At 43.7% G+C, this 60,948-nt stretch overlaps 2 protein-coding genes across 2 annotated transcripts; one reads left to right on the top strand and one right to left on the bottom strand.

Moving 5' to 3' along the window:
- Positions 1-2,719: 2,719 nt before the first annotated feature.
- On the bottom strand, positions 2,720-41,070 carry LOC139423789 (leucyl-tRNA synthetase 2, mitochondrial). Its single transcript, XM_071175425.1, has 21 exons — positions 40,913-41,070; positions 36,815-37,086; positions 33,676-33,807; positions 29,009-29,100; positions 28,781-28,841; positions 28,553-28,642; positions 27,856-27,999; positions 25,202-25,309; positions 24,044-24,203; positions 20,886-20,990; positions 19,888-20,003; positions 19,391-19,674; positions 15,705-15,803; positions 12,307-12,444; positions 11,939-12,042; positions 9,887-10,069; positions 9,530-9,699; positions 7,818-7,895; positions 7,633-7,744; positions 5,634-5,761; positions 2,720-3,097 (listed from the first exon to the last, which is right to left on the bottom strand). Exons 2-21 carry the CDS (start codon positions 37,073-37,075, stop codon positions 2,918-2,920), a joined length of 2,745 nt encoding a protein of 914 aa, XP_071031526.1. The 5' UTR covers positions 37,076-37,086; positions 40,913-41,070; the 3' UTR covers positions 2,720-2,917.
- Positions 41,071-53,275: 12,205 nt separating this feature from the next.
- On the top strand, positions 53,276-55,948 carry LOC139380173 (transmembrane protein 158-like). Its single transcript, XM_071122624.1, has one exon. It carries the CDS (start codon positions 53,403-53,405, stop codon positions 54,096-54,098), a length of 696 nt encoding a protein of 231 aa, XP_070978725.1. The 5' UTR covers positions 53,276-53,402; the 3' UTR covers positions 54,099-55,948.
- The last annotated feature ends 5,000 nt before the right edge of the window (positions 55,949-60,948 follow it).

Raw genomic sequence — 60,948 nt, forward strand, 5'->3', positions numbered from 1 at the left:
TTCCATTACAGATGTCGCAATGATTATTATATATATTTTTTTTACAATGCTTTTGTCGAAAAACCTGGGTCAATGGAAACCTGCTTAGTGTCTCTCTCCTCCACGAAGGCAGTGGGCAGGGAGCTCAAAACACCATGAGAAAACTGCTTAAGTTGGCTAGCAAGTGTGTCCATTTCACTACATTTGTGTGATACTCAGTGTGGATTCCAGGCTAGAACACTTGTGGATCCAGAGTGATAATGTAACGGTGAAGGAGCAATAACAACACTGTGAGAGAGAAAGAGGAGGGAATCAACCATCTCCCTCATATATCACACACAGCCCTGAGTCATGCCTCAGCAGAGTGTGAAACAAAACACACCACATGCCAAAAGAGAAACACTGATAGGACTGAATGAGAGTAGCTAGAATGTATCTCTCTCTCCTTCCTTCCCTCTCTCTCTCTTTCTTTTCTCTCCATTTTGTTCTCTCTGATGACAACACCAGTAAAGAGAGGACTAGTCAGGTTGGGTTCTGTTGTTTCACTTGCAACACCATGAGAACAAAACATGTATGCACCTTCTCATAAGACAGCTATGGTGTCTGTCAACTAAAAAATAAATAAATTATAATCAGTTCAGCTTGAGTCATTTTCATGATGTGTCGATAATGAAGGGGGCTGTGCCTTTGTGTTTCTCACTCAAACACCCACATGGGCAGTTACACACAGCCCACGAGCCCCGCCCCCTTTCAATACAACTGTTGGATTTACAAATCCAACCAAGGAGAAGTTTCAACCCACCAGGGGGGAAAAACTGTTTGAGAGAACCAATCAAAGCTCAAGCCACCTTCTGCACGAATGGCCTCCTGTCCTGTCCTGTCCATACCAGTGTGTCACAGCTCTCCCTCCTATCAGCCTGACTACATTACTGCAACATTAGGATAACACCTGCTTATTACTGCTCGAAACTGCACCATTGAGGGTATCTTAGCTAGTCATTATCAGCTAATAAGTATCCAACTTAAAATCGAGTGAAAACGCTTTCACCAAGCCAATTAAGTCAAATCAGCTGCAACTACTTCAAGGATTGTGGGGGAATTGTTTTCTAAAAGAGTCACTGGTCCTTAGCTCCTCCCATAATTCCTGGTCATTTTTCTAACTTCCTGTTATTCTGTCTCTCCTGTGAGTAATTTCCTGTCCACCTGATGGTCAGAGATACACATGGAATGTCCAGGGGGTCTGGGTCAAAGGTCAGGGGCTCACTGAGGCAGAAAGGCTTCCTATAGTACAGCGCTCAGCCTCTGCCATTCTTTAAAAAGCAAACCTCTACCCCTTCCCCTATATTAATCTGTCTCCCTTATTCCATGTCATTTAAATGTTCCACCTGATCACATTTCACACTGTCTGACCTTGTCAAATCTAAAACAACAACATCATAATAGAATGACAGACCGGCTTCTCCTTCTCTGAGCTAACCCTAGGTCTGTGTATCAATTACATACATACAATGTCACCTTGAACATTCACACAGTAGAAGCCACAGTAGGAGACAAAAGGAGTAACATCAAAACAGACATAAGGCTATACAATTCATATAAAAGGACCATAGAAGGTCAGGATGGAACAAGAGATAGGTACTGACAGACTGATCTTGAGACTGGCACATCACATAGAGTCCGGTAATCAAATGACAACTTCCTGATTGCTCAGAATGCATGTCTAATCCTGCTGAAGGGAGCTGTCCATTTTGTGGTGGACCTTTTTAATTGCTACTGGAATAAAACGTCCTGCCAGCAACATGATCTGAGTGACTCACTTAGAACCAGTAATGGGTCTAGTCAGGAGATGTTAGACAGAGGACTCTGTGCTCAGTCACTGGGGTATACATGTCAGGGAAGGGGAGTTATAAATGTTGTGAAGGAGAGTCCCATTTACAAGCCATGAGGTGGCTCACTGATAGATGATGTTAATGACCGGCAATGAATGGGCTGTGGTAAGGGGTGACTGGATTCAAATAACTTATGTCCTCTTCACTTCATGTCCCCCCGTCCCATTCCTATGACCCCAACAATCCAACCCAGCCGCAACCTGTACCCATTGGTCAATACACTGATGACATCGTCAGTCAGACCAGAATACCAGCTGTGATTCCAGACGCAAGTCAAATTCCTCTATGTTCTGGTTCCGACAGTTACAGACTGGAATCAACACCTTTCAGTCTGTTCTCTGGTCTGGCTGACTCACCCTGTCCTGAGCCCTGTCTTATCTGTCCCTGTCCCTGCTGCAGTCTGTCTCAACAACATACATGGAGTTCAGAATTAGTGTTCTGAATGGAACGTGATTGTGTTCCCACTGAGGCCAGAGGTCCTGGTTCTGGAATGTTCCTCAGCACTTCTGTTCAAACTGGAAGCCACTGATGGAGAGGCCAACATGAGTGGGACCTAATCACATCACAATATCAGTATTTATCAGTGGACTCTATGTGGCTTAATCCTCACTCACCTGTTGAATAGCTGGGGACAGATGTTAGAGACACACTGGAGCCCTATCACCTGGTAACCATGCTTGACAGTATATTAACAAGGTGACTTCAGATTGCAAAACAACCCTCTGCACTGGAGTAGGGTCTGGTGTCACCATGGTGACAAGGGGAAAGTGATACACAGGTCATCCAGTCTAAAAACACTTCCAGTCTCAGTGTATGATTCCTGGTATCACAACTGACAGACGGATGTCCCATTTCACTCATCAGATGTTTTTTTATTTTATTTATTTATTTTTACAAAAATGTCTGTTCATACTAGTTATTGTTTTTATTTATTTGAAAATTGTCTTTTATCCCTCCGTTCACATGATGTCCCCACCTTCAAGTCTGTGAGTGGCAGCGGTCTTCTGATTGACATGACAGTCCACCAATCAGCATCCAGGATTGAGTGGTCACTCCTCTATGAGGAAGTTGATGAGGGCCGTCCTAGGGGACAGAATGGCCTTCTTGATGGTCCGGTCTCCTAGGAGACGCTGTCCCAGCTCGCTCCCCAAAACCAGCGCCCGTACCTGCTCTGTATCCTGGGCCACCTGTCGAGGCACCAACACCGTCCCACAAACCTTGTTGTTGATCTGAGAGGTGAAAGGGAGAGATGAAAGGGAGGAGAGAAAACCCAAAAGGTTAAGAGCACAAACCTGAATACTTTGACCTCCTCCCATAAAATACTCCACATCGCTAGTTAACATTGAGTGAGAGCAATTTGGTCCAGACATATTAAATAATGTACACTGACCGAGCCAACTCTTAGTGGAGGCTGTGGCTGCATCGAAAGTGCTCTAATTAAATCAGGGACTATAGAACATGCATATGCCTTTCCTCCTCTCCTTTCAGTAACCTGAGCTGTCTAAAAACAGCCAACTTGTGGTGAAAATGGGCTGGGCAGTCAGATCCTCTAAAGCTGAGTAGGAGGAACCTTTATTCCTCATTTCCAGTCTTTGTATGTTTGTGTATCAGCGTGTGTGTCTGTTTGGGTCAAGTCTAAGCTTTCTCCCAATTATGAGTGTGTATATTATGTGTGTGTATGGTATCTGTATATTTGTGTGTTAAGATAAGCTCATAATTAATCAGTGCATGTGTGCACTTCTGTGTGTGTGTGTGTGAGTGAGAGAGAGAGAGAGAGAGAGAGAGAGAGAGAGAGCGAAAGAGAGAGCGAGAGAGTGCACGTGTGTGTATTGGCCTGCACTGTGGGCCGAACCCATGCCTCAGTCTGTCATTAGAGTCGCAGTGAGATTGAGGTTAGTGCCGCTAGGCTGGGGAAACACACATCAAGGCCTCAGACGGTCAGAGTCCCAGTGAGATTGAGGTTAGTGCCGCTAGGCTGGGGAAACACACATCAAGGCCTCAGACGGTCAGAGTCCCAGTGAGATTGAGGTTAGTGCCGCTAGGCTGGGGAAACACACATCAAGGCCTCAGTCTGTCATTAGAGTCCCAGTGAGATTGAGGTTAGTGCCGCTAGGCTGGGGAAACACACATCAAGGCCTCAGACGGTCAGAGTCCCAGTGAGATTGAGGTTAGTGCCGCTAGGCTGGGGAAACACACATCAAGGCCTCAGACGGTCAGAGTCCCAGTGAGATTGAGGTTAGTGCCGCTAGGCTGGGGAAACACACATCAAGGCCTCAGACGGTCAGAGTCCCAGTGAGATTGAGGTTAGTGCCGCTAGGCTGGGGAAACACACATCAAGGCCTCAGATGGTCAGAGTCCCAGTGAGACTGAGGTTAGTGCCGCTAGGCTGGGGAAACACACATCAAGGCCTCAGTCTGTCATTAGAGTCCCAGTGAGATTGAGGTTAGTGCCGCTAGGCTGGGGAAACACACATCAAGGCCTCAGACGGTCAGAGTCCCAGTGAGATTGAGGTTAGTGCCGCTAGGCTGGGGAAAACACACATCAAGGCCTCAGACGGTCAGAGTCCCAGTGAGATTGAGGTTAGTGCCGCTAGGCTGGGGAAACACACATCAAGGCCTCAGACGGACAGAGTCCCAGTGAGATTGAGGTTAGTGCCGCTAGGCTAGGGAAATACACATCAAGGCCTCAGACGGTCAGATGTGTGTGTGTGTGTGTGTGTGTATGTGGACTCTGATTCCCCCCAGCAGGGCTCTCTCAGAGACTTCGATCTTTGAGCAGCTGACTCTGTGACCCCGCTCACCACAGCTGCACTGCCTGCTGATTGCCTAGGCATCCTGGGCTGCACGCGCACACACACTTTCCCTCTCAAGCCATATGATCATAGGCTCTGTGTAAATTACAGACAGTGAGCGCATGAATGGGGCTTTTGCTGTTTTGGTTCAAGGGAGTGTGAGTGCAACTTTGAGTATTTACACAAGAGTATGCCTGTGAGTGTGTGGGAGTGTTATTTTCTTTCAGTCTATAATTTTCTGTAGGGGTGTGTGCCTTGGCATATGTATGGGCTTGTGTGAGAGTGAAAGGGGATTGAGTGTGTGAGAGGTGTGTGTGTGTGTCAAATCAAATCGATGTTTATTTGTTGCGTACACAGACAGGCAGATGTTAAAGCAGGTGCAGGGAAATGCTTGTGTTTCTAGCTCCAGCAGTGCAGTAAGTTTCTAACAGTACAACACTAACACAAATAATCCCCCCCAACAAGAAGAAACGAGCATGACATAGTTCGGGAATATAAACACATGGTGTGCATAGACAGTATGAACAACATACAACATATAAGTAGGAAGGTCTGTGCAGCGGTAGTTATATAGATGAGCTATGTTGAGAATACAGTGTGTACCTATAAAGTAAGTCATCAATTAGCTTCATTTCTCAGCGATCCAAATAAATGATTTCGGAGCAATACAATTTCAGAACAATAAACATTATTAAAGTGACCAGTGTTCAATGACTATGTACATAGGGCAGAAGTCTCTAAGGTGCAAGGTAAAAATCTGTCGTTCTGTCCCTGAGCAAGGCAGCTAACCCACTGTTCCCTGGGCGCCGAAGACATGGATGTCGATTAAGGCAGCCCCCTGCACCTCTCTGATTCAGAGGGGTTGGGTTAAATGCAGAAGAGACATTTCAGTTGAAGGCATTCAGTTGTACAACTGACTAGGTTTCCCCTTTCCCTTGTGTACCCGGGTGGTAGTGTGCGTTTGACAGCCTCACCCGTACAACCAGCTCCAGGGTATCAGGGGTCTCCAGGTACAGAGGGTCTGGGGTGGGCCACGGCTGCTGCAGCACGTCTCCTCCGCGGGAGAGGAGAGGGCTCAGGGGGTTCCTCACCTGGCTCAGCCCTGAATGGAGGGGAAGACAACAAGTCACAAACTAGCAAATCAACCAATCACATTTGATTTTTATAGTACTTTACAGACACCCAGCCTAGACGATCCAAGCGTCAGCTACTACAAAACTTCACCACTTCACTGACTGACCATCTCACCACTGTGAGCTCTGTGGTCATGCCTCAAGTAATAGGGGACATTCATACTTTTGAAAACTCTATGGAGCATTACAGGAAAGCTATCAAGAGCTCCCTACAGATCGAGGATTAACAACAGTCCTTCGGTTTGCCCACCCACCGCCTCCTTACGCTAATGTGGGGGGGACCCACAGGGGGCTGAAGGATATTAACTTACTCTCGTCCTTTCTGTCTATGAGGGAGAGATAAAGAGAGAGAAAGAGAGAACCACACACACATAGTTTATCTTTTCCATGTTCATCCCTCAGATTCCATGACTGTGGCTATCAGCTGGAGGATGTTGCCTTTTCCTGCCTTTTCCCAAAAAGCCTCACTCCTCCATGCCCCTCCTCCCAGCCCCCTAGCCCCTACTCCCAGCCCCCCCCCCCTCCTCCCAGCCCCAGCCCCCCACTCCTCCCAGCCCCCTTGCCCCTACTCCCAGTCCCAGCCCCCCACTCCTCCCAGTCCCAGCCCCCACTCCTCCCAGTCCCCTAGCCCACTCCTCCCAGTCCCAGCCCCCCACTCCTCCCAGTCCCATAGCCCCTAATCCCAGTCCCAGCCCCTAGCTCCTACTCCCAGCCCCCTAGCTCCTACTCCCAGCTCCGTAGCTCCTACTCCCAGCCCCCTAGATCCTACTCCCAGCCCCCTAGCTCCTACTCCCAGCCCCCAAGCCCCTACTCCCAGCCCCCAAGCCCCTACTCCCAGCCCCCAAGCTCCTACTCCCAGCCCCCAGTCCCCTAGCCCCAGATTACCAGTCCTACTCCCAGCCCCCTAGCTCCTACTCCCAGCCCCCTAGCTCCTACTTCCAGCCTCCTAGCTCCTACTCCCAGCCCCCAAGCCCCTACTCCCAGCCCCCAAGCCCCTACTCCCAGCTCCCAAGCTCCTACTCCCAGCTCCCAAGCTCCTACTCCCAGCCCCCTAGCCCCAGATTACCAGTCCTACTCCCAGCCCCCACAGCCCCTATGTCCAGCCCTCTAGCACCAGACCCCAGTCCCTCAAGAGAGGAATTGTTTCTGTGTATTTGACAATGGGGGGATGTTCTACTGGACAGTGCGGGGGCACACTTCCTCTTCTGGCTATTTTTATACCATCAGATCACATGGGTCAACCTTTGTCCCGACTCAGCATCAGCTACATTGTTCATGTAATAGGGCTGGGGATTCTCAGTTTGGGTCAGGGGATATTTAGTCACAATCACATTCTGGAGGAGATTCCTGTGAAATTACTGTGTACTGAACTCCTAGACCTTGACTTTGCATAGCTTTTCATGCCTATTTTGGTTCATCAACTCAGATTCTTGAAGTATTCACATGGGTACACCACACACAAACAAATTATCTCAATGGACTGTGATGACATCACCAGGGCGTTGCAAAGCGTTGTGTGTGTTAGATAAGAGGCCCCATCAACATGACACTCTGAGGTAACTTCCTGTTGGATTCTTTCCAAACCCACATCATCATTCCAGACGGTCCTCTCATCTCCTCTCCAGTCAGTCTCTGTCTCACTAGGAGTGTAGCAGACTATTCCTTTTCCCTGTCTGGAATGGGATTATCATAGCAAAACTCACATGACAACACATCATGTGACACCACATCATGTGACACATCATTCATCTTCTGATGAAAACAAATATTCATATTATTGTCCATTATTTATTTATTCATTCTTTCATTCATTCATTCCCACAATGTGTGTGTGGCCCACCTGCCCAGAGTTCAGAGGCTAGGTGTGGAGCCATGGGAGCGGTCATCACACACAGCGTGGCGAGAGCCTCCTCAAACTCCACACTGTGCTGCAGCACGCGAGATGACACGTTCTGAGAGTGACAGAGAAAGATGTCAGAGGTCAGATTGAACGCACACGCACACACGCACACAGTGTCTACTCACAGAGAGTGTGTTTGTGAGTCCCATGAGTCGAGAGATGGCTGCATTCAGGAGGAAGTCTTCTGTGAAGTGACCTGTGACCTGGAAACACAAGACAGGTTGGTCACAGTGGCATCAGATCCAGCCATACTGTCTCTGTGTGTGTGTGTCTCTCTCTCTGTGTGTGTCTCTCTGTGTGTGTGTGTGTGTGTGCTTGTGTGTGTCTCTCGCTCTGTGTGTGTGTGTGTGTGTGTGTGTGTCTCGCTCTCTGTGTGTGTGTGTGTGTGTGTCTCGCTCTCTGTGTGTGTGTGTGTGTGTGTGTGTTTGTGTGTGTGTGTGTCACTCTCTCGCTCTGTGTGTCTCTCTCTCTCTAAAACAATGTTTCCCTGTGGTAAGGGATAGTATCAGGGAGAACCTCCCAGCTGCCTGTGATGGTTCATGGTGATGAATGGAAAACAACAATAGGACCAGAGGATAATCACTTTACATGGTTCTGATAACTGGTTGGCTCACACTGTTTAAAAACAAGAAGGCTGAATGTGAACATTCCACAGTTAAGTCTTCTGGGAAAGAGAACCCCTTTGGCACGGGCCTTTGGGAGAAGGTCAAAGACGGAGGGTGGATCAAAGGATGGCCGTGGCTTTGGGGGGGCTTAGGGTGGACTGGGCCAAACACACGCGCACAGGGCCCTTTAACAGTACAGACTTTGAAGGGCGAGAAGAGAATCAAACCCCACCGGCCACACTGAGGGAGTTGGAACAGAAGCCGGCTATTTATAAAAGTGTGAAAGCGTCACTATTGGATATCAAATCAATTTCCATTCTCTGCTCCTCACACCCGCTAGGCTACTCTGGGCTGCCAGACCTGAGAGTGGTCTCAGGTTACCATATAGATCCCAGGATGACATGACAACAGCAGCTTCTCCTGTTATGCAATGCTGAGGCTAAAATGCATAGTATGAACGTAGCCTATAATTCCTTATGGAATACGATAAGGTGCTATAGTTAACACAGCGTCATCATCTTTTCTTATTTATATATTCTTTTATAAAAATAAACTTTTCCTCCCCAATTTCGTGGTATCTAATTGGTTGTTACAGTCTGGTCACCGTACACCTGGCGACCGTGTCAGTGTGCACTGCGCCCTGTCCGCCACAGGAGTCGCTAGAGCGCGATGGGAAGAGAACATCCCTGCTGGCCAAACACTCCCCTAACCCAGACGACGCTGGGCCAATTGTGTGCTGCCTTATGGCTCTCACAGTCGCGGCCGGCTGCGACAGAGCCTGGACTCTAACCAGGATCTTTAGCGGCACAGCTAGCACTGTAATGCAGGACCTTAGACCACTGCTCCACTCGAGAGGCCTCCAGTGTCATGTTCACACACCACAAATAAAGGTCAAATGTCAAAAATGAAACCTGCAGCACTAATTGAACATTTGATGACAAGCTCTGCAGCGGGAACATAAGAGAGAGACTAATACTGGTATGACAAATACCCATTTCAACACGTAAGAAGACCTGGATGATACAAATATTCAATGCATTTACATATTCAGGTATAAGGTCTGAGCATGACAAGGCAGTTTCAGTCATCTACAGTGACTGCAGTTAGTGACACCTACTGGTAAAAGTGGGTAGTACAACACAAACAATAGAACAATGAAAACATGACTTCTCTGTGTTTAGGAATGTTCAGTAACATTCTAAGGGTGTTGATATGTAGCGTGGACATTCTACCTGTTCCACGGCAAAGTTCTTGTTCTCCCAGATTTTCCTGGCGTCTGCCTGCTCCTTCCTCTTCAGCAACAAGGGGTTGGGGACGTCCTCATCCTGCCGAGCCCTCCTCAGCTTGGTCACCAGACCCCACAGACGAGACTGCCATCGCAGTACCCCGGGCAGAGCGTCCGCTGAGGGGACAACACAAATACACTTTACACCACAGACAAGACTGCCAAAACACATTATAAACATCAGTACTGGACCATTAAAATTAAACTCCCCCACAACATACAGTAATTTGACTGCTAAATAAATGCCAGTCTACAGTTGGTTGGGCAGAGGGGGGGTGGGGGTCCCAGTGTGCGTGTAACTCACTCTTGACGTCCCAGAGGATGTCCTGTTCAGGGGGAGCAGCGTAGAGGATGTACAGACGGACAGTGTCGATGCCATACTGCTGCACCACCTCCTGAGGGTCCAGGCCGTTGTGTTTCGACTTGGACATCTTCTCCCATGTAACCTGCAGCCCGGCCTTACTACCCACCTGCACCGGCTCCTCACCTGACACAGGAGACAAGGCAATGGTTAGCACTGGACACCTCTATATATCTACAGCAAACTGTCCGTTGTCTGAAATGGCACTCTATTACTACTTTTGTAGTGCACAATATAGGGTGCCATTTCAGATTTGCCTGCAGCAAATGCTGACAGTAGAAGATAAATAGATTTTTTTTAAAGCCTCCTGAGAAACAGACAGATAGAAACAGACAGAACTATCTTTCAGTCAATTCCTTGATCAGTCTGTTTACTCAGAGCTAGAACTCCTTTGTGTGTGCGTCCAGTGTGGAAGCCCTCAGAGAGTGATATACAGCCTCACCTCTATGAACGGAGCCAGTGTCCGTGTTTACCCAGTTGCCAAGCAACGGGAAGAGGAGAAAAGCTATTAAAAAAAAGCCTAAAAAAAATCTGATAAAGATCTGGCTTTTAACCCTCTAGTCTAGAGTCTAAACCCTGTCTAATCCCAGGGGGGTGGGGGAATTGTTTTAAGATACCAAGGATCATTTAGCCATTTGATTTAGAATTTTAAGAAGGTATCAAAAAAAAACTTAATTTTTTTAATGCATTACTGCTATTAGCCAATAGAAATGCAGTGAATGAGTCACTACATGGAACAAGAGAGTAAAAAAGTTTGTTCTGTTGTGTCTGTCCTATATCTGTCCTATATCTGTCCTATATCTGTCCTATATCTGAGAGAGATACAAGAAAGATCAGGTATTTACAGTGCCTTCGGAAAGTATTCAGACCCCTTGACCTTTTTTTTTGACCACATTTTGTTAGGTTACAGCCTTATTCTAAAATTGATTAAATAGTTCCCCCCCCATCAATCTACACACAATACCCCATAATGCTTTTAGAAATCAAATATAATTATATGAATATTATTCATACCCTTTAATCAGGAATTTGTTAAAGCACCTTTGACAGCAATTACAGCCTTGAGTCTTCTTGGGTATGACACCACAAGCATGGCACACCTGTATTTAGGGAGTTTCTTCAATTCTTCTCTGCAGATGCTCTCAAGCTGTCAGGTTGGATGGGGAGCGTTGCTGCACAGCTATTTTCAGGTCTCTCCAGAGAAGTTAGACCGGGTTCAAGTCCAGCCATTCAAGGCCATTGTCCCGAAGCTACTCCTATGGGATGGTGCCAGGTTTCCTCCAGCGTTACGCTTGGCATTCAGGCCAAAGAGTTCAATCTTGATCTGAATACTTTCCGACGGCACTGTATCCCCTTATTTTAGGAACTAAACCATCTCCATATACTGTACTTCCATAAATGTTTTAAACTGGTACAGCGGACCTTCAGACAAGTCTGTCTCAGCTTTCCACAGAGGCGTTAGCTTTCCACACACACACATTAGTGTGTAGCCCAAACCGTTCGGACGCTACAGACAGAAGTTGGCAGAGGAGGCTGCACCGACTTCAGATGAGTCTTGTGAGGCTTGTGGTCCTAGAGCAAATCGGAGAACACCACTGTGTTCGTGAGAGTCTCATCGTAAAATGGTCATAATTGTTTGTAGGCTAAACTGTTTGGACGCTACAAATGTTTTTGTGAGAAGACTGATTCTCGGGATGTCTCATGGTCTAACGAACACCGCGGGAGCTCAACCACTTTTCACCACAGATGCAGAAGGGCGATATCTCTTGCTTAAACAGAAATATTTTCATGGGTATTTTTTTATTATGTTAATTTGATTTCCGCGGGGACGCAGAAATTGTAGGCTAAGGGTTAAGTCGGTGCTCCTCCATTCCTTCTTCTAGGACCTGGCCAGGAAGAACTTCTGAGCAACCTCAGGAATCCATCTGTGAGGGATGTCTACTAACTCTAACCTGTGAATGCAGGCGTGTAAAGTCCCCACCATGCTGTGCCCACCTGTGAAGTCGATATCGTCTCTCTTCAGGTACTGTCCGCTGTCTGCAGCTCTAAACGTCTGGCCCTTGATGAGGCCCTGCACCAGCAGCTTCTTGAAAGGCTCCCTGGAGTGGACATTCAAAGAGCTTACATTTTTTACATTTTATTTCTGCAGGGGATAATTATACAAACGTTACAAAGACGTTTTGGCAATGGTGCCTTCTTCAGTTAGCTTCCACTTACTTTTAAGTGAACATTTTCACTTGAGGTCAATGGGAGACTAAGTGAAAATTCCGTTTCATTGGAAGTTAGGATTCACCCCTAAGTGGGTTCAACCTTCTGGCATAATGGTTCTATTGATATCGACTAGTGAACAATAGTTGTTGTACCTGTGTCCAACTAGGCCCTGATCCCTACAGAAGTGACTGAGGAAGCGTGCATAGTACAGGTGCATAACAGCATGCTCCTTCCCCCCAATGTACACGTCCACTGGAAGCCAGTGGTCTGCCAGGGAGCGCTCAAATGGCCTGGGGTGGAGAGATGGGGGCACAAGTTAGTTTGAGTGAAATAAACTGTTATCACTCCATTTTATATTTGGTGTTTTCTGTCTTTGTTATTTTTGAAACGTTTTTTTTTTTAACAGTATAGTGAGAGAATAATAATCACGGGAAGGGATTCACCAATATAACAAGTAGCGCAACTATAGAAGCTGTTATAGTAAATACGACTACAACATGTGTAAGGTCTTTGATATTATGTGTAGATATATCCTCTAGGGGGCAGACTGGGCTTTATGCAGGCTAGCACAGGCAGCTACTATAATAACATCTATCCCACAAGTCAGACGAGGGGCATCCTCCTGAAGGCGCGCACACACACACACACATAAATGTATATCCTGATGATGAGTAATCAGAGCTCAGAGAGGAGAGGTGAGGTAACCCTCCCTCTCAGATAGATCCTTCGGATAGGAATTGTCTGGTTGTACATCTGACAAAGTCACCAGACAACAATGAGGAAGAGGATGGAAGATGTTAGATTGGCCGGATAGGAAAACACTGTACCTCGGCTCAAAACTCCTAATGCTACTTAGATAATTCTATATTAGTCTCTGTGTGTGTGTGTGTGTGTGTGTGTGTGTGTGTGTGTGTGTGTGTGTGTGTGTGTGTGTGTGTGTGTGTGTGTGTGTGTGTGTGTGTGAGAGAGTGTGAGTGTCACCTTACACAGTACACACAGTCCTCTCTGCCAGTGGATGATGTCTTGGGATAATTGAACTGGCTAAGCGAGTTAGACTCACTGGGCAGAAAATGACCTACCCTCCCTGTATCCTGGTGTCAGGCCAAAAACACGTGCACATGCACACCCGCGCACACACACACTAACCTCTTGGTGGCCCCCACCCTACCAAAACCTCAGCCCAGGCCACAGCAAGCCAACAGGATGTGCAAACAGTTTAATTGCTTTTTCAGTTCTGGCATAATCTGTCCAGCTAAGAAATAAAAGAGGGTTAGGCCAGCACCCTCTTAAAGCAGCTTTACAGCGGGGTAAATCCATTTGAATTCAATCCATTTTTGACAGCATCCATTTTGATTTGTTTCAAGCAGACCACCATAGTCCCTGTGCCCAAGAAAGTGAAGGTAACCTGCCTAAATGATTACCGCCCCGTAGCGCTCACGTCAGTAGCCATGAAGTGCTTTGAAAGGCTGGTCATGGCTCACATCAACACCATCATCAAGACCCACTCAACTTCGCATACCACCAACTACAGATCCACAGATGACGCAAACCTCAATCTCAACATTTCTAAACACCTGTTTTTGCTTTGTCATTATGTGGTATTGTTCGTAGATTGATGAGGATTTATTATTTATTTCATACATTTTAGAATAAGGCTGTAACGTAACAAAATGTGGAAAAAGTCAAAGGGTCAGAATACTTTCCAAAGGCACTGTACATTGTAGCTCAGAGCATACTTCACATCATCTGAGGTTTTTGTGCTGTGTCAGCCATCGGTTGACCACAAAATACTCTTGAATAGTACTATAATAATACTAATAAATGGTGGATTTCATTTCAATCATAGAAATAGAATTCATAGAATAGACCAATTTCTTCAGACCACTGCAATTTAGCTGGTACACCATTGAAATTGAATTGAATTTACATTTTAAACATGACTTACTACCACAAAGATGACCGCCCATTTTAGTACATTTATCAGCCAAAACATGACACCCATCCTGTATTCAAGAGCATGTTGTGTCTCAACCGATGGCGGGCACAACACAAAAACTTCAGATGATGTCAAACAGGGTCTAAGATACAAAATATGTGAATATCAAAAAAATGATAATAATAAAAAAATAAAAAAATAATTCCATAAATTATAAAATAGTTTGACAACCCTGTTTGTAAGCTTTAAAATGATATCAATCTCAACTGTTTATCTTTCCAGTGATGAGTACTTGGATGTATCCTGGTACTGGGCACTATACAACAATGAGTCAACTTTGAGCATCTTTATCTCAACTGTTTATCTTTTCCAGTGATGAGTACTTGGATGTCTCCTGGTATTGTGCCTTATACAACAATGGGTCAACTTTGAGCATCTTTATCTCAACTGTTTGGGAATTCAGGTCCAAAACGTCACTTTCTGAGCACTTCAACAAATGGGCAAATATGTATGTAAGGTTTTGTTTGAATCAAAAGGGGTGTTGTCAAAATGTGATTGAATATGAAATTGATTTACCCAATAAGGTCAGTGAAGGAAAGACAAGTCCTGCCCTTGGGAAATGAATCTCTTTTGTTAATGCTCTGGATATCGCCACCGCCCCAGCAGCTAACGGCCAGGAGTTTATCATCTCCATCAGCAGGGAATACAAGTTAACGGTATGAGTGCGTGTTTGCGTGTGTATGAAATTGACTGTTTGAGAGGAAGTGTAAAAGGGTGTGCTGATGTGTGAGTGGAAAAAACATTTGTCAGTGATTAAATGGACAATGCATATTACATTTGTACTATTTGTCTAGATTCTCGTTGTCTACAAAACAGTTGTAATGTTCACTCGTGGAGAGTAGATTACCTTAAGGTGACTTTTGTCTCTACTTCTGTTTCATTTTGGAACAGTCCCAAAAAATATACATCTCGAATCTTCCCTTTTAAATCAGTCAGTACCAGGTCCTACAACACTCCCTCTCCCGCTCTCTATCTCACCTGTCTTGGTTGTGGGGGTCAGTGTATCTCACCTGTCTTGGTTGTGGGGGTCAGTGTATCTCACCTGTCTTGGTTGTGTGGGTCAGTGTATCTCACCTGTCTTGGTTGTGGGGGTCAGTGTATCTCACCTGTCTTGGTTGTGGGGGTCAGTGTATCTCACCTGTCTTGGTTGTGGGGGTCAGTGTATCTCACCTGTCTTGGTTGTGGGGGTCAGTGTATCTCACCTGTCTTGGTTGTGGGGGTCAGTGTATCTCACCTGTCTTGGTTGTGGGGGTCAGTGTATCTCACCTGTCTTGGTTGTGGGGGTCAGTGTATCTCACCTGTTTTGGTTGTGCGGGTCAGTGTATCTCACCTGTCTTGGTTGTGGGGGTCAGTGTATCTCACCTGTCTTGGTTGTGGGGGTCAGTGTATCTCACCTGTCTTGGTTGTGGGGGTCAGTGTATCTCACTTGTTTTGGTTGTGGGGGTAAGTGTATCTCACCTGTCTTGGTTGTGGGTGTCAGTGTATCTCACCTGTCTTGGTTGTGGGGGTCAGTGTATCGCACCTGTCTTGGTTGTGGGTGTCAGTGTATCTCACCTGTCTTGGTTGTGGGGGTCAGTGTATCTGAAATAGTACCAGGATGAGTCCACAAACGTGTCCATGGTGTCGGTCTCCCTTCTGGCCGGCCCTTTACACCTGATAAGACACAACAGGAGAGAGAGGTCAAATAGAATCAGAACAAACTTTATTTAAAGTGCATTTACACACTGCATCAAATGTAACAGTTAGCGCTTCAACCTCATTTCTGCAGGAAGAAGATACCGCTGGAGGGAGATATGACTCCAAATGTCAAACACAGTATAATGATTGAATATGACACAGCTCAAGTCTTAGTGGATATTTTGTCATGTAGCTACAGTAGCTAGCTGGTTTGAATCACCGTTTCTTATTCATAGTGACACATGAAAGAGGTAAGAGTGCAGTCATTTTTAGAAATGATAAACGTCTACCCCATTGTCCTATTGTGAAATTACTTTTGTTAGTTTCGTTTTGTTAGTTTAGTTTGTAGGCATAAAATGTCCAGAGGACTGGCCTGTGTAGTATGTATCTAATGTGAGCTGGAACCATCTGTCTGTGGAGGTCATGTCCCGTAGAAGATGCCACAGTGAGGCTGGAACCACTACACTACACAGCCATCAGATCCTTGCTCCTGTGCCCTGACTAAATAGCACTGCCAGAGGGACACAGAACCGGCCAGCACCATGCCAGCTTGGTGGGTGTGTGTGTGTGTGTGCGCCAGCTTGGTGTGTGTGTGTCTGTTGGAAGTGCCATCCCAGGCCCTTTTCATCCAATCCAAACAGAGCTCTCTGTACACACTGCTCATCTGTCAGCCTCACTGAGAGAGCAAAACAGGACACTCGCAAAGGCGAGTGCTAAATTTTTTACTATTTTTTGTTCCTACTTTCAACATGCACACTGGAACTGAGAATGTGTCTCACTGTTTAATGAGTCTCCATAGAATAGAACCACCCAGTCAGAATCACCATGCCAGGAAGACCATCAGCAACACTAGAGAAGAACACTACAGCACCCAGTCAGAATCACCATGCCAGGAAGACCATCAGCAACACTAGAGAAGAACAGTACAGCACCCAGTCAGAATCACCATGCCAGGAAGACCATCAGCAACACTAGAGAAGAACACTACAGCACCCAGTCAGAATCACCATGCCAGGAAGACCATCAGCAACACTAGAGAAGAACAGTACAGCACCCAGTCAGAATCACCATGCCAGGAAGACCATCAGCAACACTAGAGAAGACCAGTACAGCACCCAGTCAGAATCACCATGCCAGGAAGACCATCAGCAACACTAGAGAAGAACACTACAGCACCCAGTCAGAATCACCATGCCAGGAAGGCCATCAGCAACACTAGAGAAGAACACTACAGCACCCAGTCAGAATCACCATGCCAGGAAGACCATCAGCAACACTAGAGAAGAACACTACAGCACCATACCTGGTCCCCTGTAGCACAATGTTTTTAATGGCACAAACAGGCACAAGTTGTCACACACAAGCAACACACCCTCACACTTTTACTCTGAAGGTGAGATTACCCCTCTTAACAACCAACCAACCAACCAACCAACCAACCAACCAACCAACCACACACACACACACACACACACACACACACACACACACACACACACACACACACACACACACACACACACACACACACACACACACACACACACACACACACACACACACACACAATAATAAAAGGCAGATGGGGTTGCTTAGCAACAAGGCTAAGGTGTAGCAGGTTAATACTCAGGTGCCATTTCATGAGATCAAAATGCACCATCAGAGCAAAGAGCCTTTCATGACAAAATAGCTAAATAAATTTTAAAAAACACACAGAAGAGGCATTATAGTATTCTAAGAATTCCATGTGGCTGTACACTGCTCTCCTGTGGTTTTCCCTCTCTTTTCCAGATCAACCATTCAGGGTAAAAATTATTGTCATTTGACAGACAGACAGTTTCAGACTCCTGGGGGGGCTGTGATTGCCTGGACACGTGCGATCTATGACTATGGTTCTGTCCAGTCCCGCTGTATATAGGCCAATTTCAGGAATGACAGAGTAGCTACAATTCCAACCAGATAGCAAAATTAAGCTGAAATTGCATTGCGGGTGTGTGTGTGCCAGATTGGGGAAGTATCCCCTCAAACAGATGTGGCATCAGAAGCAAGAACAATTTAGTTCCTTACTGTAATAGTTTTGCATTAATAAGCTTTTTTCTCAAGGAAGAATTTATCTACGACATATGGGAGTGAGGGACCTAATTGGAGGGATATGTAACATGATAACAAGCTGCTATTGACAGAGAGGTTTGGAACTCTCTTTGTTATTGGTCTATTAACTTATACCGCCTGGTGATGTCACCAGGCAAGCCAAAACGGGAAACACTATCCTGGTGTAGCAAGCTAGCTGGACTAATTACACACAGGGTTCAACTGAGGGGCCAATTCACAGCAGTAGGCAGACAGGGAGCAGAGACAATATCAGCGGTGGAGGAAATGACTTCTCAAGGACGAGACAGACAGATAAAACTCCATCTCCCCCACCATCTCTCATCAAACACCTTCTGTACACTCCACCCGACGGTTCATTGGACATGATCGTTGAGTTGAGAGAGCGAATTTCCTCAGACGCCATCAACAAGAGATGGAGAGACAAGGAAGAGGAGGAGAACATCTCTGGATAGAGCCGTGAGACCAGACGACCCCATCTCTCTCTCTGTATGACTGTCTGACTGAGCTGTTGAAACAGCATTTCCTAGTTACTGTACCACAATTCCATGTCCAATCATGGAACTATAATGTTTTTCAAGTAGCAATCTCCCCTGAAGAAATCCTATGTTGGTGAGGGTCTTGGTCATGAGAAGCTGGGTTTGCACGGTGGGCCTTGGCCAATAGTAGTGCACTATATAGGAAATAGGGTGCCATCTGGGATGCAACCGCCGTTTAACGAGCAGCAGGGAGCATTTTCACACATTTCATTGACAGTCACCGTCTGCCTGTCTCTGTGTCTGTGTGTGGTGGGGGCATAGACATGCCTGGCATGTAGGCCTCAGCTGGTTTATATAACCACGGTGACATCTGTCACTCATTACATAACCCCGGTGCCGTGTGTGTGTGTGTGTGTGTGTGTGTGTGTGTGTGTGTGGTGGGGGCATAGACATGCCCGGCATGTAGGCCACAGCTGGTTTATATAACCACGGTGACATCTGTCACTCATTACATAACCCTGGTCCCTGTGTGTTAAAAACAAACCCGTATTCATATCCTCAACACACAGTGGTTGAATCACTTAATCCTGACTCTTAGTACAGGTAGAAAGGGGGAACTGATTGAGTAGAAAACTGAAAGCATCGGAAATAATTGCCTGAACCTAAGAGCAAGAGAGAGAGAGTCGCTGACTAACCATTGAGAAAGATATACGACCTTGAAAAAAAGATTTGATTTTAATATAAGTGAAATAAAGTGAACTCCATCACTAATGTTTGTGAACTAGCTATGAACTTCCAATCCAACTGACAGTACCAGCATTCATTTTCAAACTGAACATTTGACCGGATGGCATAAGATTCTGACCCAGGCTGATGGGTCCTGGTTAAGTGCAGTGCCCTACATAGGGAATAGAGTGCCATTTGGTATGCATCTGAAGTGTTCTCACACCTCACTCCGTGTCAGTGTGTTCTCACCTGGGACAGGTACAGCTGATCCAGTCATCAGCGTGCTCCAGAGGGGATGCCCCCTTCCCCGTGAGGGACGGTAGTTTGGGGAGGGTGACTGGAAGTTGCTCCTCAGGGACTGCCACAGGACCACAAAACCCACAATGCACCATGGGGATGGGCGTGCCCCAGTACCGCTGGCGGGAAATCAGCCAATCCCTGAGCTTGGTGCTGGTCAGGTGGCCACCCACTTTTCTCTCTCTGGCCTTCTGGGTGATGGAGTCAAAAGCATCCTCCCTGCTGAGGCCTGTGAACTACACAGAAGAGGGGGATGGGCGGAGAGAGAACAGGATGACAGTTTAGAAGCTCAAACACACGTGAATTCAACAAAACTCAACTATTTGCCGATACTTCATTCAACCATAAATAAGGTTCTTCCATTAATAGCCATAAAACAATGTGAAATGCTGGTTTACTGGTAACGTTGTGTAGAGTAACAGTGTGTGGTGCTGTGTGTCCAGACACACCTCAGCAGAGTTGATCAGTGTGTGTCCTCCATCCTCCTGGCTCTTCAGGACTGGGCTCCAGCTCAGACCCAGAGCCCTGGCCACAGAAGCATCCTCCACACGGCTGTCAGGGATACCTGCAAGGGACACACACATGATACATTTGTCACACACACTTGCACACCACCATGTCATTTTATAACACTAATTTCCTGCAATTCTACACATTTTGCAATAGAGTGGAGGCAAATGTTTGCAGTTTTTAATATAATAACTGATAAACAATGAGCCCCACCGCGGTCGTTAATTCAACCTTGCTTACTATAACTTTAGATAGCTGGGCGCAAGACTAACTTACCAACCTACATTTTTTTTGCCGACATGGGCTAATTGAGTGACTGCTGATGCACAACCACATTTCGAAAACGCACCTTGTGTATTCTACTATTCTAACTCTCAACAGTAATGTGAGACCCCGACTGAGTTGAAATTGCTCCAAGGGCCTACAAAAAAAGAGGAGGCCGTGTGTTGCTGGATTATGGCTAGTTCCTCATGGGTATTGCCTCCTCGTGGACTCGTGGAGTCAGACAAACACCCAAAGCACCAAGCAGGGAACTCCTTCTAGAGAGTTAAAGGTTACATCATTCCAACAGCAGCCAAACGCCCAGTGTATGACAGAGACACACTGCAGGCTCAAGGACACACTGGCACAGTGGCATCTACAAACATGTACAGGTCACAGGGAAAGGCTAAATGTGATTCATTAAATTTTCCTAGCCACCGTGCTTCTACGTTGCTTGCTGTTTGGGGTTTTAGGCTGGGTTTCTGTATAGCACTTTGTGACATCGGCTGATGTAAAAAGGGATTTATAAATACAATTGATTGATTGAAATTGGGTTAAAATAGAGAGACGAATAAAAGCACAAGAACAAAAGCTCAGAGGTCAATAATACACAGTGAGTATATGAGTGTATGTGCAAGCCATGTGGACGTTCAAACCCACACACACATCCACGTACCTATGACAGTATCTAGATGACCTTCAAACTCCTGCTTGCTGGAGATCACCAGAGGAAGTTCCTGACCGGTAAATAGGTTGTGGGCGGTGACCTCTGTCAGGCAGTCTGGGGGGTCAAAGGTCAGGAGTCAGCAAGGGAGAGCTTCTCCCCTGGTGCCTCATTATCAACAATCAGAGAGAGAATAGATAAAGAGAGAGAGAAAGAGAGAGACAGCATGACAGAGGGAGAGAGAGCGAGAGAGAGCGAGAGAGAGAGAGGGGCCAATAGATAGTGAAAGAGAGTGAGAGAGGTGGGGGAGTGAGAGAAAGAGAGAGAGTGAGACAGATGGATAAAGAGAGCGATTCAGGGGAATCCCAATTAAAACACACAGAGGCAACAGGAGAAGAGCAGGAGAGCAACACATACAGTTGAATTCGGAAGTTTACATACACCTTAGCCAAATACATTAAACTCAGTTTTTCACAATTCCTGACACTTAATCCAAGTAAAAATTCCCTGTCTTTGGATCACCACTTTATTTTAAGAATGTGAAATGTCAGAATAATAGCAGAGAGAATTATTTATTTCAGCTTTAATTTCTTTCATCACATTCTCAGTGGGTCAGAAGTTTACATACACTCAATTAGTATTTGGTAGCGTTGCTTTTAAATTGTTTAAATTGGGTCAAACGTTTCGGGCAGCCTTCCACAAGCTTCCCACAATAAGTTGGGTGAATTTTGGCCCATTCCTCCTGACAGAGCTGGTGTAACTGAGTCAGGTTTGTAGGCCTCCTTGCTCGAACACGATTTTTCAGCTCAGCCCACACATTTTCTATAGGATTGAGGTCAGAGCTTTGTGATGGTCACTCCAATAGCTTGACTTTCTTGTCCTTAAGCCATTTTGTCACAACTTTGGAAGTATGCTTGGGGTCATTGTCCATTTGGAAGACCCATTTGCGACCAAGCTATAACTTCCTGACTGATGTCTTGAGATGTTGCTTCAATATGTCCACATCATTTTCCTGCCTCATGATGCCGACTATATTGTGAAGTGCACCAGTCCCTCCTGCAGCAAAGCACCCACACAACATAATGCTGCCACCCCCGTGCTTCACGGTTGGGATGGTGTTCTTCGGCTTGCAAGCCTCCCCCTTTTTCCTCCAAACATAACGATGGTCATTATGGCCAAACAGTTCCATTTTTGCTTCATCAGACCAGAGGACATTTCTCCAAAAAGTACAATCTTTGTCTCCATGTGTAGTTGCAAACCGCAGTCTGGCTATTTTATGGAGGTTTTGGAGCAGTGGCTTCTTCCTTGCTGAGCAGCCTTTCAGGTTATGTCGATATAGGACTCGTTTTACTGTGGATATAGATACTTTTGTACCCGTTTCCTCCAGCATCTTCACAAGGTCCTTTGCTGTTGTTCTGGGATTGATTTGCACTTTTCGCACCAAAGTACATTCATCTTTAGGAGACAGAACGCGTCTCCTTCCTGAGCGGTATGACGGCTGTGTGGTCCCATGGTGTTTATACTTGCGTACTATTGTTTATAAAGATGAACGTGGTAGCTTCAGCTTCAGGCGTTTGGAAATTGACTTGTGGAAGTCTACAATTTGTTGTCTGAGGTCTTGGCTGATTTCTTTTGATTTTCCCATGATGTCAAGCAAAGAGGCACTGAGTTTGGAGGTAAGCCTTGAAATACATCCACAGGTACACCTCCAATTGACTCAAATGATGTCAATTAGCCTATCAGAAGCTTCTAAAGCAATGACATCATTTTCTGGAATTTTCCAAGCTGTTTAAGGGCACAGTCAACTTAGTGTATGTAAACTTCTGACACACTGGAATTGTGATACAGTGATTTATAAGTGAAATAATCTGTCTGTAAACAATTGTTGGAAAAATGACTTGTGTCATGCACAAAGTAGAAGTCCTAACTGACTTGCCAAAACTATAGTTTGTTAAGAAGAAATTTTTGAAGTGGTTGAAAAATACGTTTTAATGACTCCAACCTAAGTGTATGTAAACTTCCGACTTCAACTGTAACATATCTTGGAGGGTATACCCATGCACAACTGTCTTTCTCTCTCTCTCTACACACACACACACACACACACACCTACCTCTATCTGGACATAAAATAAACATTGATATACCTGTGTTGCACTGTGTTTCAGCTTAGCGTAAGCAAGCACTAAACTCAACATCAACATCCAACTTGGACTACTAACAGCCAGTACTTCTCTATACTACACTGAACAAAAATATAAACGAAACATGTGAAGTGTTGGTTCCATGTTTCATGAGCTGAAATAAATAACACAGAAATTTTCCATTCACACAAAAAGCTTATTTATCTCAAATTTTGTGCACAAATTTGTTTACATCCATGTTAGTGAGCATTTCTCCTTTGTCAAGATAATCCATCCACCTGACAGGTGTGGCATATCAAGAAGCCGATTAAATGTCATCATCATTACACAGGTGCACCTTGTGCAGGGAACAATAAAAGGCCAGTCTAAAATGTGCCGTTTTGTCACACAACACAATGCCACAGATGTTTCAAATGTTGAGGGGTCGTGGAATTAGCCTGCTGACTGCAGGGATGTCCACCAGAGCTGTTGCCAGAGAACTTATTGTTCATTTCTCTACCATAAGCCACCTCAAATGTTTTAGAGAACCGGCCTTAGGCCACGTGTATGGCGTCCTGTGGGCGAGCAGTTTGCTGAATGTCAACATTGTGAACAGAGTGCCCCATGGTGACGGTGGGGTTATGTTATGGCCAGGAATAAGCTAACATAAGTGCATTTCATCGATGGCAATTTGCATGCACAGAAATACCATGAAGTGATCCAGAGGCCCATTGTGAGGCCCATTTCTTTTAAGGTATCTGTGACCAAGAGATGCATATCTGTATTCCCAGTCATGTGAAATCCATAAATTAGGCCTAATAAATGTATTTCAATTGACTGATTTCCTTACATGAACTGTAACTTAGTAAAATCTTTGAAATTGTTGCATGTTACATTTCTATTTTTGTTCAGTAAAATGTGCCATTGAGAGTTACAATGGGCCACACACATTAAATACACTAAATAGTTACTGTAAGCCACTATGGATAAAAGCAGCACTTAAAAAATGACCTCAGACTACCAGGTCTGGACAGTGGTTCCTTCCTACCTCTGCCTGTCTGCAGGACTCTCTCCAGGGCTGAGCGGACTGGGCTGGTACCATGCAGCAGTCTGTGGGAGGGGACAATGGACAGGTAGGCAGCCCCAAACACTGCCTCTGGGCTGGAGGTGTAGCCTGCTAGAGTCTCCCCCGTCTCCTCCCCATTCACCTGCATGGAGGAAGGATAGAGAGACACACACACAGTTTATGGATAAATACATGACAGGACAGTAACTTGGTTACATTTAGTTGTTGAGCAGGGTAAAGGAGGATAGTTAAAAAACGAAACACACCACTAGTTGGTAAGGAAAAAAGAAAAAACACTGTAGTATGCAATATTTGCCAATGGATTATGTTTTAACGTTAATCAGTTAACATGCTATATCGCCTGACAGAAACTAAATTGGCACCAAAAATACAGAATCAGTCATTTAGTACAGAACACCCTTGACAATGTTAAAGATGTAACGGGACTGGTTCCTGCTTCCCATTTACAAAACCACCGCTGGCACTACTTTTAATTACCCCACTCTGCCTGGTTCTGACTGATTTATGAGAGCCTCACACACACACACACACACACACACACACACACACACACACACACACACACACACACACACACACACACACACACACACACACACACACACACACACACACACACACACACACACACACACACACACACACACACACACACACACACACACACACACACACACACACACACACAGAGAGTCACAACCCCCCTTTACCAGAAATTTGATTACAATTTTAATAAGGAAGGAAGGCATCAACCTAATACATTTCCTCCGTCTGTTGCAAGGAGTTCTGTTACTGGGGTGACTGGAGATCACAATAGGCTTTTAGCAAAACCATTTTAGAATGCCAATACTCTATTCAACATTCCAAAAGTGCATTTGGATAGTTCAATGGAAATAAACACACAGCCCCACAGTCACTATGTTTGATTAAATTGCTGCTTGCAGAGAGACGACTGGTGCTGCTAGCTGAATGAGAATGATGTAGCCGGGGAGAATCTCAGAGCTAATCCTAGTGATAATCCTAGAATACCTTCAAATGTTTATACCTGGAAGACTAAGTAGTCTAAACTAAACCAGGATGGACTGACAAGAAGGAACAGATGAAAGATGTGAGTCTAACCTTGAGGTGAAAGTCGAAGTAGCAGCCGGTGCAGTCTCCAATCCAGTTGGCCTGCATGGCCTTGACCCCGTACCACTCTGGCAGCTCCGCCAGGGCGTCCAGGAGGGGCTGGGAGAGAGAAATACATCATAAAATTGTTTAAATCATATTGATGCTAAATAAATCATAAAGATGTTATATCATCTTGTAATGTCAGATGTTTAAGTTTAAGTCCCAGATCAGCACATAATTTACTTCTCCTCTTTACCCTGAGAGGCTCTTCCAAAACTCAGCCAATCTCCTGGCACAATACCACAGTCTACCTTGTCTCACATCATGTAGTCAAAGAGGGATTTTAAAAATCCTGACCTCCACATGCCCTACTTTTGCGTTTATCGCAAAGCAAATCGCTCAAGACTCAACAGTTTCATAATGAGAGAGAGAGAGAGAGAGAGACAAGAGAGAGAACAGAGAGAGAGAAGAGAGAGACAAGAGAGAAGAGAGAGAGAGAGAACAGAGAGACAAGAGAGAAGAGACAGAGAGAGAGAGAGAGAAGAGAGAAGAGAGAAGAGAAGAGAGAAGAGAGAAGAGAGAGAACAGAGAGAGAGAAGAGAGAGACAAGAGAGAAGATAGAGAGAGAGACAGAGAGAGACAGAGAGAGACAGAGAGAGACACACACAGATTTGTAAAAGGAAGCTATGCATAACAACAAGGAGCAGGCCAGAAAGCCCCAGCTGGGTTCCTCTTCTATCTGAATGGAGAATATAAAAAGGTAACAGCACCAATTTAATATACTTCTCCCCCACTATCACAACCCATTACCAAGCCACCCTCTGAGATCTCTACCCAACACACTGTAATAACACCAATAACAGCAATACAACCAATACTAACAATGGCGATAAGGATGATTGTAATTGCAGTGTGTATGTTATTTCACTGCTTCTCAAGCATGGATGGATGGAGAGAGAGAGAGAGAGAGAATGAAAGACAGAATCTGAGAGAGTGAGAAAGAGATTGGTGTCCTGCCATAAATGCTGGTGTCTTTGTGTCAGTCAAGCAGCCTAGCAACAACGCCAGTGTGAACGTACAGCCTGCCCGCCTCGAGGTGTCACAGCGATGTCACCAAGAACAGACACCCGCTGAGGGGAACGGAGGTGAGGTGGCACTCTGCTCAAACCATGAGAAGAGAAAAAAAAAAACTCAACTGAACTGTGTTTTTGTCTCCAGAAAAGAAGCGACGTCAATGGAGCCACATAAACCCGAGGGTTTAACCAGAGACGTAGGCCTATGGCTGGGCCAATTCCAAGGGTTTCCATGGCAACCTAGCAAAGCTTTAAAATTCTATATCAATAAAATGAGGATGGCTAAGGTTTTGTGTGTGTTCGTGTCAATGTCCGTGAGTGTGTTTCCCTGCATCTTTTGGATACATGAAAGATTTGATGACACTTGCACGTGAATATATCTGAGGCTGCCTATGGAACAATCTAGCAAAGCTTACTAGAGTGTGTATGTTTGTATGCCTGTGTAAAATGATGAATGTATGGTTAAAGTCTGCCTTTGTGTTGATTTACATGACACTACAGTGTGATGTGTTGAAATGAGTGAGTCCATCAGTGTGTGATTATGCATGAAAAAGAAAACATCTATTGTCAATGTAATTATTAACTGTGTTCATCATGTGTGTGTGTGTGTGTGTGTGTGTGTGTGTGTGAATCTCAGAGATAAAGTGGAGTGACAGGGTCATACTGCTGAAGCCTACTGGTTAATGTGTGAGTGACTAGTGTATGTCTTTACCAGGGGAAACTGGAAATGTTAGCAGCACACACACAATCAATCAACCCTTGTCAATCAAGGCTCTAGCAGCACAGGGAACCTGACCTTCTGGTCCACCAATCAGACCGGTTTGGAAGGCTTCCACTCAGAGCCTCTCAGTACCAACCATTCCTCATCTGGAGAGGTTTGAATCAGCACACCTTCAGTTACTCTCACTCCATGTGCCCAGGTTCAAGCTGCGCGTGCGCATGCGTGTGTGTGTGTGTGTGTGTGTGTGTGTGTGTGTGTGTGTGTGTGTCCATCCCATGGGTGGAATAAATCTCCAGAGAGGGTCATTTCAACCCAGAGAGTAGCTGGTAGTGATTATGAGACCCTGCTGCTGGAGACGTGGGGGTTTCTCGTCAGTCAGACTGGCCAGGAACGGTGAGGCCAGCCTGGGAATGACACTCTCAGCAGGCTGCTGATTACATGGGCCAGGGCTGGGTTCAAGTAGTATTTATTTTCTTTCAAATACTCTGAGCATTTGATTGACCCAGTCTAACATGCCAGATGGGTGGGCTTTGCAGTTTGCACTTTTGGAACTATTCCAATGGTTCCATTGTGCCAGGTAAGATCACTCAATCACAGCTAAAGTATTTGAAAGAAAACAGATCCAACTTGAGCCCAGGTTTGTTCCACAGCCAGGGCTGAAGCTGCTGCCATGGTTTCTGCAGTGATTGACATCAGAGGGGTCTCCCCCCCTTCCATTCTCACACAGACTCTAATGTAGCCAGCCAATCAGATTATGCCAAAAGGCACAGGTGGCGAGATTGATGTGATAGGAAGCCCTTTGACCCTTATTGCTGCTGACAGGCTTATCACCAACACACCCGCCATGCGCACGAGACACACACACCTACCTTGGCGTAGTTGGTGGTCTTAATGAACCACTGCCTGAGTAATTTCTGCTCCACCAGAGCTCCAGACCTCCAGGAGCGCCCGTTGTCATCCACCTGCTCATCAGCCAACACCGTCTGGTCCACAGGGTCCCAGTTCACCACCGCCTGGAACACACACACACACACACACACACACACACACACACACACACACACACACACACAGATTACAATTACTACAACTACACACAGACACAAAGACAGACATAAGCCAACATCACAGGAGCTGATCGAATCAGAGAAAGAGACAGATGTCTACTGATACGAGTGCCAAAATACCTTGCATCTGATTAAACTACATGACCTCTCCACTACAGCACAGATTTTCCGATTGTCTGTAATCTACTACACAAAATGTGTTTTCCTCACAAAGCCACAGGAGGCTCCATAGTTACTGAAGACTGTTCCCCAGGCCACTGAGCCTCTGTGGCCTGCCTGAGAGTCATCCTCCTGGGGTGTGTCTCCCTCATCCTGCCTCCCTGGAGTTCTACACACAGCCCATGACAATACCAGGGGCATGACTGTATCACATTAGTTAAAAGTGTCGTTATCTCCTCGTCAGCAGAGATGGAAAGGAGATGAAGAGAGGAAACCACTTTGGACTATTGAGACACAGCCTATGACAAGGATTGGACATACTCAAGGCCCCCGAATCTACCTCTTTCTGATAGGCCAGTCCTGCCTTGAAGAGCTTGACAAACAGCCACTGGGTCCATCTGTAGTAGTCTGGTAGGCAGGTGGTCACCTCCTGGTCAGAGGAGAGGAAAGCAGAGTGATCCACAAGATGATTGATACACACACGCACGAGAGAAAAGAGAGTCATCCACCCACACAGAGCCTACCACTGGAAGGTTGGAGGTGGTGCTCAGCTCCTCCCATTACTCACCTTGTCCCAATTAAAGCAGAGCCCTAGGCTGTCGAGCTGCTCCCGCATGGACTGGATATTACTGGGGACGGAGACAGACAGGGGAGAGGAGGATGTTAGGGGGAGTGTGTGTGTGTGTGTGTGTGTGTGTGTGTGTGTGTGTGTGTGTGTGTGTGTGTGTGTGTGTGTGTGTGTGTGTGTGTGTGTGTGAGTGAGAGAAAGGTGTTTGCGTCATATCTTGTATTGTACCTCTTAGTCCATTCCTCCGGGTCAAGGCCTCTCTCGATGGCAGCGTTCTCTGCTGGGAGTCCAAAAGCATCCCAGCCCATTGGGTTTAGCACCTAATAACAGTTACACAGAAATCAGTTACATATCACACCTGGCTGTTCCTCCCTGCCCATTGGGTTTTACACGTTACACAAGATAACAGTTCAATTCAATTTAAAATACTTGATTTGTCCCCTTAGGCCGGGCAATTACTAATACAGCTAAAGCTGTGCTTCAGACAACAAACGGGCACAGATACCATATGTGAACATATCATACCTGACTTTTCAGTATATCCCTTTAACACAGGCCGGTTTGAGAGTGCTCTAGCACAACCCTAGTAAAGAACATCAACAACAAGGCCCGAAGGCTGTACAAGAGCATTTAACCGTAATACTGCCGTGCATGCGTCTTTAAACATGCACAACAGTGTCAACCTTTTCCGTCTCATTATCCATAATCTCTGTTCTATGCCAGAAGACATGTAATATACGTAGAAGCTGTTAAACCCAACCAGAGTGTAAGGCAGAGAGGTGAGGGAACATACCATCTAATGCATGTAGAGTGGCTGTGCACAGGCCCATTAAGGCCTAATGTTGTAACGTGAGTTATACAGGGAACATACCGGCGCTGGTCTGATTGGATGTGTTAAATGTAGGATGGTAATAGGAACCAAGGCCTCTCTGTTTGCATCATCATCATCATCTATATTTCAGTCACACTAGTATGGGGATGTTGTGTTGAAAGGCATTGTACTTTGCAGCACTAACAGATGTGATCAGAGGTTTATACAGGCTTCCAGCTTGTGCTTGCAGTCAGTCAGTCAGTCAGTCAGTCAGTCAGTCCCACCCTTCTCACCCCTCTCCTCATAATGTGTTTTCTCACTTATTTCCACTTCTTCACACCAGTGTCTCCCTCCTTCCCTCTGCTTCTCACAACACTATTAAGAATTGATAAGCTCTTTTCACCCTTCACTATTCCTTCTTGATCCTTCACTTTTCTTCCACCCAAACCCTTACTGAAGAGAGAATGGAAGAGCAGTGGAGAGAGAGAGAGAGAGAGAGAGAGAGAGAGAGAGAGAGAGAGAGAGAGAGAGAGAGAGGAGAGTGGAGAGGGAGTGTGTATCGACTAACGAGTCTGACGCTACAGACAAATCGGTATCCTTGGTAACTGCCTGGGCCTAATTTGTAAAGCCGAGTGCTGGATGTTATCAGTCTAAGTGAGCGCCTTCGTGCCGAGGTAAAATATACAGACATTGAATAGAGAAATGAGTACCTGTAGATGTAGAAATATAAAGAAGTCCCTACGGTCATTAAAATAGATGTGCTTGCCGTGTTAGTATGCCGTTTTATCAGTTTAAATGTGCCCATTATCTAATGTAGTGAGGAGGACCTTTAGCTGATCTGTTGTCGAGAAGAGATGAACTCCTGACGGACAGGGACAGGCTGTCTGCCTCGGTTCATTTCTCAAAGTTACATCAGCCCAAAGAGACTATGTCAGAGGCAAACCATCATCCCTTTTTAACAGTCGATGCTCCACAACAACCCCAGGGCCAAAGTCAAGGCTCTAACTCCCCCACTACAACTGTACTGCCTACATTCTACTTATGGATAACCTATGGATAGAGGAGGAGCTAAGAGACAAACCTGCCCACAGAGTGGACGTAGATGTATATTAGGACAGCTTGACAGACAGGACAGCCTGACAGACAGGAGTCCCAGGGGACGGGGCTGATTTTGGGCATGCAACACATTGGCATGGCTATGCTAAAGTGTATGTGTGTCCACCCACACACAAATCCCAAAAGCTCTGGTTCCATCTGTGAAGAGATGAGCTGCAAGCTGAAAGCAGAGCAGAGCCACAGGCAGTCTAACCATTAAACATCACACCACAACTAGGCTACAGGGAAGGGATTTTACTAAACATCACACCACAACTAGGCTACAGGGAAGGGATTTTACTAAACATCACACCACAACTAGGCTACAGGGAAGGGATTTTACTAAACATCACACCACAACCAGGCTACAGGGAAGGGATTTTGCTAAACATCACACCACAACTAGGCTACAGGGAAGGGATTTTACTAAACATCACACCACAACTAGGCTACAGGGAAGGGATTTTACTAAACACCACACCACAACTAGGCTACAGGGAAGGGATTTTACTAAACATCACACCACAACCAGGCTACAGGGAAGGGATTTTACTAAACATCACACCACAACCAGGCTACAGGGAAGGGATTTTACTAAACATCACACCACAACTAGGCTACAGGGAAGGGATTTTACTAAACATCACACCACAACCAGGCTACAGGGAAGGGATTTTACTAAACATCACACCACAACCAGGCTACAGGGAAGGGATTTTACTAAACATCACACCACAACCAGGCTACAGGGAAGGGATTTTACTAAACATCACACCACAACTAGGCTACAGGGAAGGGATTTTACTAAACATCACACCACAACTAGGCTACAGGGAAGGGATTTTACTAAACATCACACCACAACTAGGCTACAGGGAAGGGATTTTACTTAACATCACACCACAACTAGGCTACAGGGAAGGGATTTTGTCTCTACAAGTGTAATCTCCTTGAACGAATGAACTAGTTGAAGACAACTTGTTCTCTCTCTGGTGTGTGTGTGTGTGTGTGTGTGTGTGTGTGTATGTAAATGGATTATCTTTCTGGCAGATGCTGACAGACAGATATCCCCTTGGGCAGCAGCATGTAGCTGTCAATCCATGACGGTCCATACGACAACTAAAATATTGGTTAGGAAGACAGCATTACAGCCTTACTGCTGGTAGCCCAGATACACCCTACCTGCTAAGAAAATCCATATGAAGACAGAAATGTAGCCATCTCTCTCTGAGTGGGAGGGAACAAAACCCTGCTGCCTTCAAAACAATGACAGGCCCGTTGTGCCACACTCACACAACACTGACATCACTTTGTCAGGCTCCATTAAAATCAGACCCTGGGGATTCATCCAAAATGGCACCCTATTCCCTATATAGTGCACTACTTTGGACCAGAACCCTGTGAACCCTGGTAAAAAAAATAAAGCACTATAAAGGGAATCTGGTGTCATTTGGGACGTAGCCTGAGAGAGGAGGGCCTACAACACAACACACACCAAACGAGGGGGGGGGGGGGTTATTGTGACAAAGAAGAATGGCTGGAGTAATGGTTTAGAACAGTATACAGTACAGAGGAAGGGAGGGTAAGAGAGGGGGGAGAGAGAGAGGAAGAGTGGGAGGAGGGGAGAGGGAGATAAAGAGAGAGAGAAGAAAAGAGAGAAAGCGTGAGATAAATGAGTGAGGGTCACAGTGAATTATTTAGTAACCATTTCAAGCTATGGGTGACTGGATGCATTAGGGGACACAGTGACAGACAGTCCCTGGTCCCGAATGGTGTCTCTGGGGAGTCATTTGTCACCACTGGTTTGTAGGACACCAACGGTCTGATCATCATATCTCTTAAACACCAGCACACATCTTTCACACTTTTCTATAAGGAGAGTCATCAACACCTTAGAATGGATAGTGGGAGCTTCCCTCCCTCCCTGCAGAAACACTTAAAGGCAGATCTTAGAGGGACTCACCAACTGAAAGAGTCATTGTTTTGACATGAAACCTTTTTATGCCGTAATCCCGTCTGGTAAAGTGCCATGCGTAGGTAGTCCCACTGAAAAGTGGTCTTGTGGCTAAGAGCACTTAGGTAAGTGTAGCGTAAGGCCAGGGACAATGGGGGCACTCTCAAAGCTACAATATGCAAATCCTTTTTCAGAAAATTGGCAGCCTCACGGCTGGTGAAATGTCTTTTGAAATGACAATTGAACTCATTCCCAGATCCCAGATTGCACTTTTAAGAGCGGAGTTAGAAGGCAAAGGCAGAGCAGCATCTCTCTCAGTTTAAACAGCCTCCACACACACACCTCCTGCAGAACAGATGCCAACTGTGATTCAGACTAGACAGAACATCAAGGCCGTAATGACGATGGATCAGGGCTTCCATTTCAGAGAAGATGTAAAGAGAGCGATAACGGACGGTGACCTTGTGGACTACACACAAAGTGCTTCACAGCTGTATGCTTCTACATGACTCACCTGGAGTCGTGACAGTACAGTTTGTGTGCATGCGGAGTCGTGACAGTACAGTTTGTGTGCATGCGGAGTCGTGACAGTACAGTTTGTGTGCATGCGGAGTCGTGACAGACAGACAGACAGACAGACAGACAGACAGACAGACAGACAGACAGACAGACAGACAGACAGACAGACAGACAGACAGACAGACAGACAGACAGACAGACAGACAGACAGACAGACAGACAGACAGACAGACAGACAGACAGACAGACAGACAGACAGACAGACAGACAGACAGACAGACAGACAGACAGACAGACAGACAGACAGACAGACAGACAGACAGACAGACAGACAGACAGACAGACAGACAGACAGACAGAGCCATAGAAACAGACATGCATAGAGGGGTGGAAAGGAGAAATGATAAAAGTTACCAGTATGGGCAGCTTAGCTTGTCACAGTTGTATCTCCAGCTACTAATCAGGGCCAGTCGCTTTGGCTGAAAGAATCTGCTAAATGGTATATATTCTTATTACCTGGTGGCCCCTCATCCTCTGGAAGTGTCCGATGGTGTCACTGATTGTGTAGACCCGTACATGGCCCATGTGGAGACGGCCGGAGGGGTACGGGAACATAGACAGGACATAAAACTTCTTCCTATGGGAACTCTGGGGAATACAACAAACACATGCTCAGGGAAATAGACTTTATGAGGCTTGTGATAGCCTCGCAATCAATAATTATACAAAATGTTTGACAGGAACTAGCCCTACAAATCTGTGTCTGGCAACATGTGATTAGCGCAACTAACCTGCTAACCAGTTGTATAGCTTAATGTGCGTTCATGCCAGTGTTATAAAAATGATTGAAAACAAAAACATGCTTTTTGGTCTTCATTTAGGGTTAGCAGTGTGGGTGAGGTTAGGGTTAGGATTAGGTTCAGAATCAGATTTGAGGATTTTGTGGTTAAGCCCCTAAGGGTTATACAGCCTGGGTCAGTGCTAGACTACACTCCTAGCTACTGGATTATTCTGTCTGTATGTCTGGGTGCAGCTGCAGCTGGTTTCCAGAGTGTGTGAGGCAGCACAGATTCCCAGTGTCTTTGAGAAAGGCCAGCCAGGCCAGATAACCCCTCACTCTGCCATCAATCTGGACTACACACAGTCTGCCTCCCAAATAGCACCCTATCTCCTACAGGCCATGGTCAAAAGTAGTGCAATACATGCAGGTTTGCATTTTTCGTCAAGAATCTTGTTCTGGAGGCAGCTCTGCATAGTGGTCACTAGCTGGCACAGCCACACAAAGTCATAAAATCTGATTTCAAACTTAATCTTAACACTTACCTCACCCACACGGCTAATCCTAATGCCTAACCCTACATTAAGACTGAAAAGCACATTTCTGTTTTCATACATTTTTACAATATAGCCAATTTTGACTTTGCAGCTGGCCTATCTAAGGGGCAATCGCTCAGTTCTGCCTCCATGACAAAACTCATAACAATAAATGTCAACCTGCGCAAAAAATAGGAAATAGATTGCCATTTGGGACTTCACTCTGAATGAATCACCCAAGGTCAAGAGGGGCCTGAATAACTCAATGAGCGCAGACTGACTAAACAACGGCTCAAATTATCTTGAAGGAGCTCATTGATGGACTGAAGACTTTTTGTGTGGAAAGCCTGGGCTGAATCATGATGCATTGTGTGTTTGTAACAATGTCGTGACAACATTGGATGTCAGGGTCAGCTACAGTACTATTTGCCTTGGAGGACTGTTGATGGTCGTGACAACAGTAACCAAAAACAGACGGACAAACAGGAGACTGTGAATAGGTTACTTCATTACTAAGCATATTACGCCTATAAGTCAAGAATATTAGACAGTAAGAGAATGATTTAATGAATGTTGAGTCTACGCAAACCAGAAGGCCTCCCAAAGGGAACACTAAACAGAGTTCAACCAGACAGACACACACAAACTCAGCAAAAAAATAAATGTCCTCTCACTGTCAACTGCATTTATTTTCAGCTAACTTAACATGTGTAAATATTTGTATGAACATAAGATTCAACAACTGAAACATAAACTGAACAAGTTCCACAGACATGTGACTAAAATAAATGGAATAATGTGTCCCTGATCAAAGGGGGGGTCAAAATCAACAGCAACAGTCAGTATCTGGTGTGGCCACCAGCTGCATTAAGTACTGTAGTGCATCTCCTCCTCATGGACTGCACCAGATTTGCCAGTTCTTGATGTGATATGTTACCCCACTCTTCCACCAAGGCACCTGCAAGTTCCCGGACATTTCTGGGGGGGAATGGCCCTATCCCTCACCCTCCAATCCAACAGGTCCCAGACGTGCTCAATGCGATTGAGATGCGGGTTCTTTGCTGGCCATGGCAGAACACTGACATTCCTGTCTTGCAGGAAATCACGCACAAAACGAGCAGTATGGCTGGTGGCATTGTCATTCCGGAGGGTCATGTCAGGTTGAGCTAGCAGGAAGGGTACCACATGAGGAGGAGGTTGTCTTCCCTGTAACGCACAGCGTTGAGATTGCCTGCAATGACAACAAGCTCAGTCCGATGATGCTGAGACACACCACCCCAGACCATGACGGACCCTCCACCTCCAAATCGATCCCGCTCCAGAGTACAAGCCTCGGTGTAAAGCTCAATCCTTCGACGATAAACGCAAATCCAACCATCACCCCTGGTGAGACAAAACCGCGAATCGTCAGTGAAGAGCACTTATTGCCCGTCCTGTCTGGTCCAGCGACGGTGGCTTTGTGCCCATAGGCGACGTTGTTGCTAGTGATGTCTGGTGAGGACCTGCCTTACAACAGGCTTACAAGCTCTCAGTCCAGCGTCTCTCAGCCTATTGCGGACAGTCTGAGCACTGATGGAGGGATTGTGCGTTCCTGGTGTAACTAGGGCAGTTTTTGTTGCCATCCTGTACCTGTCCCGCAGGTGTGATGTTCGGATGTACCGATCCTGTGCAGGTGTTGTTACACGTGGTCTGACACTCAGTCCTGTCTCCCTGTAGCGCTGTCTTAGGCGTCTCACAGTACGGACATTGCAATTTATTGCCCTTGCCACATCTGCAGTCCTCATACCTCCTTACAGCATGCCTAAGGCATGTTCACGCAGATGAGCAGGGACCCTGGGTATCTTTCTTTTTGTGTTTTTCAGAGTCAGTTGAAAGGCCTCTTTAGTGTCCTAAGTTTTCATAACTGTGACCTTAATTGCCTAACATCTGTAAGCTGTTAGTGTCTTAACGACCGTTCCACAGGTGCATGTTCATTAATTGTTTATGGTTCATTGAACAAGCATGAGAAACAGTGTTAAAACCCTTTACAATGAAGATCTGTGAAGTTATTTGGATTTTTACTAATTATCTTTGAAAGACAGTGTCCTGAAAAAGGGACGTTTCTTTTTTTGCTGAGTGTATAAACATAGCAATAGGCCCAGGTACTAATATCCCATGACGACTATGGTTATTCTGAAGGATGCTGCTTAATTACCAGAGTATGGTTGAATATTAGGCTAGATTATAATTGGAACTAAAGCCAGGGGTGTTTTAAAATATGAATCTGACAATCTTTCCCCGAAGCCTCTACTAAGGGCCAACAGAAAGCAAAGAAAGAACTTAAGAATTGCTGCCAACTCACCTCCTCCAGCGTATCCCTCCGCCACTGCTCCATGATACGGGGGTGCCACCACTGCTCCACCCTGCGTCTGGTGTCCGCTTTATAGTTCCTGTCCCAGACCCCTGTCTCACTGAACAGGGTCCGAGCCCCGTGTCTGGGGCAGGGGGAGAGGAGGCGGGGCAGGGGGGCACAGTCAGCCCTGGACCTGGGTCGCCCCAACCCCAACCTGAACAGGCCACTGCCACGAAGGCAGAGAGACACTCTGTACGCTGCCATCTGCATGGCTCTGTTACCTAGGTAACAGGACACAGTTCTATTAGTCAGTGCTCTGCTCACAAGAAAAGACAGCAGAGCACACAGTAGCTGCAGCCAAAGCCTCAGTCAGCTTGTACCCATTCTTAAGGAAAATAGGCTGCTAGGAACAGGATGAAAATAACAGTCTGGAGTTTGATTCTGGTTAACAATAGTTGTTGAGTAATACCTGTTCATTAACACAGTAATAGATGTTTAATAACACCTGAAGGCATCAGATTACATAAGGCAAAAACTTTGCTGAAAAAAGGCATACACACACACAGTCGCCAAGGTAACCTGATAAGATATTATAGGGCAAATCCATTTGAATTCAATCCCTTTTTGACAGCACTCATTTTGATTTGAACGATATCTTCCATACATATTTGCCCATTGTAGAAGTGCTCAGAAAGTGAATTTTTGCACCTCAATGTATGTAATTTTGCATACCCCATCATACCATGAGAAATACATGTCTACGTCACTGTAAAAGATACACGAGGTTGATCAAATTTAAAAGCTTACAAACAGGGTTGTCAAACTATTTTATAATGTCTGGGATTTTCGTAATTTTATATGTATTATTTATATTTTTTCATATTCACATATGTTGTAGCTTAGACCCTATTTTACATAATCTTAGGTTTTTGTGTTGTGCCTGCTATCAGTTGAGAAAACATTCTCTTGGATAAAGGGGTGGGTGTCATGTTTTGGCTGACACATTTACTAAAATGGGTATAAAATCTATTTTAAACTTTCAAATGGTACCACAGAGATGGTTGGAGGTCCACACATCAGAGAATGTTGACTTGAATGGAAATATCAGTTGTTTTGTATTATACTGTCAATCCTCCATAGAAAACCTATTGAACTCATAGAAATATAGACAACAGAATAGCCATGACCATTTAAGTTGACATTCAACGGTGGGTGGACTGGCAGTCATCATTGTGGTAGTAATTAGATGTTAACATTTGTATTTAATATAAAATGTCAATGGTGTACAAGTCAAATTGCAGTGGTCTGAAGAGATAGGTCCATAGGGTCGAAGCTTCAAAGTATGCGATTATAATTTGTGGAAATCTGAGTTTACGTGTTTTATTACAATTGACTATAAATTTGTATCTATATATATATATATATATATACACACATATACAGTGGGGCAAAAAAGTATTAAGTCAGCCACCAATTGTGCAGGTTCTCCCACTTAAAAAGATGAGAGAGGCCTGTAATTTTCATCATAGGTACACTTCAACTATGACAGACAAAATTAGAAAAAAAATCCAGAAAATCACATTGTAGGATTTTTAATGAATTTATTTGCAAATTATGGTGGAAAATAAGTATTTGGTCACCTACAAACAAGCAGGATTTCTGGCTCTCACAGACCTGTAACTTCTTCTTTAAGAGGCTCCTCTGTCCTCCACTCGTTACCTGTATTAATGGCACCTGTTTGAACTTGTTATCAGTATAAAAGACACCTGTCCACAACCTCAAACAGTCACACTCCAAACTCCACTATGGCCAAGACCAAAGAGCTGTCAAAGGACACCAGAAACAAAATTGTAGACCTGCACCAGGCTGGGAAGACTGAATCAGCAATAGGTAAGCAGCTTGGTTTGAAGAAATCAACTGTGGGAGCAATTATTAGGAAATGGAAGACATACAAGACCACTGATAATCTCCCTCGATCTGGGACTCCACGCAAGATCTCACCCCGTGGGGTCAAAATGATCACTCATCTAAATCACAAAAATCCAAAAACCACTCGGGGGGACCTAGTGACCTGCAGAGGGCTGGGACCAAAGTAACAAAGCCTACCATCAGTAACACACTACGCCGCCAGGGACTCAAATCCTGCAGTGCCAGATGTGTTCCCCTGCTTAAGCCAGTACATGTCCAGGCCCGTCTGAAGTTTTCTAGAGAGCATTTGGATGATCCAGAAGAAGATTGGGAGAATGTCATATGGTCAGATGAAACCAAAATATAACTTTTTGGTAAAAACTCAACTCGTCGTGTTTGGAGGACAAAGAATGCTGAGTTGCATTCAAAGAACACCATACCCACTGTGAAGCATGGGGGTGGAAACATCAAGCTTTGGGGCTGTTTTTCTGCAAAGGGACCAGGACGACTGATCAGTGTAAAGGAAAGAATGAATGGGGCCATGTATCATGAGATTTTGAGTGAAAACCTCCTTCCATCAGCAAGGGCATTGAAGATGAAACGTGGCTGGGTCTTTCAGCATGACAATGATCCCAAACACACCGCCCAGGCAACGAAGGAGTGGCTTCATAAGAAGCATTTCAAGGTCCTGGAGTGGTCTAGCCAGTCTCCAGATCTCAACCCCATAGAAAATCTTTGGAGGGAGTTGAAAGTCCGTGTTGCCCAGCAACAGCCCCAAAACATCACTGCTCTAGAGGAGATCTGCATGGAGGAATGGGCCAAAATACCAGCAACAGTGTGTGAAAACCTTGAAGACTTATAGAAAACGTTTGACCTCTGTTATTGCCAACAAAGGGTATATAACAAAGTATTGAGATAAACTTTTGTTATTGACCAAATACTTATTTTCCACCAAAATCTGCAAATAAATTCATTAAAAATCCTACAATGTGATTTTCTGGATTTTTTTCTCTCATTTTGTCTGTCATTAGTTGAAGTGTACCTATGATGAAAATTACAGGACTCTCATCTTTTTAAGTGGGAGAACTTTCACAATTGGTGGCTGACTAAATACTTTTTTGCCCCACTGTAAGTCAAGGCCATCTAGTAATTTAAGTGGGTCAGACGTGTCAACCTACAACTGCCTCTAGTAGTAGGGTAATTTCCTGGTCACTAAATCATCATTGCAAGACTGCCATAGAAGACATACAGAATGCTAGACTATATCCCTGAGCTGTGTGCCTATGAAGGGACCCCCTGGGAACTTCTCTAAAGAGCCTATAGCCTAGTGGTAGTTAGCTCGTCCATTTCTATACAGAAGGTGACACACTGATACACTCAATTAATCTGCAAGCCTACTGATATGGATAACTTGAATGAGTTGGTTTCACATAAGTTATCTATCTTTGAGAATTCAACAAAATGTTTAGTACCTCCATATATATCAAACAAATCACACACAAAATGCAAACATGCAAACAGTATATGTCAGTATCTTTCATGCACGACCAAGTCAATAACATGGAAAAATGTGAAATTATGATTGTCTGCAGAATGTAGAGCAAGTGTCACTCGCTCACCAGCCAGCAGCATTCATTCTCCTCAAACACCCACTCAAACCATAGATAGAGACATCTGCTCTGCTGTAGCCGAGCTACTCTATGGTCTCTATGGGAGATCAGTGCAATGCCACAAACACACTATCCTCCAGCTAGAGCAGAGAGGGATATAGAGAAAGAGACATAAACAAGGTTGTGTCTGTGCATATGAGAGTGTGTAGGAGAGAGAGATAGAGGATGAGATGTTTCTATGGTTACATTGACACTTGTGAATGCCATATCTTTACCATGGAGAGCCTTGCATACACCTTGAGAGATTCAGGCGATGCAAATCACGTTGTTCCAAGTTCACATAGGGTAAATACATTAGCATTTGTGTAAGACAATAATGGTATGTACTTGTTAGTTATTCAATAAATTAATCACGAATACAGTTAATAAGAAACATAGCTAGCTAGCTATGTTAGATCGCGATTCGAGCCATCCATTATTGACATGACACTGACAGCCACATTAGCTAGCTAGTGACATTCGTAAGCTAGATAAATTGTTGAACGTCTGTGAAAAAATAGCTTTGATCACAGGGTTTGAAGTTACTCACTGTGTTCAATTTCCAAATCCTTGCATTAAGCGATATGACTTTTATCATGATCCATTATCTATATCAGATTAAAAATGTTATTGTGCACGTAAAATCGTGCTCCTGTTGTCATAGCTCACACCTCCATGTGCGCCGCCATGTTTGTTTTTAAAAGCTTTATTGACAGCTTCCTCTTAGAACATTGTAACAGGGTGGATTCCTAAGTACTTTACTGATAAACACTAATGTTTTTTTTAAGTTAATTTCTATGAATGTTAAATTAAGAGGTTAAATATACATTTGATATATCATTATGTGCTTTTTTTTTATACATGTAGGGGTTAATGGGTTCTTCAACACATACTGAATGTGGATATCCCTCTGAAGAACTCTTTTTGGTTCCAGGTAGTACTCTTTTAGTGTTAGGTGGAACTATTTTGGGTTCCATGTAAATTTCCACAGAGAGTTCTACATGGATCCCAAAAGGGTTCTACTTATGGGGACAGCTGAAGAACCCTTTTGGAACCCTTTTTTTCTGAGTGTAGAATGTTACATGTCATCTGTGTGGCACACTTTTGCAGGACCCTAGACTTTATTTTATACCCAACAGTCATCCAAAACGGGTCTGGTCTGTTCCACAACTCAACTGTATGGGCAACCTGGTGAGTTAGGGGATCTCTCTTACAGTGTGTGGCTATCTTTCTCTGCAGCTGTGCTCATATATTGATTTAGTGTGTGTGTGTGTGTGTGTGTGTGTGTGTGTGTGTGTGTGTGTGTGTGTGTGTGTGTGTGTGTGTGTGTGTGTGTGTGTGTGTGTGTGTGTGTGTGTGTGTGTGTGTGTGTGTGTGTGTGTGTGTGTGTGTGTGTGTGTGTGTGCGTGTGTGCGTGCGTGCGTGCATGTGTGTGTGTGTCTGTGTGTTTGTGCATGCCGGCGGGCATGTGAGTTCATCTGAGTTCCTGTGTATGCCTACCTGACAAGACATCTTGTTATTATTCCCAAAATGAAAACAAATCAGTTCACTGAAACCAATCAAAACATGATGGATGAATGTATATGCAAATGTAAGAATTTTGGATACTAAGTAATAGAAAAGTCTATTTGAAGTTTTGAATGAAGTTAGATGGGATAGGAGTGAGACTATTTTCTCAAGGTCAGCACGTCCTAGTTTCACAGTCAGCTCTACTTCTCGTTTGTTCATTGTTGTCAATGTGCTGTGAATATCCTTCAAACAACAAAACTTTTATCTGTTTCACTGTCATAACAGACACCATACCCACTGATAAAAATTCAGTATAGGCATTCTCAGTGTCGCCTTGATGCAATTTTTCCCATAGTTGTGTTCTCAAAGGGAAAAGCTTGCAGTTGCATTCTCAAATGACAGGGTTTCTGCCCACATTGTCAACCTGTTTTATCGCATGATGATATCCTCAGGAACCAACTGAAAGAAATACAGTCACTTTGACAATAACAGTCAGCAATGACCAAGATATAATGTGTAGTCAACCCCAATTTCTGTCTTCTAATTTAGTCTGTATTACATTCAGTGAGTCTGTATTACATTCAGTGCGTTTGTATTACATTCAGTGTGTCTGTATTACATTCAGTGAATCTGTATTACATTCAGTGAGTCTGTATTACATTCTGTGAGTCTGTATTACATTTAGTGAGTCTGTATTACGTTCTGTGAGTCTGTATTACATTCAGTGAGTCTGTATTACATAGGTTATGGAGTGTTTGGTGTCAATAAAGGGAAATAGTTGACTTTAGGCTACACATAAGTTATTGTTCTCATTCAAATTAAATAACTAGGATCTAACAGCTAAATATTGAGCTATACATGTTAAAAGTTCAAACTTTACACTACAGAGTTTGCTACATTTTATTAATTGCAATGGCTGGCAGGCACGAGACAGTTCTGCTGGTTACCTTAGCAACCCTTTTATCTCCACACCAGATTATTTTCCGTTAAAGGATTTAGATTTATGGAACTGGGAGTTAGGCGAACCAACAAACACACACACACACACACACACACACACACACATAAAGTCTCTCCTCAAAGTTGTTACAGAGAATCACTAACTACACCGAAACTGAAAGGCCTTCTGTCATGTCTTTCAGTAGCACGTGCCTATTTGATGTCGACTTCCATGGTAATATGATGACTGTACAGAGTATAGACTAGTGTTTCCATGCACTCCATCTCCATTACAGAATAGATAGATCCAACGTGGAGGAGGATGCCTCATCTAATCAGAGGCATTTCTCTATGAGAGATCCCCTGAGCATGCACCTTTGATCTGACTAACTAGCAGACAGAGGGAAGGAACACAGAAAAGGGAAAAAAGAAGTGAAAGATGGAGACGGGTGGGTGGTGGAGGTGTGGTGTGGTGGACAGGATAGCGAGCGGCAGAGAAGCAGCACAGAATAGAAAGGCTCTGCACTATCCATAGTCTGACGTCGGTGTGCTAAACTAAACCTGGGGTGCCGTGGCCACTCTCCTTTCACATTGTACATCCGAGTCAAGAGGACCACGTCCCTGCCCAGGGCACAACTCACAGGATGTGGTTATGAGGAGAAAAAGATGGAAGAGGAAAATGGGTTTTTGACACTATTTAAAAAGCTTCCTCCTACTGCTCTTTTAAATAATAAGCTTCCTTCATCTTGATCACTGTTGAATGAATGAACGAATAGGACACTGGGCACATAAGTACAGTACTTATGTACTTGATACGTTCATGAAGGTCAAAATTCTCCTTCGATTCAAGGTGGATTGAGTACTGTTCTATCATCTGATCTTAAAAATAAAGAAACAAGGCCAGTAGGAGGATTGTCATGAAACTATAACAGGACTGCCTATGAGTTGTATAGATAGACAATGGATTCTATTTAGAATATTGAGAATAGGATGAGTTTGTCTGAGGGTCACTAATCCTAAAGTCAATCTCCATTGATGTGCTTTGATGTTGTGGTTCAATACAGACCCTTAGCTAAAGACACAAGGTGAAACAGCCTGGGAGTTCACTTCACAGTGTGAGGGAGTTCTCTGTGTGGGCAAGGGTTTTATCTTCCTGGACTCTGTACTGTTAAAATAGAACGACTCATAACACTATCATTGTGTAGTAAAATCATAAATAGTGCACTTGAACTGAGATCTGGTGTTTGGAGGGTGTTTGAATGGAAACGCAATGTAAGTGTTCTGATAGACTGAATGGATTTCAAAACAGAATGGAAGGACCCTGAAACACCAAAGTGGTTCCACAATCTGAATAATTGTATTTTTAGGAGGGTTGTGAAAACCCTTTTTGGTGTTTCAGTGCATGTAAAAGGCAGCATCGAAACACAAAAATAATGTTTTGTTAGACTGTTTCTCTTTCAATCAAATGGTTTTACATTTCTAATTGGTTTCTAGCATAAATATTGATTGATGATTTTCAGTCAATATTTTGATTAACATTTTAAAGAAGACTATGATGTGAAAATGGTTCCTATATGGTAGACTTTGGGATTTGTTATAGGCCACAGTTGCCAGGTCCATTGTGAGATTATAAATAATGTTACAATCAAAATGATTTAAATTATAGCAGAGGTAACATGTGAGAACATACAGTTGAAGTCAGAAGTTTACATCCACCTTAGCCAAATCAATTTAAACTCTGTTTTTAACAATTCCTGACATTTAATCCTAGTAAACATTCCCTGTCTTAGATAATTTAGGATCACCACTTTATTTCAAGAATGTGAAATGTCAGAATAATAGTAGAGAGAATGATTTATTTCAGCTTTTATTTCTTTCATCACATGCCGAGTCGGTCAGAAGTTTACATACACTCAATTAGTATTTGGTAGCATTGCCTTTAAATTGTTTTCCTTAGGTCAAATGTTTCAGGTAGCTTTCCACAAGCTTCCCACAATAAGTTGGGTGAATTTTTGCCCATTCCTCCTGACAGAGCTGGTGTAACTGAGTCAGGTTTGTAGGCCTCCTTGCTCGCACAAGATTTTTCAGTTCTGCCCACAAATTTTCTATGGGATTAAGGTCATGGCTTTGTGATGGCCTCTCCAATAGCTTGACTTTGTTGTCCTTAAGCCATTTTGCCACAACTATTGAAGTATGCTTGGAGTCATTGTTCATTTGGAAGACCCATCTGCGACCAAGCTTAACATCCTGACTGATGTCTTGAGATGTTGCTTCAATGTATCCACATAATTTTCCTGCCTCATGATGCCATCTATTTTGTGAAGTGCACCAGTCCCTCCTGCAGCAAAGCACCCCCACATCATGATGGTGTTCTTCGGCTTGTAAGCCTCCCCTTTTTCCCTCCAAACATAACGATGGTCATTATGGCCAAGCAATTCTATTTTTGTTTCCTCAGGACAGATAACATTTCTCCAAAAAGTATGATCTTTGTCCCCATGGGCAGTTGCAAACCGTAGTCTGGCTTTTTTATGGCGGTTTTAGAGCAGTGGCTTCTTCCTTGCTGAGCTGCCTTTCAGGTTATGTCAGTATAGGACTCGTTTTACTGTGGATATAGATACTTTTGTAACTCTTTCTTCCAGCATCTTCACAAGGTCCTTTGCTGTGGTTCTGGGAATGATTTGCACTTTTCGCACCAAAATACGTTCATCTCTAGGAGACAGAAGGCGTCTATGAGCGGTATGACGACTGCGTGGTCTCATGGTGTTTATACTTGCATACTATTGTTTGTACAGATGAACATGGTACCTTCAGGCATTTGGAAATTGCTCCCAAGGATGAACCAGACTTAGAGGTCTACAATTGTTTTTCTGAGGTCTTAGCTGATTTATTTTGATTTTCCAATGATGTCAAGCAAAGAGGCACTGAGTTTGAAGGTAGGCCTTGAAATACATCCACAGGTACACCTCAAATGACTCAAATGATGTCAATTAGCCTATCAGAAGCTTCTAAAGCCATGACATCATTTTCTGGAATTTTCCAAGCTGTTTGAAGGCACAGTCAACTTAATGTATGTAAACTTCTGACCGACTGGAATTGTGATGCAGTGAATTATGAGTGAAATAATCTGTCTGTAATTGTTAGAAAAATGACTTGTGTCATGCACAAAGTAGATGTCCTAACCAACATGCCAAAACTATAGTTTGTTAACAAGAAATGTGTGGAGTGGTTGAAAACGAGTTTTAATGACTCCAACCTAAGTGTATGTAAACCTCCGACTTCAACTGTAGATGTGAACACCACCTTAGTTCATTTTAACTGTGTGAGAGGTTATATGAGATCAAATTTGGAGGACTGTGGGTTATTTCAAGGATTGCAATGAACCAGGAATGTCATTTTATTGTGATTTTTGGGAGGTTGTTTTGGTTTGGAGGGGACACACAGGATAAGTGACTCAGTGGTTGGGTTAAGCCTCTCTTTCACCCTTCATCTATTTTTCTCTCATCCTCTCCATTTTAGTTTCACAATTATTACAGGATTCCACTTCTTTAATTTGCAATTTAAGTAATAGATCTCAAACCAATATAGTAAAATAACACAGCCATCTATTCATCAACAATTACTCTGGGATGAGCTAATGACTGACAGATTTGATCCACTCCCTCTTTGCCTTTGAATGTCAGTTCAAACACTTTCTCTGATGCCTATTTTCAAACTAATGTAATCTCTTCTGCAAGCAGAAGTCTACCTCCACCCACACCCCTCCTCCCTCCCTCCCACCTCTCAGGCTCAACCATGACAAACAACCCATGTTAATCACACCCTCTCGCCATGTTTCGGAGGGTGGTTACAGTTCACACACACACACTCACACACACACACACACACACACACACACACACACACACACACACACACACACACACACACACACACACACACACACACACACACACACACACACACAGAACCAGAAGACAACCGATCACACAGCATCAGAGAGAGAACGTTCCTCCTCTGTGTGACTGGATAGAGGAGAGGATGCGGTGAGGTAGTGGGTGGAAGGTGATGTGGGGGACTGGTCGGTTCCAACCTATCAAAAGGGGATATTTTGGGGGACGGCCGTGTGATTCACGTCCACGTCGGCCACGCTGAGAAGTGGCAGCATCGGCACAGGCAAGAAGCAATCTCACACCATCTTGGCTCCCAGAGTCCAATGAGGAAGGGCCTGATCAGCCTCTGCCTGTGACCATTGTTCAGAGGGTCTGATAAGTGTGATGTTATTTCCAGGGCCTATTTCACATCGACAGCCCCTCAGCAGGCGCCCAGCCGGCCGTGCACTGTGTCCTTCATTGATCTTTTCCCAGAGAAGACAAAGATAGATAAAGAGGAACACGGTGGTATGGTGAAGACGGACGGGTCTGAAAGGCAGGAGTAGAATTGTTAGTTAGAGACCATAGAAACGCCTGGACAACGACATCTAAGCTCATTACCATGTCAACTGTAACATTTCCTTTGGTGTTCAAGCAAATGTGTTAACTATGACCCTGGTGTTCTTATTTGAGAACGATTACTTCTCAGAAGCATTTTTATACAGTTTCTTACTTTTCATTGGTATGAATTCTGACAAACCATCATAGTACTGTATTATGAAACTGCATAACAATAAACTCAGATACAAAACTGAACAAAAAAGTAGTTTGGTACTAGTGCCTATACGTCACATGCCAGTACATGAGAAGTTTCTAATCAAATCCATAATTTACCCCAAACTATATTGTCCCATATTAACCTTTCCAGCCCACAACAACCACTGAATCTCCTGAGAGGGCCTTATTAAGAAACACTGAGACATTATAGTTTGTATCGTTCCTCTGATCTTGCCCAGTGCTATTATAGCAGGTCGACACGGGAGTTCAGATTCACATCGTCTTGTTTAAATCTTGATGTTGTGTGTCTAATAAACTGTATTGCTTTGCCTCATCAAGACTGATAGTTCTGTTTCCTGTGAGAGAGATGAGCACTTCCACATTCAGTACATAACAACACAACGCTTCCTTCCTTCCTCCGCCCGCCATCCCGCCCGGCTCCTAACAGGACTCCTCGGTAGTTAACGCTACTAATTAGTGCTCCTCTCTCCTATGGATCCATCTGCAGTTTCACAGACACAGGGGGGAGGAGGAGGAGGGAAGATTGTGTGTATCCCGATCTCTGCAGATCGAAACATTTTGCTAGTCACCACAATCAGGGTATATGTTGGGGGCATTTGAGTCCGCCTGTCCAACTTCTCAATCTAAATAGTAATCCTTTTGACTTGATTGGTTTATTTGAATCCCCATTAGCTTTCACAGGGGCAGCAGTATTCTTCCTGGGGTCCACAAAAACAAAAAACCTGACAAGTAAGAAAACACTGATCGACAGTCACACAAGGACAGTCACACAAATGTAAAATACATTGATATACAAACAATACAACAAAAAATAATGTATTTGTTAGAGTGTCTGTGTGTTGGTTTGTCAGTCCCCTCATTTATATTGGTGTTGTCACTGTTGTTGTTTTTTAAGGAATGTACAAATGTAATCATATCAAACCTCTCATTCACTGTACTGTACACAACCACACCACACCACATTGTCTCACGTCAGATAGCGTCCCTCCTCCACGACGCTCATCCCTCAATCGGTGCAGGTGGAATCAACGTGCTATCTGATGTAAGACAATGCACCAGACATGAAAGTAGCTATAGAAACTAACATAAACCCTAACCTGAACACACATCCTACCCAGAGGCACTTTTCAAGTTTCTCCTAAAGATAGAATCAAATGGACATTAATAATATAATTCCTCTCTAAATCTCTCCACTTCTAAATTGTCCCTCATCTCAACCAATAAGTAAAGGTCAGCTGGTTACCATGGTGATGGGTCGGGGGACTTGCCTTGCCTTTGTTGGAATGAAAAGGAACAGTGGAAGTAAGAAGAATCAAGGGACTTAGTCACAAGGCTCAGATCCACAAAAGGAGTGAGAGCACAGAGGATGTGAAGACAAATGTGTCCAATAGCCAATATCTAATTAAACAGGTTGTCTATGTGAGCAGCCGAGAGTACAGAGAAATAGTGCCTGTCTGCTCCTGCACAGTGAGGGTGGATGGAGGAGAGACCAGGAGCCACGAACAGGTCTCTTTTTAGCAAGGTCCCCGGTAAAAAGAGATACATTCTGAGAAAATGAATCTTTTATACATTCTCCTTTGGCACAAGAGAGACTTTTATCTCTGTCCCATTAGCATTTTTGGCGCTGAAGCAATTTACATTTTTATAGCATAATTAATGAACAAGAAAGTAATTTACATTTTCGCTCCATTCGCCGGGCACATTGTCTGGAGCATATTTGATATTTGGAGGGGGATGTATTTGGGAATGTGTGGGCGAGTTTGTGTATCATTGTCTCTGTATTTGTGTGTGTCGATCAGTGTGTCAAGCAATGGGTGTGTGTGTGTGTGTGTGTGTGTGTGTGTGTGCGTGCATTGGGGAGGAGTGTGTGTGGAAGTTTTCAAGGAAAAGATGGAACAAGATAGGCCTTAATAAACAACAGGGGAGGAATAGAGGAGGAGAGGTGTTTTCAGGTGCAAATTGAGGCCAGAGGCGACCTGTCTTTTACTTCAGCTGGTGCTCACATCAAAAGGCTGGAGGCAGTCCTTCACAGCAAATTAAACCATTCAAGCAGCTCAAAGGGAAATATAATTCATACAAGTGTCATACATATTCCCGACAAACATAAAAAGAGAAACTGTGTCATTATTGTTTTGCTTTTTTCCCTCTCCAAGTTGATGACCCTTGTGACGGTTAACCCTGTAAAGCCTGGCTCTTATCTTTTGAAAAGGGCTCTCACGTTGATAGTGGTTTTCTGGCTTAAACATTAAAAGGAAAGTTAGAATAAGGAATATCCCATTTAACATGAATGTATATCAGTGAAAGAGAGCGACCCAGCACTATGCATTTTACTGGTTTGTGACTCACTAACATTGTCCCCGGTTAGAGAGGAATAAAGCAGCCCAAGAGTTAACACACTGGAACTTTATTTAAAAACACGGAGGAAGATTAATATGGGGATGTACATTGGGATATAAAGTGGGAAAGATAGTGGAGTGGTACACTCTTAGAAAAAATAGTTCCAAAAGGGTTCTTTGGCTGTCCCCATAGGAGAACCCTTTGGGTTCCAGGTAGAATCCATATAGGTTCCAGGTAGAACCGTTTTGGGTTCCATGTAGTACCCTCTGTAGAAAGGGTTCTACATGGAACCCGAAAGGGTTCTACCTGAAACCAAAAAGGGATCTTCAAAGGGTTCTCATATAGGGACAAACAAAGAACCCTTTAAGGTTCTAGATAGCACACGTTTTTTTTTAGAGCATAGTGGTTCTGTAATGGACAGAAACAGAGGTAATTAATACACACACACCGAATGAATAGACCAGGGCACAAATGCATAGATACAGAATCTTACAGAATATAGCAGTAGTAAATGTGAAAGGACTGTATAGATTGCATATGCCATCTGCAGAGTAACACACAGCACAGTAAACTCAACATACAATAGACAATAATAGTAACTAACTATGAAGAACAATACACAAACGTCACACAACTCACTTTGAACACCCACACCATCCCACAAGTCCAGAGATATGAGTGAGTCCAGTTGTTGATGGGCAGAGGCAGATGTTGCTCTCTGCCACTGCTTGATGGAGACTGACAGTATAGTGTGACCTGCAGAGTCAAGACGATGGGCAGATATCCGGACCTCTAGTAACCTCCCTAGCGATCACACAGGTCACACAGGTCAGAGGGAGTTTGAGGGGCAGGTTTTTGTTACCCACTAGAGTCTAGATTCTCAGGCTCCGGTCATGGGGGATGGGGAGTGGAGTGTGGAGCTTAGAGTTGTGTGGTGCTGATAACAGTCATCGGCAGGGAACTCGTAACAATCATCTTTAGTTTATTTGACCCTGAAATGAATGTGATTTATGCATACCTGTGGTCTAAATGATTAAGTGTTTTGTGGGGTAAATTATATCTGTTTTGAAACTGTCACCTGCAACAAGACAAGCAGTCAGGATGTGTTTTTTTCTCTTCAGCCAGGCTTCAAGCCAGACGTGATATAGACGTCCAGGGGAAATTTTCCATTGAACTCTGTGACACTGCTATGTGTGTGAGCGTAATCTAATCAGGTCTGTACAAAACCTGAAGGCACAGAACAGAACAATAGCCTACATGGTGGCAGAGGGGAGATTTCGGACATTGTCACATGCCAAAATAGAACAGGCGTGCTAGTAAAATATGTAAACCTTGATTAAAGAGCAACAAAAAAATAAAACCCCTGCCAACACTGAGGCCAGCTGTGTCCCAGTAACGTGGCTGTAATTCTAATCAAGTTTTCCCACTCACAAAATGTGTTCCTAACACATTGAGGTTCATTGTATTTTCCAACATCAAATACAGTCAAAAAGCAATCATATTTGTCACAAAACAGCTGAGTCACTCTCACAAGGTGTCCTACCTACACTTATAGAGAGAGACAGATGTTTACTGATGTGCCTGGCTACCCTTTAGCGCACCACAGCTACATGTCCCAGTAGAATTTGCCAGTAAAGTTCCTCCATATCGGCTGTCTGTCACAAACTGTATATAGCCTCGTTATTGTTATGTCATTTTCTTGTGTTACTTTTAGATACAAAAAAAACCCTTTTGTTTATTTAGTAAATATTTCTTGAACTGCAGGTGGTTTTAAGAGCTTGTACGTAAGCATTTCACAGTAAGGTCTACCTACACCTGTTGTATTCAGCATTTCACAGTAAGGTCTACCTACACCTGTTGTATTCAGCATTTCACAGTAAGGTCTACCTACACCTGTTGTATTCAGCATTTCACAGTAAGGTCTACCTACACCTGTTGTATTCAGCATTTCACAGTAAGGTCTACCTACACCTGTTGTATTCGGCATTTCACAGTAAGGTCTACCTACACCTGTTGTATTCGGCATTTCACAGTAAGGTCTACCTACACCTGTTGTATTCAGCATTTCACAGTAAGGTCTACCTACACCTGTTGTATTCAGCATTTCACAGTAAGGTCTACCTACACCTGTTGTATTCGGCGCATGTGACAAATACAATTTGATTTGTGGTGATCCCAACACTTGGCATTACTGAATCTGCTGGTGGTAACATATCTAAACATGCACTCTAAGAAGTCTGACTGGGGCTGAAATATAATTAATTAAGACTAAATACATTATCATAAAGAGAGAGAATCTAACTTGATTACTTCCCCTTAATGCAATTCATCTCCGGCACCTGCTTTGATTTGATATGCCTTGCTCCTGGCATCCCAAGGGGGGATTTCATTGCCATCTTATGCTTGTGTAATTACCATCAAATGGTGTGCACACAGACTCACCCTGAAGAGTCATTTGAAGATAATCAATAGATTGACTGGTTCCGTTGAATGAGCACCAATTATGGGACTCTACCTTCTCATAGAATGGAAGAGGTGGCGACAGGCCAGGAATCACTGATGGTGTGGTTGGGATTTATTACAAACAATGGAGAGGTCTATTTGCAGATTTATTTGCAGATTTATTCCCTATTATTTACTATAATATAGGTTTATTGTTTGAAATATGGCTGAACAGTCTAGCATGGGAGCCTTCCCCTTCAGGCCTTCTTCTTAGTAAAGCTTCTTGGAGTAGGGCGAAGACAAGTTGGCCCTTGACGCTGATCCTGGGTCAGTTTAGCATTTTACTCACTAATGGGGTTGGGCGAGGGGAAACTGATCCTAGGTCTGTACCAATGGGGAACGTCACCCTGGAGCGGAATTCTCCCAATCCATTGTCTGTGGAATTCATGAGTTGCTGTCCGCTTCAATGGTGCTGAATCTCGAATCCGCTTTAGCACCATTGAACATTTTACTCTTTTGACAAAGTCCAAATTTGAGTCATAAGGAGACATATTTTCCTGCATCACAATTCATATTACAGGCCTACGGCATAAGGACTCAGTTGGCCAAAAAGAAAGCAATAAGGGTGATATGTTTTGGCACAATCATACATTACACAATAACTTATCCATCCCAGGGTTGCAGACATCCTGCAGGGAGGAAGAAGGGGAATGCCTTGTATCTTCCTCCCACCCTGTTCCTGAAGCCGCGCCCGTATTAAGTGAAGAGAGGCTCGAAGGTTGCAATGCATGTTCCCAGATAGGGCAACTCCTCCTTTCCTTCCTCACACACCTGAGAGAGAGTACCAGGGTCCTCGCAGCACACCACAGCCTATCTCTTTCATGCAAAGTAACGCCCATTAGCAGTTTGGCAAGACGCCAGTTACTTTGGGAACCAAATCTAGGGCGGGGGGCGCGCACGGCGCGTGTGACGGGCAGCTGACGTTTCCAACTGTCCTCTCCCGCAACGGTAGATGCACACTGTGGATGTTTGTATAAGCGCTGGAGACGGCAGTTTTCGGCATTTTATTTAACGACGGCCACGCATCGTCAGTTGCCTTGCATCCCCACGGAACATCATGCGAGTAGGAGCGACGCACCCAATGCCATGCTGAGCAACTCCCCGACTTTTCTGCTGGCTCTGACCACGGTAGCCGGACTACTCCAGCGGTGCCACGGCTGGAGCGACGAGGACCTCCTGTTACCCCCCATCAACTCCACCAACAGATTCTTGGCCAACTTGGAGGTGGACGTGCACTACTCGAAGAGATCCATGGAGGAGAGCGAAGCCTCCTCGTCAGACACTTCGTTACAGCCGTTGCCACATTGCAACGTCAGCGTGCAGAGACTTTTCCCCACCTCGCTGATGGCTCGTTGGGACAGCAACTTCGGTTTCCAGTGCGATGTGTTTATATATACCGCCAATAACAATGGAAGGGCTTTTTTCTCTGCTGCTATCAACAGAGCCATCTCACCTGTTCTCATCGAACACCTCGGAGTCACCGGCGGCCAGCAGGAGTTTAGACTGTGTGTTGGATGTGGCATGTCACGATACCGGCGATTCGGCAAGTCAAAGGCTCAGCAGACGGGGGATCCCATCAATTTCTGCTGTGTTGACTTCAGCCTTGACGAACTAAATGGGGACAAAAGTTGGAGATTGAACCGTAAACCCATCGAGTCAACTCTTGTGGCTTGTTTCATGACTCTAGTGATAATAGTGTGGAGTGTTGCTGCCCTCATATGGCCGGTGCCTATTATTGCAGGATTTCTGCCCAACGGAATGGAACAGAGACGGCCGAGATAAAGAATTATCCAATTCTGGAGATAAGCCCCCAAGCCAATAGGCTAAAAATACTGTAGAATACATATTTCAACGGTTTTTTTCACATTCTACCCGTATAAAAGAATGTCCGTTTCCAATTTTACCGTTTAGAATGAAAGAGTGTATTTTTGGTTTTGGTCTATTTCCTATTAATAGGCCTTCACTATAAGAATACCAAAAGTTTTAAAGATAGGTTGTGGTATTGTAAATCTAGCCTCTGTATTACATTGTCTATAATAGGTGCATATGTAAAGTGTGTTAACATTTCACTGTAAACGGTGTTCGTATGGTTTTAAATCTTTGTAGGATTATTGCCTATGGCCCTGGCAGTGGTGTAGTGGTGCCTGAAGAAGTGGGTATACTCTAATTTTGCCAAAAATGTCCCAAACGGTCCAGCCCGGCAAAGGAAAGGTGCCCTGTGTGAAAAATTCTATGAGAAACAGTGACATACATTCTGTATTACCTAAAATTATATATTCCATATTGGTCTTTCACAGTCAGACCAACCCAAGCTGTACTGTGCAAGTAGGCTAATTGTAGACATACTATTGAAACAGATAAATTAGGCTGTCAACTGAGTCAGAAATTCAAAGGTTTCAGATCTATTTATTTATATTCAGATTTTCACTCTCAAAGTCACAATTTGTTTTATAGAAAAACAACTAAATTTGATGTTCTATGTCCATAACAATTCTTTCAAAGTCCATAACAATGTCCATAACAATACCACATCAGGAGACCACTTTTGAGCTCTGGAAAATATCTAAGATAAACTATTTTTGTGTAGTTGCACTTTAATAATTCCAGTGTGATGGCACCTAGCACTGTTGTTTATTAGTGGTGTTTCTGTAGCACGCAAGATGGAATTTGCAAAACAAATGGCCACTGGATTAATGCAAATAATCATCATATCATTCTGCCATGTGGGCATAGGCTACTTTGTAGCTAGTTAACATTTCCCAGTTTTTGGGAAAGCCTTTCCATCTACCAGAAGACGGCTTATTGTTAGCATCACTATTTTTCCTGTTACTTAATTGTTTGAAACCTAGATGTTTTACTCCGTATTATGAGGCATGCCTTAGCATTTCTTCAATGGAGCCTATAGCCAAAATCCCACCATAGAAAGGAGGAGGCAATTATTTGATAAAGACTTCCTCATATGCATTATCCTGTTCTTTCAACTTTATTTCATTGTCTAGCAGCCAAATGCATTATCCTATTCATATTAGCAACTGATGAAGGTTGTTGTATCTTTAGATCTCCCATAGTATCTACATTTCTTATGGATATTTCAATCTCCATCCATGAAACCTCTCACATATGCGGTGCACATTTTAGAATGGTATTTTCCTGCTAATTTCATTTTGGAACATTCCCGTGTAGGCCTACCGCCATGTGCCCATTGCTGCATCTAAAATGTGAAGAAATAGTTTATCAACATTTAATTTAAGCATGAAGAAATACACGCAATGCCCACTGAAAACCTGTGCATACCCTCCGCTACACACACCACTGAAGCCTGCTATTTGTTGTGTTTATGTAGAGAGAAATTATAGTTTTCTCATGAACTTGAATGAAAAAGTGTGCTGTAATACGTGGTGGGTAGATCTTGTCAAGAGTAAATGCATAAATGTCATAGGCCTACCTGAATTTATTTTGGATGTTGTATCAAATATTTTGACGTATAGGCAACCCCTCTCTGATATTGTTTAAGATTATTTATGTTAGCTTTATCTATATAACACAATTAAATCTAAGCTGATAACATATTTGTATTTATTTGTATGAGATAACATGAGTGAATAAATAATTTTTTTTTTTTTTTTTTTACATAATTCGGAGGTGAGGAGACCTATTTATTTTGAACTAACGGCTTCGTGGCCGATTACACGAATAGACTGGTTCGGTGAAATGTGCTATGGACTGTAACTGAAAGAGAAACGACAATGCTCCATTCTCTGTTTGAGAGAGCTTCAGGGAATAGCAGCTGGGAATTTGCATTCATCTTTCAAATGTGAGTAGGCGATGAGAATATTTAGGTAAGCAAGTTGATGTGCTTATGTGTTTCTGAGTAACACACAAACCACTGTGTACAAACTGGTTGAATTTGTCAACACATGGAATCTACAGCTACAGCTTGTTTCAATTCAACCCAGGGTTAAAAAAAAAATAAAATAGACCATACATACATACATACCTGAAACCTAGGGTTTCAAGCTTTGTTTGAGTTCAAATTTAATCTTCAAATGAATAATTTAAATGTTATGTTGGACTCACGTCTCCACCTCAACCAAAAAGCATGATTAAAGAGTAGGACTAAATCAAACGTTAAATGCACTTTAAATACAGTTTTATTGGATGTAATCCTATTTAACTTTGATTATTGGTTGAGATGGAGATGTGAATCCAACATATAAAATATTAATTTGTAGACAAACTGGAATTAACGCCAGACTAAATCAGCGGCACAAAATATATATCTCCTTCAAATAGTGATATTTGGTTGCGTTGACAACAAAACACAATTTAATATCACTTTTGCGATACAGTAAATAGCCTAATAACTTGTCGACAAGTTAACAAATTGTATGTTGGATTCACGTCTCCAACTAAACCAAAAATAAACGTTAAAGAATAGGATTAAGCCAGTGGCTCAGAGGAAACTATCAAAGCATTCGATATCCTTTAAATGTAGATTTTTGGTTGTGTTGTCAACCAAACACAATTCAATATTACTTTTGTAATAGAGTAAATAGCCCCAAACGAAGTATATTTTACCATCTAATGTAACAGTATTTATTCAACCTTAAAATGAGTAACACATCCATGGTCACAACGTGAAGTTAACCTACTGTAGCTATAAATGGCTTCGTATGTCATCATTGAAAGTGTACATGTTCAAGATAGCACGCAAATGTTGCAGGTCTGTGGAGATCTTGTAAGGGTTGTCGTCGGGAGAAAGAGAGGAGGACCAATGCGCAGCGTGGTAAATGTTCATGATGATGTTTAATTAAAACTCAGAACACTAAACAATAAATTACAACGTGAATTTACCGAACCAGTACCGTGTGGCCCAAACACTCACACGGAAACAAACACCCACAAACCAAAAGTGAAACCCAGTCTACCTAAGTATGATTCTCAATCAGGGACAACAATTGACAGCTGCCTCTGATTGAGAACCATACTAGGCCGAACACAGAAACCAACATAGAAAAACAAACATAGACTGCCCACCCCAACTCACGCCCTGACCATACTAAAACAAAAACAAAGGAACTAAGGTCAAAACGTGACAGATCTTCACAATTGCTATAATAATCTGTGCAGAATCTCGAACAGCATTGATCACTTGCACTGTGTACTTTCATGTAATCTCAACTGCAATCCAGGTAATTTGGTTGTGCTATGAGATTAACCCATTTAATCCCACATTTTTCCCAGACATGAAAATATCCAAATCTTGTGTCATTAGTAAGCTTTTGAAATAATCAATCATATTGTTTTAAAGTTTTCATGGAAAAGTAGGTATAAGGGTGTATTTTATAGCCGTGGGATAATGTGATGTATACTGAATTAACATATTTCTCCTATGCACTCATGAAAATGCTTATATATCCCAGCCCAGTTATTAACACATTTAAAACTCTGTCACTGGCAGTCCCCAGCATTGCTACTAGAATGCCCCATCACATTCTAGTGTGACTATTTTACATATCAAAAACCCTTATACAACATGATATGAATACTGAGAGAAAAAACAAAAATCAACAACCATCAATGTATTTCAACGTTGTTACTTTAGTGCAACATGTACTGAAACATTAATAATGTAACTTTATTGTAACATTTTAACTTGTACTTTAGTGCAATATTCATTGTAACATTGTCTTTGTGACATTTTAGTGCAACATTCACTAACAACTGTATAGCAGTCGTGTGTCATTCATTCACATTGAACATAAAGGTAACATTTAGGATAGGGGTAGCCTGTAGAACATGCATTCAGGTAGAGGCCTACACTGAACAAAATAATATATATATATATATATATATATATATATATTATACACATACATATATATACACATACATACATACATACACACACACACACACACACACACACACACACATATATATATATGAGGTAGGCTTCAGGTAGGCTTCAGAACCAAGTGCACGATTAGTTTGTGCATCACTATCTTGAACTACGATCAGTCAGATGCTGTAATACAGTATGTCTTAAATCAATTGATCCTCTTTTCCAAAAACATTTCAGTCATTTTGATTGTCTTTTTCCATTTTTCGTCGACTTTTCTTTTCTTCCTAGAGTCCGTTGTACTGCTTCTCCTCACCCTTTATTGACTTTTCTATTTTTCTTTCATTGGCTTTTTCAGCCCTATTTCATTCTCTCTCATCTACTTTTCTGCTGTCCATGGTATATCTTGAAGCACTCAATGTGCAGTGGCGCTTTGCATTTCTCACATGCATAGGTAGTGCGTTTGTCACAATGACGACATCTGTGGAACCGGTGCATCGTGTTGATTGGCCAGTGAGAAGCTTTTTCATATCTTGCCTGATCTTTAATAGTAGCAGCCAGTAGAGATCTCCTTCCGTGGCTCAGTGGTTTCGTGCCAAACATTTGCATAAGAGACTGTGCCACTATCCATGAGAAGGTGAGCAGGTTGATGGTCCCTCCCATAACATCTCTGTAAAATAAATGGCTGTTTACGAGTGCACTGTTGAGAGACCATGCAAAGATGGGCCACCACCACTTCTTAGACCTGATGGAAATATGGTATCTTGAAACCTGTAGGTTGTGAAGTTTAAAACCACCCATATGCTCATTGTATCGGTTGATGCATTTTGGTTGTGGGACTTTGTCAAAAGGCACGTCGCTCCTTGTTCCATCTCTTGACAGAGGTCTCACTGCATTTCTCCTCCATGTTTGTTGCCACTGTGACAATGTTATTGTCTTTCTAACGGACCAGCACCTTGTCTCCTTGGGTCAGAACCTCAGAGGTTCCCCGGGGTAACTTCATGAAGTCCTTCTGTGGCTTGAATGGGACATCAAACAGACGATTTTGCCTCATCGTTCCAGAGCTCCCATATCCTCTTTTTGTCATTTCATCGAGGAGTGCAAGCGAAGTGAAGAGGTTGTCATGAAGGATCTTGCAACCTTGAGGCACCTGAGATTGCTCTGCAACACCAAGAACGACACTGGGTCCATGACCCAACCCAGTCTCAGGGAGGAGAGTGTGGGGTGGTGAGGGGTAGGTCATCATCACTGATAATGTTGTTCCTGTCATGATCAGTTTGCATAGGTTCATTTGCCTGGCTGGCAAATGGCCTGTCTCCCCCTCATAATCCATATCTGACCCATCGCTTGTCTGGGCAGTCACCTCGATCCAACATATCCAGAACTTGACACAAAGTGAAACTAAAAGAAATAACAGAGTAGAAAGTTAGGTCAAACAAGAACTATGTATGTGTATATCTATATCTATACCTAGATGCACTGTGTTATCCTGCTGGTCACTATTGTTGCTGTCAACATGTTTACACATTCTATGACCACACTGAACAAAGTTGAGTAATTGCAAATGCATATATCAATACTAGACACCTTAAAGATGACGTATACCAAAAATATTTTTCCTATCTGAATGTTAACATACTTTACTAACCTTTTGTTTGGGAGCTTTAATGCAGCCATCGTCTTCTCATGGTGCAACCAGGAAGTAAACAGCTCTGGTCATGTGACAATTTAAAATAAACATGTAACACTGCACATATTTCATTGAGACTCTTTATTATTTCAATATTTTTTAAGGTCACTATTGTAACTGATGGGATAAAATAGGTTAAGCACAATGATTACACATTAAATGTTGTATAAATACAAAATATCTGACATTGTATTCCCATTTGAACTTTGTTGTGCTTTTAAATGGCTGAAAGTGCAGTGATAACACATTTAGATGACAACTAAATAAAAAACTCATCATTTTTTCATTGGAATTTAGTTGTGCTTTTAAGATGGTTGAAAGCACAGTGATACATTGGGAATTCAAAATAATTCTGGCTGACTTTTTGAGTATGTGAATAAAGATTGAAATCTCATTGATCAACATCTCAACCAAATATTACCCACATTTCCACGTTGAAATGACATGGTGTGCCCAGTGGGAAGCATCCTTGTGTTAAATTATGTCTGTGAAAGGAGAGAATAATCTCTCTCAACAAGCTCCTTGCACCCCCTTTTGTTGATCCTCCTTGCTGCTCCTGTTCACAGTCATTATCCCAGTCATAGCTTATCCTCGCAGGGAACACTGCTGCATCTCAGGCCCTTACCACCATCTCTCTGGTGAATTCACGGATAATCAATAACATTGCTGGTTCAAACTTGTTTCTTTCACTGTCAGTCCCAATCCCCAGATCTTTAGCTATTGCTTGTCTAGGAACTTTAGCTATTGCGTTGTCTAGGAGTGTCAGGTGAATTCAGCACATGGCTCTAATGCATAGATGGTATGTGTGCTATATTTGCCATGTGTGCTTGAGTGTTACAGAAAAATGTCTTCTGCTCTGCTGGACAATCTAAGGCGGCATTATTATTGAGTTATTACATGATAACGAGTCATGGATTTCAACTTTTGAGCACCACGTAGTCTAATGATGATCACCCTATTTTTAATTAAGTTTAACTTGTTTGTTAAAGATAAACAACAGTTCATAGTGTGGTCAAATGATATGGTCCAGTGAAGCTTGCTATCGAGGTCTAAAAGGCTAGATTTGACTAAATACATATCAGACCCCAGTCCGTTCATTT

This window comes from Oncorhynchus clarkii, chromosome 2, assembly GCF_045791955.1.
Source record: "Oncorhynchus clarkii lewisi isolate Uvic-CL-2024 chromosome 2, UVic_Ocla_1.0, whole genome shotgun sequence".
In the NCBI taxonomy this organism is placed as follows: domain Eukaryota; kingdom Metazoa; phylum Chordata; class Actinopteri; order Salmoniformes; family Salmonidae; genus Oncorhynchus; species Oncorhynchus clarkii.

What these genes read in the sequence shown, in the direction of transcription:
- LOC139423789 (XM_071175425.1), bottom strand. Translation starts at nt 37,075, where the DNA reads ATGCAGATGGCAGCGTACAGAGTGTCTCTCTGCCTTCGTGGCAGTGGC. An exon ending in AGAGGATGAGGGGCCACCAG is followed by an intron (nt 29,101 to 33,675) that starts GTAATAAGAATA and finishes AACTGTTATTAG; the next exon opens with GTGCTAAACCCAATGGGCTG. An exon ending in CCCTGGAGCTGGTTGTACGG is followed by an intron (nt 3,098 to 5,633) that starts GTGAGGCTGTCA and finishes TTCACCTCTCAG; the next exon opens with ATCAACAACAAGGTTTGTGG.
- LOC139380173 (XM_071122624.1), top strand. Translation starts at nt 53,403, where the DNA reads ATGCTGAGCAACTCCCCGACTTTTCTGCTGGCTCTGACCACGGTAGCC.